General features: G+C 29.9%; 7 protein-coding genes across 7 annotated transcripts in view; 5 read left to right on the forward strand and 2 right to left on the reverse strand.

Moving 5' to 3' along the window:
• LOC100809047 (vicianin hydrolase) overlaps positions 1–4,845 on the forward strand; it is a 6,407-nt gene extending 1,562 nt beyond the window's left edge. Inside the window, 11 exon segments of the mRNA NM_001354948.1 lie at positions 64–122; positions 372–447; positions 713–784; positions 864–951; positions 1,733–1,985; positions 2,888–3,003; positions 3,135–3,349; positions 3,468–3,499; positions 3,972–4,074; positions 4,333–4,441; positions 4,537–4,845. Coding sequence (NP_001341877.1) covers positions 64–122; positions 372–447; positions 713–784; positions 864–951; positions 1,733–1,985; positions 2,888–3,003; positions 3,135–3,349; positions 3,468–3,499; positions 3,972–4,074; positions 4,333–4,441; positions 4,537–4,705 — 1,292 coding nt within the window. The 3' untranslated portion in view covers positions 4,706–4,845.
• A 3,512-nt stretch (positions 4,846–8,357) lies between these two features.
• Positions 8,358–16,442, forward strand: LOC100812639 (vicianin hydrolase). The gene is made up of 13 exons (XM_003532821.4): positions 8,358–9,144; positions 9,325–9,394; positions 11,408–11,466; positions 12,164–12,239; positions 12,432–12,503; positions 12,660–12,747; positions 13,016–13,268; positions 14,284–14,399; positions 14,887–15,101; positions 15,216–15,247; positions 15,464–15,566; positions 15,812–15,920; positions 16,036–16,442. Exons 1-13 carry the CDS (start codon positions 8,896–8,898, stop codon positions 16,226–16,228), a joined length of 1,635 nt encoding a protein of 544 aa, XP_003532869.2. The 5' UTR covers positions 8,358–8,895; the 3' UTR covers positions 16,229–16,442.
• An 18,603-nt stretch (positions 16,443–35,045) lies between these two features.
• On the forward strand, positions 35,046–35,908 carry LOC100813178 (cold shock protein 2). The gene is given in 4 exon segments (XM_041018192.1): positions 35,046–35,164; positions 35,166–35,380; positions 35,383–35,449; positions 35,505–35,908. Coding segments are annotated over 4 exon segments (519 nt in total). The 3' UTR covers positions 35,623–35,908.
• Positions 35,909–36,577: 669 nt separating this feature from the next.
• Positions 36,578–40,446, forward strand: LOC100809592 (O-fucosyltransferase 20). The gene is made up of 6 exons (XM_014778974.2): positions 36,578–37,672; positions 37,955–38,120; positions 38,623–38,712; positions 38,875–39,158; positions 39,248–39,506; positions 39,832–40,446. The coding sequence occupies exons 1-6, from the start codon at positions 36,969–36,971 to the stop codon at positions 40,060–40,062; spliced, it is 1,734 nt and encodes a 577-aa protein (XP_014634460.1). The 5' UTR covers positions 36,578–36,968; the 3' UTR covers positions 40,063–40,446.
• An 8,470-nt stretch (positions 40,447–48,916) lies between these two features.
• On the reverse strand, positions 48,917–53,271 carry LOC100810127 (uroporphyrinogen-III C-methyltransferase). Its single transcript, NM_001354949.1, has 6 exons — positions 52,651–53,271; positions 52,292–52,382; positions 51,942–52,019; positions 51,746–51,815; positions 50,813–51,090; positions 48,917–49,701 (listed from the first exon to the last, which is right to left on the reverse strand). The coding sequence occupies exons 1-6, from the start codon at positions 53,076–53,078 to the stop codon at positions 49,555–49,557; spliced, it is 1,092 nt and encodes a 363-aa protein (NP_001341878.1). The 5' UTR covers positions 53,079–53,271; the 3' UTR covers positions 48,917–49,554.
• A 7,328-nt stretch (positions 53,272–60,599) lies between these two features.
• LOC106799532 (protein QUIRKY-like) lies at positions 60,600–61,727 on the forward strand. The gene has a single exon (NM_001364541.1). It carries the CDS (start codon positions 60,794–60,796, stop codon positions 60,980–60,982), a length of 189 nt encoding a protein of 62 aa, NP_001351470.1. The 5' UTR covers positions 60,600–60,793; the 3' UTR covers positions 60,983–61,727.
• A 9,042-nt stretch (positions 61,728–70,769) lies between these two features.
• The window catches only part of LOC100814245 (serine/threonine/tyrosine-protein kinase HT1), a 987-nt gene continuing 626 nt past the window's right edge, over positions 70,770–71,130 (reverse strand). Inside the window, exon 1 of the mRNA XM_003532822.4 lies at positions 70,770–71,130. This exon is cut by the window's right edge and continues 626 nt beyond it. Coding sequence (XP_003532870.1) covers positions 70,770–71,130 — 361 coding nt within the window.

Here is a 71,130-nt window from a genome sequence, read left to right on the forward strand (position 1 = left end):
ACCATCTTTTACAATAGTTCTGCCCATTCATAGTTTTATTTTATTTTTCTGTGGTGTGAACAGAAAAGATTTGGGATCATAGCACCGGTGACATGGGAGCTGATTTTTATCATCGATACAAGGTACATTCACCCTCAAATTTCAAAAAACAAAAATAAAAAAGTAAAAATTAAAAGTCATAGTGCTGAAGTAATATGATTCGTGGACTAATGGAATTAGAACACTCTTTTTAATAAAACTTGTTGTTTTGTTCTACTTCTAAAGCATACATTACATATAAAATAGGATTTATAATTTTGTCCTGTTATAACGCGTTTTTTCAGAACGCACTTTACTAATTAATGAAATTAACTAACGGTGTAATGTTGCAGGGTGACATAAAAATAGCGAAAGAAATTGGGCTGGACTCTTTCAGATTCTCTATCTCATGGTCAAGAATATTCCCAAGTAAGATTAAATCCTAAATCAAAACCTATTGTTGAAATTCTGTTTCATATTAAATTCTACACAATGTATACAAGAGGAATACTTCTTTTTGGTGTCCATAAATTTTACAATTTTATGATTTATCAATTTTTAAACCACTATTATTGTCTCCTAACAATAATTATGCATTACTCTCATATTATTAGTTACTTATATATTTTTATTTTATATTTTATTGAAAATATGTAAAAATACACGGAGTTAAATATTAAATTACTGCCTGCAGAGGGCAAGGGAGCAGTTAACCCCCTTGGGGTTAAATTCTACAACAATGTCATCGATGAGATCCTAGCAAATGGTAAACCTCTCCTAATACTTGATTTTATTTTTTCTTTACTATTTCTCAAAATTCGGCCTGCTAACTCGTTTTGGGACAGGTTTAAAACCTTTTGTCACTCTTTTTCATTGGGACTTTCCACAAGCTCTTGAAGATGAGTATGGAGGATTCCGTAGTCCTAAAGTAGTGTAAGTTACACTCTTGAATAGAGTTAACAATATGATTTTTAATACATTAACCTTTTTAATTAATTGAAATATATTAAGAATTACAAAATTATAAATAATATTTAAAACCAACGCTATTTATTTGGTGGGTCTTAGTAGCTATATATTATCTAAGGCTTATCTTGTTTAGTATGTGGTGCTAATTTAAGCACGTGCGCTTAACATTATTAATGGGCCCAATAAACATCTTTTAATAATAAATAATATTTTTTTTTATATAAAAATGAGTTGAATACATTCTTATCAATAAAATTTAAAGCCGACGCTATTTATTTGGTGGGTCTTGCTAGATATTAACTAAGACTTATGTTTGTTAAGTATGTCATGCTTATTTAAGCACGTGCACTTAACATTATTAATGGGCCCAATAAACAGCTTTTAATAATAAACAATATTTATACAAGAAAATGAATTTAACAATCTGTATAATTAGTATGACTTTTAAGTTATTATTGTAAAAAATTTTGTGGGATAAAATAACTAAATATAAGAATACGAGATTATTAGTGAGACTCATTTAGTAAAGTGTTTAAGGTTGTTAGATGGAGAGAAGAATTACTTAAATTATACAAAGCTAGATATAAGTGACGTGTAGCAATAAAATTCATTTAAGAACCAAAAAGTACAGAAATGAATTCCTAGAAAATAGATGGCCTAATAACAAAATTATTTAAAAGAGGAGCATTTTTTTAGCCATTTAACCATCAATTTTCAATGAACTTTCCTTATTATTGATAATTAGGGCGGATTTTCGTGGCTACGCAAACTTCTGCTTCAAGACCTTTGGAGACAGAGTCAAATATTGGGTCACTTTGAATGAACCCTTATCATTTAGTCTCAATGGCTACAATGGTGGCACCTTTGCACCAGGTAGATGTTCTAAATACGTTGCCAATTGTAGTGCTGGCGATTCATCCACTGAACCCTATATCGTTGGACACTACTTATTACTTGCTCATGAATCTGCTGCCACATTATACAAGACAAAATATCAGGTAAACATCGAAAACATTAATTTTATAGAAAAAAAAAGCTAAAGGAAAATTATATTATAGTAATTACGTACATTGAAGAATATTAATCATGTCTATTTAGGCTTGTTTATTAGCTATCATATCCGTCGTGTTATTTTATATTTTTTTTTTAGTTTTAGTATAATATAAATTTATTTTCCAGAAATTTGGTTAATTCTCAGTCTCCTTGATAATATAAACTTTTTATAAAATAATTTTCACCTCATATTATATATACTTTCCATTTTAAAAATTAATTTTACTATAGGTCTGCATCCTATCGATCATGGCTGCATGCTTATCTTTCGTATGTACCAATATTTTTTTAAAGAAAAATATTTGGCTGATGAACATATTTGAAATGATTGGAGAATAGTATGTCTATTTTAGCTTGTGATACTTATACCCCTACATCCTATCGACATGGCTCCGTGCTGGTCTTCCGTACTAATATAGTTGTCTTTTTTATTTTTAAATTTTGTTGTTATAAAGTTAACATAATATCAATAGTGACTTTTTGATATTTCTAATATATTTTTGAATGACGTGGAATATGAAAAGAAAAATTATTTTGATGATGAACATATTTGAAACGAAAACATATTTGAATGACGTGGGGTTTGAAACCTCGGTAAAAACAATTGAAAGATTTAATATATATATATTTTTTACAATTCTCAGTCAAAAACACTACAATTTTAACTAGAAAGGAATTTTGAATACACAAAAATAATTATTATTGTCTTAAGATAAATTAAGCCAACCACATATAGTTATTGATTGATATTAAAAACAGTTTTAATAATTAGAGATTGGGAATGAATCATAAAATCTTACATAGTGTAAGTCTTGCTCATCGGACAAAACATATCGTGGTTGTGTAGGCTCGTCAAAAAGGACAAATTGGGATCACTAATCCAACACACTACTTTTTGCCAAAATCTCAAAGTGCTGCAGATTACAAGGCAGCAAGTAGAGCTCTGGACTTCTTCTTTGGTTGGTATGTATTTCTCATAAATAAACACAAAGGGGGAAAATCTATATATGGAAATTGAACTTTGATATAGTAGTTTATAAAAATTAATAATATTAAGTATAAACATTGTAATGGTAGAAATTAATTTTTTTCAGGTATTCTGATCCGGTTTTCTATGGTGACTATCCGGAGAGTATGAAATCTTCAGTAGGTTCTAGGCTCCCAAAATTCACAAAAGCTGAATCTGAAGGTCTAAAAAATTCCATAGATTTTCTTGGTGTGAATTACTACACCACTTATTATGCGGAACATGCTGAACCTGTCAGTGCCAACCGAACCTTCTACACAGACATACTAGCCAGTCTCAGTAGTAAGTACTTATGGCAAAACCAAGTAAATTTTGGTACAGTAAATTATTATTATTATTTTTTTACAATTTTTTAACAGTGAACTGACAAACACAAGTTACAATTTTCTCATGATCACAGCGGAAAGGAATGGTCTACATGTTGGAACCCCGGTATAATAAATTTTCTGCCAAACTAATTAAACTTATGCTATTTAATTTTTGTTGGTTGATATATATATATACCATTTCCTTCATGCCATACAAGTAGTTTTTTCTGTATCTATGAAACAAATTATCTAAAATTATTTCAACTCAATTAATTTTGATCTTATAATCAATTATGTCTAATTAAATATGTGAATATTTTAACGGAATTTTAAATAATCAAACGTGGAACTGGACCCAAACATATATTTATAATGTGTTTGGGTTTTAACCTCCAAAATCATGGTGAAAAATTGAAAAAGTTAAATTAACTATTTGTTTGTTTGCTTTGACCATTAATTTGATTTTGAAATTGATTTTGTTAGGATTGAAAGTTAATCCAAACACACTTAGTGAAGTAAAACCATACAATAGCAGTGAACATGCATTTCTATTTTAATTTCTGCCACTAATGAAACAAAATTTTATTGTTGTGCAGACTGATTTGAATTGGCTCTTTATCTTTCCAAAGGGAATTCATCTTCTTATGGCACACATAAAGGATAAATACAAGAATCTTCCTATTTACATCACTGAAAATGGTAAATATACCATACAATATTCAACTTCATTTTGGTTAGTAATTAGACTCAGTAAGATTAATTCCTATCATTATTTTTTATCACCCGATTAATTCCTTATTTAAGAACCTAATTGTTTCTGTACTGATCTAGTTTCTTTGTCCATAATAGCTGATGCAATAAGTGACATGAAGCATAGTTTTATGAAACACTAGCTTAACTGCAAGTAATTGATTAGTTAATTAGAAATTAATTATTTTTGGTTCTTAATTTTTTTAGGCATGGCTGAATCAAGGAATGACTCAATACCAGTCAATGAAGCCCGCAAGGATAGTATAAGGATTAGATACCATGATGGCCATCTTAAATTCCTTCTTCAAGCGATCAAGTGAGAAAGTGAAATGGATTTCTCTATCTATACATATATTTGGTTCATAATAAATTGTTAATTTCTGGCAATATTTTTTTTCCTTTCTCTTTCAGGGAAGGTGTTAATTTGAAGGGCTATTATGCATGGTCATTTTCGGACAGTTTTGAATGGGATGCTGGTTACACAGTTCGATTCGGGCTCATATATGTGGATTACAAGAACAACTTGAAAAGATACCCCAAGTTCTCTGCTTTTTGGTTGCAAAAGTTCCTTCTCAAGTGATCTGAATTTAGTGTTCCTTTGACATGTCTAGTGTTTTTCTTGTTTATTTCCCTAGATTTCATCGTATATCACTTGTGTTGGATGTAATCAAGAGATCATTTTATCAAATAAATAATGCCAAATGGCATGTCGAAGTAAAATACCACCGGTTCATTATAGTGGCCATGAGTTCTAGAGGTTCATTTTGAGGAAGAATGCTAATTAATAATAATCTTATCACTCTTTTTACGTTCTCGCCTATCGGGTGAAATTCACAAGTCTGACTAGATATGTTAATTGCATTCCCTATTTGATGAGTAATCCTTCCTAAACTAGCAAGACTCACTTGAATTTCAATCAATACGAATAAGTATGTTGAAAAGAATATTAGAGATTAAGGGTTGTTGTAATTTATTTTTTTTGAAATGCTATAATTTATTGTTGCTTCCAATGGGAAAAGTACATTCGGTGCTTCTATAACTAGCTTAATTAACTTCAAGTTATGAAACAACATTGTTTTCTCTCGAAATAGATATGCCAAATGATATCAACCCCTTTATTGGTTTATGCTAAATCACTTTAAAATTCCTTTTCCTCCCTTTTTTTCCATGTGTTATCGTTAGGGTGACTAAAGATCAAAAGCTAAAACTAAGAAAGAGAAAAAACAAACAGGACAATTAGAGTTACAGGAAGGATGAGGCCAGATTTGAGGCAGGGAAGAAAAAGGGTGGGACTCGTCGGTTGTGACAAGAAAATAACGAATTTCATGATGAACAAAGTAGGACCAGAGATGTATATTATGCACGGTTTTGAAATTGCAATTGTGGTCGTAGAAACCTCTAAAACTTTAACACTATGGAAAGCTTGCAAATAAATGCAGCTAAAGTTTGAACAATTATGATGTTTGACCGGACGATCTATTATCACAGTTGGAGGATTTATTCTAATCCATAATTTTAATGATTATAAAAATATAAATTATTGATGATATTTAAGTGAATATGATTGTTTACATATGAGTACACTTAGATTTATTTCATATCCCACAACTCTTATGAGTGCAGATGTTGAATCATACGTAGAAACTGTTTTATTAAAGAATAATATCTAAAGTATAACGTGTTGTTATGAACTAGTTCTATTTTTTGTGAAAATTAATATTTATACATTGTATTCCTTTTATACAAGTTGATAGTACTTATTTACTTACACAATCTATTTTTATATTAAGTATATGTGACGTCCAATGCTGTATTAAAATCTATGTTAACTATAAAGAAAAGTGCACAAACACAATTTTTGTAATTTTATTTTTGTTTCTCTTATTTTGAATTGTTAATATTTGAATAAGGATTGAGGATTCAAATGTTAATGATACTTTAGTTGATATGTGGAAAGTGAAACTTCCTCCTAAGGTGAATATTTTCTTATGGAGGATGTTGTGAAACAAATTACCTAGTAGGGATAACTTGATGAGAAGAAACATAATTGGAGAAGATGGAGATTTGAGCTGCCTATTCTGTCAAAATTCCAATGAATCTGTAATACATTCGTTGTTTAGGTGTTTGCGGGTAGATGAAATTTGGAAAACTTGTTATGCATGGCTGGGTGTTAAAATTGCTTTCCGGTACTCTGTGGATGAGCATTACTGGCAATATCGTATTCCTCTGGAGAACACTGCATGGGTGTTATGGAACAACAGGAACAGCATTGTTTTTAATGGTGGTCACTTTGATAAGCAGAAAATAGTACAGGAAATAATGTTCCAATCATGGACGTGGATTAAAGAATTTGATAAGTCTTTCTCCTACTCTTTTGTCCAGTGGAGCATGAATTCGGGTCTCTGCTTGTTGGGGCAATAAATCACTATAAAGGGAGAATGATTGAAAAGCAAGGAAAATGCAGGTATGATAGGAAACAAAAATCCTGGTATTGCCGGAATTCAGCCATGTGCAAAAGGAGTAACAGGGGATATCGGGTGGTGAAGTTAGAGAAAGGTGCAAGGCTAGTTGATTTTGTCAATATGCTGATATATAAAACAACAATGAATGGTTGGTGAATATCATAATGGCTACAATGTGATTGGTTGGCACAAAGGCACCATGGGCTGATAGTGGCTACGTGTCGGGGCTGGAGGTTTTGTTGTTTTGACTCTAACTAGTAGATTGGATGATTTTTTGGGATAGTTTTAGTTGGGCTGAAAGGGATATGCCATGCATGGTTCTTATGCAGGATTCTGATGTTGGCGTCTGGTTAACCAATACTTACATAACTTATGTTAATATTGAGTAACCAAGGGTTTTTTAGACTTGATACAAGGATTAGTACCTTATTCTGTACATGGTTTTGGACGCCCATCTATGAAAGGACAAAAATATAATGGAATAGAAGGATTTAAGAGAATATTCTTCCAAGTTTATTTTTGTTAAAGAAAAGAAACATATCCTGTTGTGTGTGTACTTTATTTCTTTCCTCTCCAACTAGAGCGCAACATGTTATATCACATCCAGTTATAAGACAATGGTCATATCAAGACAAACATAAATCCTATAATGAATATCTTCATTGAAGTTTATAAAAGGCAATTCAAACTATCTTATTCAAGTTAACGAAAAAGATGAAAAATGAATTAAGAATTAAGCAAGAGCAGTTCAAAGTGTGATTCAATAAAGTAATTGAACAATACAAAATAATGTTTAATTATTTCATCATTTGTCTAGCAAAGTTACTAATTATATTTGAGTTTATCCACTCTATTAAATGATTTGAATTTGTCTATTCATCCAAATATATTCCTCGGTAAAAGTTATAAGTGACTTAGTATTAAATAATATTTGAGTGTCTTAAATTCAAAGAAAGTCTAAAGACATGTCAAAAATAACTTAAAATTATTGTTATAACTAGAAGTGACATGACATGCATAATATTTGTTTGTAACGAAGCTTTGATAAAATATTTCATAAGTTTATAAAAGAGAACTAGAAGTACTTTTATTTGAATAAATTAATATAAATTAAGTGTTTTTATTTTTCTTTAAAGCTATTTGATTAATATTTTCTTAAATTTATTTGACACACTTAGCTATAGAAACAGAAGTCAAGGTACAGAGAGTATTTTGTTTTTGTGAAAACTTACACTTTTTTAATTTTTTAATTTTAAAAAATAATTTCAATTTTGCAGAAACTAAATTCGAACATTTCCATATTTACAATGACGAAAAACATATTTTAACCTAACTTAAATTTTATCAAATATAATAATATCTATATAAAATAAATAAGATTGTTATTAATTTTATTTTTTAGAAAAAAAAAGTCAAGACATAAAACAATTATATAATAACTAAAATCAATAAAATATAATCTTCATATAAGATCTTTTAAAAAAATAAAATTATTTTATAATTTAAAAAAATTAGAGATAAAAACAATTTTATAGTAACTAAAATGTGATAAAATATAATACTTAATAATATTTTCTTTAAAAAATAAAATTACTATTGATTTGATAGTTTAGAAGAAAAAAGAAGTCATGAGATAGAAATAGATTGTATATATAATAATTAAAATTCAATCAAATATAATTTTTAGATAAGATTTCTTAAAAGAAAATAATTTATTTTTTATAGAGAAATTGTATGCCACCTTCAATATTGATCCCATGCTGCGGCTGCTCCACTGTACGTGATTCTATAAATAATAATTAAACTTTTTATTGATATAACATAGGTAGTATACTGTGCACAGAATAAAACAAGACCAATCTAGAATGAGATGCTTACAACTACGTGTGGAGTGCCAGCCTTTGTTGATATTTGAAGTTGACATATTTGACGCGGGCATTGGAAGAACGCTTGTTGCAACTTGCGTATAAACATAAATTAAATCAAATTAAATTATTTAATTTGTTGATTAAAGAATATATAGATATTATAAGTGACATTATTCTGTAATAAGATATAGATAGAGTAAAAACCAATAACAGTGACAATGGTAATACATATATAATAGTAATAGTGGGTGACACTAGTAACCACAGTGGTGATTATAAAACAATGCAAAAAAAAAAAATACAATAAAAAAATAAAATTAACTCATTTTATTGAAACCAAAAACATATATTTAAGTGATGATAATAATAACCCAAAAATTTCCTTCAAAAAAAATAATAAGAAAAATATCCTCCTATATGTGTCATATTCCCCTAAAAAGATGAAACAAATTATCCAACTCATTCTTCTATATATTGAAAGCATTCTTGACGATAGTTTTGGACATAAAGTAGAAATGAGAACTAAAATTGTTTCTCTCCTCTGTCTTCTATCTCTTGCTACCCTTTTGGCTAGTGGCACTGAAAGTGCATCTCCAATCAGCCTGAAGCCAAGCCACAAGGCTTCATCATTCAACAGAAGCCTTTTTCCTTCCACTTTTCTCTTTGGAATAGGTTCTTCCGCATACCAGGTTCTGATATGATAGTGATAGTGATGATAACCACACAACAATTCATGCATTTGTTTCATTAAGACCATGTAGCTGCGTTTAAATTTTCCAACAAACTTTTAAGACCTGTGGTCTTTAAACTTATCGAACAGGAAGTAAGCATGATTCATTAATGTTTTTGTTGTTTTGTTATTGTTTCAGGTAGAAGGAGCAGCAAATGAAGATGGAAGAGGACCAAGCATATGGGACAACTTCACTAAAGAGCATCCTGGTTACCCTCTTTCTTTGACTTTATTTAGAATCTTTTCGGATAAACTTATGCAAAAACTCTTCTAAGAAAAAAAATAAACGAATTTTGAGGATCTCACTAGTCATGCAAAACTCACGTACGTGTGTCTTTCTGCTGCGGTGTTAAACCTTCCAATTGCGGTATAAGAGTCTTTTTTTTTTTTAATAATGTTTCTCTGTTACATAAATTGTTGGACGAGCTGATATGGACACTCAATTACTGATTGTGAAAGATTAGAACTTAGAAGGGGAAGAAACATTATTGCACGTAAAGTTGAAAGGTAGAAATCGTGAACATTGAGAATCGGAAAAACATGGTCAATTGAAAAACGGTTAAGGTACGTTTACGTCACGTTCACTATTGGGAGATAAGAAGATAACAACACCCGACTTACTTAAAAGAGATTTTAATCTCAACTGTTGATTAACTTAAATTGTAATCCAATTACTATTATTATAATTAGTTCTCATTTTTTTCTTTTTAAGATGTGTTTCCATTTCAAATATATATGTCTGTATTCACTTTTACCTATTTGAGATGGTGGTGTGTCACGATAAAAATAAAGAGATGAAAACAAAATGGTAAGAAAAAGGAAATGAAAAACAAAATGAGTGTAGCCATATATTTATTGTAAAAAGTATTAAAAGTTATGATAAGTTTATTTATCAAATATTTTTATTTTAACCTCAGACACACATATATTATAATTTTCATTTTTATTACTTTACATATAAATATGCATAACTTGCAAATGTGTATAATTAAAATAAAAATATTTCATAATTAAATTTATGATCTTAATTTTAATATTTTTTCATACAATAAACAGCAACACACACACCCATTTTCTCCTTCATTTTTATTTCTTTTCCATTTTCGTCCCATCTCTTTATTCTTTTTTCATCAAAATATTTATTTTAATATTGAATGTTTGTGTTTTTATTTTATAAATTAAAATAATAAAGATTTAATATGAAAGAAAATCATTTTTAATATGAAAAAAAAAACATTTTTTCACAATTGTGATACTTGAAAACAAAAATTGCAATCAACATGTGTTCAGAAGTAAGGTAATAGTTGTTTATATTATAAACCAAATAAGCTAATGTCTTAATAGCGTTGGTGTCCATCTCAGCACTACATCACCAATTCACGTCACATCAACCACATTATGTTAACAACCTTCAGCCAATCAATGGACGAAAGCTACTTAGTTTAAAAAATGGGACAATGATAAAGTCATGTATATACAAAAGACGACCAAAATCACAAATTAACAATTAGATTTAATTATCAATTTCATCGTCAAGCATCGGAAGATTCAAAATGTTCTGCTGCTTTGGAGTTACCATGATGGCAAGAAGACCAGCAAGGTGGCGCCTAAGCATTCCCCCGCCCTCAACGGTGGCGCCACCGCCAAATTAATTGGTTGGCTTTTTCACTAACGCCAATGGGCTTGCTTGAAATTTACAACCATTTTCAAGCTAGAAAAATTAATTAAAGTGGATCACATGCTTTCTTTTGGTAATTTCTCCTTAATTTGGTTATCATCGTAGTTTATTATAGAGTTAGTGAGTTTAGTTGAGATTGGAATTGGATGTATGTTTATAAGTGGAGTTTTAAAACAATAACAAATATAGTGGTGGTTAAAAATTGTTATTATTTCAAACCAAAACTGCCAGAATTTATACTTATAATGAGATCAATTTAATTGGACGAAAATGATTAAATTTTTATATTTTTTTTAAAAAATAAGTTTAAATTGAATCTTTTAAATATTTGGAGAAAAAAATGAATCTTTTAAAATGATTTGGATAATTAAGCCTAAAATTATAAAGAAATAAAAATTGCAATTGAGTTAAAGAAAATGATTTTTTTTTATAAGAATGTAGAGTACTGTAAATGAGTATAAATTTGATCTATACTTGTGCGTTATCGTCATCCTAACAAGAGTTCAGCCCATTGATAATTTTAAATTTTCTGTGGTGCGAACAGAAAAGATTTGGGATCAAAGCACCGGCGATGTAGGAGCTGATTTTTATCATCGGTACAAGGTACATTAACCCTCAAATTTCACCATTTTTAGGCATAGTGTTATAGTAACAGGACTTGTACGTGGACTAATGGATATTTTAAGTGGTTCCATTCGTCTTGGTTACTTAATTGCTAATAGAACTTTTAGTTCAACTTCTAAAACATATTAAGTATAAAATACAATTTATAATTTAACCCGTTTATTCAACGCTACCTTACTATGTATAATGTATATTAATGAATTAGAGAACAGTAATGCTGTATGAGTATATAATACGAACCTTTTTTTGGAGAGTATATGGAAAGTACAAACTTATTTTTTATCCCACTAAAAATAATAATAAATCTTTATTAGAGATTGTGAACACACTTAAAGTAAGCTAATATTTAACTTTTAACCTGATTTATTTTATAATTAAATTTTAAATTATTTAGTTAAAAAATATAAATTAATATCACTTTGTATCAATTATTATTGATTGGTACATGATATAAACCTAGTTTATACAAATTCACATGTTTACGATAAATGTTAAATTTTTTTATAGATCGATAAATGTTAAATTTAAAGAATTAAAAAAAACGAGAAGTTTGACAGAAATCATAGATCTTATGTACAGTTAAGAAAATTAATTGATATGATATTCGTACTGTATAATATTTACTACAATTTTCCTATATAGAGAGAATTAATTATCTGCCAGTGCAATGTTGCAGAGTGACATAAAATTGGTGAAAGACATTGGGTTGGACTCCTTCAGATTCTCCATCTCTTGGACAAGAATATTTCCCAGTAAGATATAATCCTAAGTAAAAACTATTGTTGGCATTCCGTTTCGTAAATTATACATTATAAGTACTAGAAAAATACAAAGAAAGATTCATGTTATGTCACATAGTGTGGAAACAAGAAAGTGTTTTTTTTTATTTTTTATTTCAAAAACAACAAAAAAGTGATTTCAAAATATTGAATTACTTCCTGCAGAGGGGAAAGGAGCCGTTAATGGCTTGGGGGTTGAATTCTACAACAATCTCATCGATGAGGTTCTATCAAATGGTATTTTTTTTCCTTTCTTTATTTAAAGTACAATGCATGGTAAATTAAAATTTCTGATATCATACATATTACTAGATCTTCTAGCCCTAATACTTGACTTGTTCATTTTTACTCCAAATTCCGCTTGCTAATTCGTTTTATCTTATTTTGGGGCAGATTTAAAACCTTTTGTTACTCTTTTCCACTGGGACTTCCCACAAGCTCTTGAAGATGAGTATGGAGGATTTCGTAGTTCTAATGTAGTGTAGGTTATACTCTTCATGAAAGTTAACAACTTATTCTCATTACACTCTTCATTATTAACTGAAATTTATTTAAAAAAATTCTTTAAATAAAAGTAAGACTAGCACTACTATTGGAAGATCTCAACGAATTTCAATTTATAATGATAAAAAATACTGTTTAAAAGAGGTTGATATAAATAATGTTGCTAATGTTTCTCTTTCACTCAATTAGCTGATTAACTATATCAATTTCCAATAAACATTTTTTTCCTTGTTATGGATAATTAGGGAGGATTTTCGTAAATATGCTGACTTTTGCTACAAGACCTTTGGAGACAGAGTGAAACATTGGGTCACTATAAATGAACCCTTATCATATAGCATCAATGGCTATAATGGTGGCACCTTTGCACCAAGTAGATGTTCTAAGTACGTTGCCAATTGCAGTGCTGGTGACTCATCCATTGAACCCTACATTGTTGGTCACTACTTATTACTTGCTCACGAGGCTGCTGCCACATTGTACAAGAAAAAATATCAGGTTTACTTCAAACACATTTTCTAGAAAAAATACAAGACGTAAAATTATAAATAGTATTTACAATGGAGAAAAATAAAACGTTCTATTTTGGCTTGCTTAACAGTTATCTTATGTATGTAATATGACGTTTAAATTGGTGAGTTTTGAGCAGAAAAAAAAAATAGATAGATAGCATAATTTGTAGATCTTTTATATTAAATAAAAATTGAAGAATTATATTTGAATAAAAAAAATAGAAAATCAAATTCATTTATAGTTTTTTTTCTTCTTAAAAGCAAATTATAAAAAAAAATTAATAATACTCAACTTTAGCATCGTTTATAGTTATGAATATTAATAAACACATATTTAATTAATACAGTATATATAGTTATTTTATAATTGTATTTTAAATTAATATAAAATATTTTCAAAAATGTATAGGCCATATGTGTGCGTAATTTTGTGACTTTTAATGTATTAGAGTCCCATACTTATTTTTTTTGAAAAAATAATAAATAAATAAAATATAATAAATCATATTAAAATCATAAGTTATTTACTAACTTTGCGTTGGTCAAAATGAAACTTAATTTAGATTTATAAAGATTGTAAGTTAAATTTCTCGAAAGAGATTAAATATCGAAAATAGTGAATTAGTAGTGATGATAGTTACATCCCACATATAGTACAATAATAAATAAAATCCTAAGGTATTTTATAACTAAAAAAACTGTTATAAATAGCATCACCTAATTTTTGTTTTTGTTAAAGTATATTTTATTTTTCTCATTTATCTTTTTCACACTTTTAGGTAGACAATATATAATGTGAAAGTTTTAAAAAAGTCTAATACAATAATAGACCCTTGCAAACTCTTTGGAACATTTTAATTAGGTCCATACATTATTAAAAACAAAGTTAAGGATTAGAGATTGGGAATAAATCATAAAACTTATACATGTGCAAGTCTCATAGAATCATAAAATAATTGCAGAACTGATGAAACGTATTAATATTGTGGTTTCGTACGTAGGCTCGTCAAAAAGGACAAATTGGGATCACCCTTCCGACTCACTTCTTTTTGCCAAAATCAAATAGTGTTGCCGATAAACAAGCAGCAAATCGAGCTCTGGACTTTTTCTTTGGCTGGTATGTAATTCTCATAATAAAAAGAAGAGAAAAAATCTATGCAAATTGAACTTTTTGATCAGTTTATAAGAAATAGGCTAAATGGTATTTTATTTATTTTTTTTCAAAGTGAAAATTTTCCTTTCATCCATTATCTTATTTAAAAGGTTTGTAATGATATTTTATCGATCCTTTAAAAAGATAATTTTGATACTTATCTTATTTAATAGATTAAAAAATAATCCTTCAACTATTAAAATATATTCAACCTTATCCTTTAAATAACACTTTGATAATTAAAAGATGAATTTGAATGTATTTAAATAAATGAGAAATTATTTTAAAATTTTTAAATAAGATAAATGAATAAAGTGATTTTTTTAAAAAAATAAATGATAATTTTAAACAAAATAAATAAGATAAAGAATAAAATTGAACTTAAAAAAAAAAAAAACAAAGTGATCATTTAGCTTTAAACTTTGTAATCGTACAAATTCAATTTTTTCAGGCATGCTCGTCCAGTTATATTTGGTGACTATCCTGAGAGTATGAAATCTTCAGTGGGTTCTAGACTACCTAAATTCACAAAAGCTCAATCTGAAGGTCTCAAAAGTTCCATTGATTTTCTTGGTGTAAATTATTACACCACATATTATGCAGAAAATGCTGCACCTGTAAGAGCCAACAGGACCTTCAACACAGATATGCTAGTCACTCTCAGTAGTACGTACATATTGCAAAACTAAGTAAAATTGACTACAATAAATTATTATTATTTTTACTATTTTATAATTTGTGAACTGACAAACACAAGCAACAATTTTCTCTTGATCACAGCGGAAAAGAATGGTGTGGCTATTGGGACCCCGGTATAGTAAATATTCTGTCAAACTATTTAACCCAATTAATGTTAATTACTTAATTTGAGTTGGTTGATAATACACCACTTTTCTTCATGCCATGCAAGTAGTATTTCCTGTATAAATGTGATTTTGATCATCATGATCTAACGTACGTGAATCCAAATAGCTAGTGAACAATATGCATTTCTTCTACTAATGAAACTAAATTTTATTGTTGCACAGACTGATTTGGATTGGCTCTATATCTATCCGAAGGGAATTCATCTTCTTATGGTACACATAAAGGATAAATACAAGAATCCAAATATTTACGTCAATGAAAATGGTAAATACTACACAATTAAAATTCGTTTTGGTTAGTAAATAGGCACAGTAATTAAGATTGCAATGATCCTATCATAAAATTCGTTTTGGTTCCTAATTTTGTTCTGTAGTGATCTTGTTTCTTTGTCCATGATAGTTTGATGCAATAAGTGATGTGAACCATATTTTATGTGAAACACTAGCTTAACTGAAAGCTAGCAATTGATACGTTAATTAGAAATTAATTTCATTTGGTTCTTCTTTTAGGCATTGCTGAAGCAAGGAATGACTCAATACCAGTCGATGAAGCCCTTAATGATGGTATCAGGATTAGATACCTTAAGAGCCACCTTAGACTCCTTCTTCAAGCGATCAAGTGAGAAAGTGCAATATGGGATTATTTATTTTTAACTAGAAGTTATTCATATATATTTTGTTCATAATGAATTATTAGATGTGGTAATTTTTGTTTTTCCTATCCCTTATTGCAGGGAAGGTGTTAATGTGAAGGGCTACTATGCATGGTCATTTTCGGACAGCTTTGAATGGGATGCTGGTTACACAGTTCGATTTGGTCACGTATATGTTGATTACAACAACAATTTGAAAAGATACCTCAAGTCCTCTGCGTTTTGGCTGAAAAAGTTCCTTCTCAACGACAATAATAAAGTCTTATCCTATTAGATAAAGTCAACTTAATAAATTATATGATGTCATCTGATATAGTTAAAAATTAAAATTTCAAAAATATTATTAAATTTAAGATTTCTTTTGATAATTTGTTTCAGCGTCTTGTTTGATTTCTCTTCTTCATTTCTCAGGATTAAAAATAATATAATTTAGTTTTCTAATTAATAGAAGTGGTTTTCTTTGTACATGTGTGCACTGTTTGGTGTTTGGTGGCAGCAAAAGGCAAAGAATAGTGTTGAGAAAATATGATACTGTTCATTTCGTCGCTACAGTGAGCGGATTTGCACGGAAAGGCACTGGCTGGCCTATTGCTTGCCTTTTTTTCCAACATTTTGTACTTTTTTTATAACAAAAGACATGAGTTTTTGGTAGTAATACTTTTAAGGTTAAAATATAATTTTTATTTCTTTAAAATATCTAAAATTTATTTTTAGTCTTTGTAAAGAATTTTATCCTTTTTTTATTCTGATAAATTTATAATGTGATTTTTTTTCAGAATTAAGTTTGGACTAATCTAAATCTAAGTAATATTTGCTTATCTACTTAAAATTTGATAGATATATCAACTTTTTAATATATTTGGATTGAAATTTGTTATTATTATAAAACTTTTTTTAAAATTATCGTTAACTCCCCTACCACCACCGGTGCCCACTGGTTCACCACCATTCTACTAGTTGTTTCCTTCATTTCAATTTCTCAATTCATTACAAATTTTAAATTCAGACAACTCCAAATTTAAGAATTATGATTTCATTAACATAAAATAAATAAATCTCTCACTAAGTAAATGATACGTTTCTGATTTCAAATCCTCAAATCAAATTATGCAACTAAAAGACCTTCGTGTACTGTATCGGCAATTATCGGCCACCATTTTTCTCCACAGAAGTTCTCGTGTCTGAAAATGATGGATATGGGCAACTCCAAATATCTTATAGACACTCCAGATTTTTCTAGGGTCCCAAAACTTGAGCTGCTAGATCTTTCAGGATGCACAAATTTATTAGATGTCCATCCATCAATTGGACTTCTTGAAAAACGATTGCTTTCTTGAGTTTACGAAATTGTACCAATCTAGTCAACATTAGTTTTGGTGGTGAATCTAATCTAAGTTCTCTAAGAGTTCTTCATTTCTCTGGTTGCACTAAACTTGAAAAAATGCCAGATTTTACAAGTGCAATAAATCTTGAGTACCTTGACATTGATGGATGTACAAGTTTATCCTCTATTCATGAATCCATCGGATCCCTTGTGAAGCTTACATATTCTTGATTTTGAGACTGCAAAAATCTTGTTAGTATACCTAACAACATTAATACCATGATATCTCTTCAAACTTTAGATTTATGGGGTTGTTCGAAACTTAGGAATCTGCGACTAGGGCAAGCTTCAATTCTTTATCCCATCGGGAATCTTTGGTTTTTCTTGACATGAGCTTTTGCAATCTAATTGAAGTACCTGATGCTATTGAAAACTTGAGTTTAGAAAGACTGAACCTGCAGGGAAACAACTTTGATTTAATACCTAAGTCGATCAAGGAGCAACATTGTCTATCGTATTTGAACTAGTCTAATTGCCATGACCTCATAGTTTTGCCTGACCTTCCATCAGATAGGGCTACATCATGGTGGGGAAGGTATTTTAAAACGGTATCTGGATCTCGTGATCATAGGTAAGGCTTATATATCTTTTTGATTGTCCCGAGTTGGCTCATATGTTATCCGAACATCAGAATTATCAAATGTCCTCGTCCAAGATGTTGAACTTGAATGGCTAGTGAAATTAATTGAGGTTCGCACTCTACAACATTGGATGAAATATTTGCCTAATCTATCATGCATTGGGAGTGTCTTTAGAGATTAATTGTAAAATTTAGTTTTAATTAATAATAAGATTATTTCTTATTCAGTAAAGCTTTTCTTATAACAGATTATTGTTATAACTAATTATAATGAAATTTCATAGGATCTTAATAATTAATTATAAAAAAAATTTTAAAAAAAAGATATTTATTGTGAAAATGATGTGAGATCATAAAAAAAGTTACAAATCTTAATAAAAATATTTTTTTTACTTAATAAATATCCTAAAGACTCTAACTATCATTTGTTAATTTCATGTTGTGATTTTCCTTGTGGTGATAGCAACCCTATTTTTTTCGGTGTGGCTTTGACATTGTTGTTGCTTGAGGTTTGGAAGATTTACTTCCACGGTGGATAAATAAAAGATTTAAAGGGGATTCAATTATAAGGATAAAGAAATTTGATATAGATGACAATTGGATTGGCTTTGTCTTTTGTGTTATATTTGACATGCCACTTAATTTGGAGTGGGATTTATATCTCTAGGCAACACTTTCATTTTGTGAAAACAGAAGCACACATCACATTTAAAGCCCAACCAGGTATTAAAACCATCAAGTAGGGGATGTGCAGTATATTCTGGCAAGATATATTGACGTTGATTATGTCAGAAAAAGCAACAACAGCTTTGTGTCTAAAATCCAGCTTCCTTACAATTGGTTGCTGACAGAGGAAGATGAAGTTGAGAATATTAATACAAAAACAAAAGAAAATAATCTCTCATATGCGGGGCTTTAAATACGCTAGCTAGTCAAGCATATTTTTCGGACCCAAGGTAATCATCTTTTCTAAAGTTAATTATTGATTAAAAAATTTTATTTACTAATAATAATCATTAAAACTAAAATTGCAATGCATTCTAAAAGGTAATAATATTTTCTAAAGTTAATTATTGATAAATACGTAGTCAACTAAATCCACTTAATTAAAACTAATTTGAGACTTTGACTAATAAATTAGTTCGATAAACTTAATTCATAATTTAAATGAGTTGATAATTAAATTTGTTGATTAAATGGTTTGAACATGAACATGATAGATTTCAATTCTCTTAACTTATAGATATAGATGTGTAGTTGCTATGCTTGGCTGGTTATTTATTGTTAATGCCAACTCAAATTACGTTTATAATTGTGCATTAATTGAAATCTACCATATGCATCTTATCCACGGCCTTAGTAAACTTTGTTACTTGTTGATCATATTGATGGTGTTGGGGATCTAATGGATTTGATCTTATTTAAAAGGTTAAATTAGTTTTTTAATTCTTTAATTTAGTTTTTAATTTAATTTTATCATCTAATTTTTTTAAATTTGATTTTTTATTTTTTTAATCTATTCAATTTGGTTATTTAGTCTAAATGGTTAGAAGTCACCTTTTTCTGGTGTTTCAAAATAGGTACTAAGTAACTGTAGATCATCACAAAATATTTTTTTTAAAAAAAATAAATTGATTTTAAAAATTAGAGAATCAAATTGAAAAAAAAATTATAAAACTAAATTAAACCTAAATAATAAATTAGGGGACAAAAACCTAATTTAACCTATTTAAAATGGTTTTGTGATTCTTAATTTAATCAATATATTTTCATAATTTTTCTTTGGCAGGTTCTATCTGTATGGAGTTCATTCTCAAATCCCTTCGGCATCACTAAAAATGCAGTTTTGTGCTGCTCTTTAAAGGTGATTTATTTTGGTATCATTATTCTGATAAGAACAAGAATTTTCATTCCCGCTCGGCTGATGCCAACTAATATCATTTGTTATTTACAAAAATACATTTGTATGAATTTTATTTTCTTAAAAAAAGGATTTTATTTTTTATGTATCAGCTTTATACAAGATGTAAAAAATGGTGACTTAGAAAAGATGTGCTATGAATGTCTCTAGCTAAATGTGAGTGCGTTTAACTACAAATATCCAGATTTTGTATAAGACAATAAACTATGATAGGCAAAACAACTTAAGTTGTATTTTTAAGAATCAAATTGTATAACTTAAAAAAAAAGCAAATTGTATATTAGTTCTTTTACTATTTTTTTGTTAGTACATAACAGGGGTTTAACTACAAATTAATTATCTACTAACTATTAATTAAAAATACTTTCCGGAACATGTTTTTGTTTGGTAAATCCCAGAAAATACTTTCTAGAATGTTATAAAAACAAAAGCAAATTTTGGAAAATACTTTCAAGAATATTAAAATAAAATAAATTCAAAAAATACTTTTTGAAATATTAATGATTATATTGTGTTCCATACCGTGCGCCTCAAAATTGAAAAGGAAAGAAAAAAAACTGTTAGAATTTTATTTTTTAATAATTAATGTGCATTAATATTTAAGACCATTATAATAATTATTTATTATTAGTGTGGTTTATTTTATGTAGTTAAATTAAATGAATTTGTTAGACTACTAAATAAGATTATATGAGCTTCAATGAACAAATGTCAATATTGACTCAATCAGGAATAATAAAAAATCCTATTAGAAAACAACATATCGATTTTGTTATTTTACTTTAATCATTAATAATCAGGCATGTTGTATACGGATTAAGGATATTCCACTACACGGTAGCAAAGAAAGTCTACATTGTTATTATTAGCATTCAAGTTTTCTAATTGTTTGATGCCCGGATGAGACTTTATTGAATGATTGTCATGTTTGTTCTTTATCTTAAAATTCTTCATTAAGTAATTGAACTCGGTAAAGTTCAAATTGTAGTTAATTCATGGTGCTTAAGAATTTGTAATATTGTGTTGGCGTGTGTATTAATATGTATAAAATTATTCATGTGAGTTGTGTTTAATCCTAAAGAAGATATAGTTTGATCCGATAATCACATGTTTACGATGGTAGATGTGTGATGATTAAAAAGATTGATTTTCTATGTAAATATGGAATGTCCAAAGATAATCATTTTTTGACATGAAACATAATTATCAGATTAATTTTTTCATAAGAGCCATAAAATATTCAAAGATAACTATTATTTGACAGGATAAAAAATTTACTTGTTATTTTGGTAAGAAGGTGAGACATATAAAACAAAAGTGTCCTAGGTACATTTTCTGGTGTTGCAAAAAAGGATAAACTTCTTATTTTATTTGTTCTCAATTTAATTTATTTTCGTACCCTAAGACATTCGGTGGGTAGATTATAGCATTATTACTCACATAAGTATGTTTTTCGTACCCTAAGACATTCTATGAAGTCATTTGTCAAGTGATGCTAAAATAATCATCTATATGAGACAATGAAAATAAAGTTACACTTGAGGTTATATGAACTTTTTAAGTTGCTTTTAAAGACTTAGGAGATATATTCAATTAAGATTTCAAAAGATTTTAAAATATATTTTTGTGAAAAAGTCTTAAAGTATTCAATCAAGATTTTTAAATAATAGAAATAAGTCTCCTGATATGCAATCAAGACTATTAGGAATTTTTAAGAAATTTAATAAAATTCAATGTTATTCAATTAAATTTTTTTATAACATTAAAAAAGTCTTATGGTATTCATAAGACTTTTTAGTAGAAAATACACATTAAATAATCTCACCCAAACACTTTAGATTTTATAAGACTTTCTTTCTTTATTTTTTTGTTAATTGACATGTTTTCCTTTTCCGATCACACATAATTTCTTATTTCTTTATTGAAAGCGATAGACATTCATAATTTTTTTACTCTTTCGATCAATAGTTAACACTCCCTAGAATGTCTGATATGAGATATCTTTTTAATTCTTTGAATTTGAGGGATTTTGATTACGTGTGTATATATATAAATGAACGTAAATATATATATATATACACACACACACACACACACACACACATATATATATATATATATATATATGAACATGAAAAATATATAATTTAAATGAATATAAGAAGTTGACTCATGTATAAATAGATAAATATATAAATGGAGTTTGAAATAATTTTTGAACATATTTTTTGTTTGGTGAGGTCGTTATTGTGAGAATGACTATCCATGCTATTGACAAACATTGTGGTATATAATTTTTAAACAATTAACATGATTTTTTATTGGAGGGAAATGAGTCTATTGTTCTTGTAAATATATTAGGGAGAATTGATTTTTATGTAACAACTTTAGGGTTCTTCATATAAGATGAGTTTTATTTAAAGTGTTAGGTGGACAAAATTCGTAAATCTTTATCAATAATTTTAAACATTTTTTAAAAAATAATTCAAGGAGTGCTTTAAAATCTTAAAAATTCATAATGTTCTTTCATATTTTATAAATCATTAAAATCTAAATTACAAAATCTTAATCACAAAAATCTTTTAAAAAATATTAAAAGTTATTACATTCTTACAAAGTCTTTTAAAATTCACAAGATTTTTTTATGTCAGAATAATATTTTAAAATCCTAATCTAATATACTTCTTTATTTGAATTTGGTTTCCAAAATAAGTTATCAAGGAAAAATAACCAATCGAAATTCTTACAATTTGGTTTAATAAACTTATCCCATAACAAGAATTAAAAATTTGGAACATTTAATTTTGAGAAAATAAAACTAGGGATTTTCCCATCATTATTCATAGAACTTAAATTGAAAGACTATTATAATAATATGGGCCACACTAAGTTGGGTTTAGAGGCCCAAAATATTTTTATAAACAAGTGGAAAATTGTTATTCTCACCACACCTGTGCTATATACAGCCCCCATGTGCTTTAAAAACATTATTCCAAAAATGCTCTTTCACGGAAGCATGATTATATTGACAAAATATACATGAAAATGTGATTCTGCTGTATATTTTGTCAACAAAATCAATTTTCCATGAAAAAAGTATACAATAGAAATATGTTTTGATTGTGTATTTTTTGAAACTCTGTCTTACACAATGGAAACATATTTCCGTTGTATAAACATGATTCCCTTAAAAGGATATTTTCAGAATAATTCTTTAAATGCATATGGAGATTTGAGTAGCAAATTTGAGGGTGAGAATAGAAATTCCCTACAAGTAATCTTATGCTGCTTTATAAAAGCAGTTCTCATGCTTTGATAGTGGGTCATTCACTAGTTGGGGTCTGATTATGTTTATGGATAAAAAAAAATCTTTTATCGTCTTTCATATTTTATAATTAAAATAAAAAAAAATATTTATTCATAGGACATATTCAATTATCTTAATATTTTCAGATCCATTTCAATTGAAAAGGTGTTTTAGAAAAACACAAAAAAATGAGTCGATGCATCTTCTTTAAAATTAAAATAAGGATAATTGTCTAAATTTTATTCGCATAAACTCTTGATGACTTGTAATGTAGATTGACTAGATTCATCTTTGGCATTCAAAAGTTGTAATTTTGGAGGTTCACCTGATCAAAGTTTATTTGACTTCGTTAAAAATTTGGTTCCCCAGATCAATTGTCTGATTATGGATCAAATTGTTGAATTGAAAATTTCCAGCAAAGATAGATTAAAGAAAAAATCATATGAAATGTATTTTATATATATTAAAAAAACAATTTAGTTGTAATATTTAAAGGATAAATAAACTATATATTTTGTTAAAATAAGAACCAGGTTGTCTAGGTTTGACTTGGCTAAAAATATTAGCTCTCCTTAATCCAGCAAGCCTATTAGTGTATGTTCCAAAGCAATTAAATATGAACAATTACTCAGTTGTTTTTGAAGTGAACATTCATTTGGGTACTTATAACGTTAAAACAAACATGCTACGAGTTGTGAATTTTTCAATCAGACTAGTTTAATAAGTTAGGATCATGCAAATATTTAACTAAAGTATTACCCTCATGACCCACGTGATAGTTGATACTGTGTGAATAGAAACTTAGTTCAAGTATCATTCTTCAGCTTCTTACGGCTTTTTTTTAAGAAAGCTTCTTAAGGCTTAATAATAATATTTCACTACTTTTAAGATTATTAAAATAATTATAAATCTTAAAGTTGACAATAAATTACATTCCACCCTTTGAACAAATATTTTTGGCCTTTGTTAAGGTGATACGATCGGGAGAAACCTTGCAACCTACATACATCGCATCTTTTTAATGCATTGAGCAGTACAATTATGCTATTATTGGTAATCTACTCACATAAAGAAAAAGAATCCCATGTTTGGTTGAAATTATTTGTGAGGAAATAGCTAGTTTATTTTTCAAATCTAAAAGTTGAAAAAAAAATATAAGCACGATTATATATTTTTGTAAAATAAGTTAAATCAGACACATCTAAATATACTAAATACAATATATACGAATCTGCAAAATTGAAATCATTCTCTTTCTTTTTTTTTCTTACAATAAATTGAAATCATTCTCAAAATATTCTAACAAGTTGAATGCTTTAGGTCCAAAACAAGATAAATTGTCTATATAAGTGAACTTAATTATATCGTTTATACATTTTATAATACTTTTTATAATAAGACTTTTCTTGGTTTATAATACTTCCTCTTACTTAATTTTCTTCTTATCTTTCTCCTTTTTATATAAAATGCAGTTGAAATTTATTGTAGAAGTAGCATTTCTCATGTGAATGAACGTCTAAAAAGAATCAATAAATGCACATGACAGAGGGACAATCCTCACATGTTACAAACATGGTCCTTCATTGTTGTGCTTGCTGAATTCGAAGCATTCCCACTTTGGTTTCTTATAATGCATTCGATCAACTCTTCTCCTTATCCTCTTTGCCAAGCCAATTGTCCATCGTTATTCCCCCCATGACTAGTTCCATGGCCTCAAATGGGCCACCCTTTGCAGAACCCCATTGTGTATATGTTTTGTTTGTCCTCATAAAAGCTACTATGGCCATTCAATTACTTGCAAAAGAGCCCTTAATAGGAATATATTCATATACAAAGACTCATACAAATATACTTTCTAACACATTGCTTCAAATATGTTATCTCTGACTCCTTAAAACTTATTAAAAATTATAAATTTGGGAGAGAAAAATATTAAATATGATATATTACCTACAAAGTTTTCATTTTTCACCAATTTTAACCAATAGGATATTGTGTTGTTAAAAAAAATGTGTCTAAAAGTGTGTTCCTAACATTTCTCACATGAGTTATTTGGTAATTTCTCACATAACGGACTTATATGGTGTGGAAAAGTACTTGATCCGTGACCCACTTTGTTATTTCTCTAGCTATCCCAATAATGCAGGCAACTCCATGATTAGCATTTCCTCATGAACACAACTTAATTGTACGATCAGGAGCATGCAATTGATTGATTGTCCTCCAAGCTGGGCATACAATCACACATGGGTTCTGTTTTGGATAAGTTTAACTTCTTGCTGATGTAATACCCAATTAATGAGAAACCAACACGACATATTTTCCTCACATTAATGTAGAGTGCCTTGGATTCCCATGATTCTATCCCTACCCAAATGAACATTATTTAATTTAACCTAACTTCCAAGGGAATCTCGAAAGGTACAAACCTTTGCAAGATTATTCTGATCAAGAGCAGAACGGACTAATATCCATTCACATGGCTGACTTCCCAATATTTTCAACAAATTCGCGTAGATCTCTATGGAAAAGAAAAAAAAAAAAAAAAAAGATCCTCTTACTTTACCTCTTTATTATAATTTGCAAACCATGTGAGCAAGTGCAATATATTTTAATTCTTCCTTTTGCTATTATCGGTTAGGGGCTTGAAGTTTGTGATATCGTTTGGGGATTGAGTTTCTCCTGCAGAACATATGACACATTATTTTCTTCAATTATACTTAAAGAAAATATTATGACAATAATGTACAGCATATTAGTTCAAAGCCAACGACATGTATATTATGTTATCTTGGGATAAGGGTAAATATTTTTACCATAGTGCTATAACCATTTTTTTTTTTTTGGTTCAGCATAGTGATATAACCATTACAATTATATGTTTTTTATTTATTTTTTATCATTAAAAAAATAAAAAACCTGAGTTGTTTTGTTGTATTTCAACAATGTCCTCCAACACTTCCTACCTAAGCAAATTTGAGCGTGAACTTATCTTCAACCACAACTTCAGTACCCCATTGTTATTATTATTAATTAAATTAGACTCATTCCCCTTTTCATTGATATAGTTCTCAAATTTGCTCTCGTGATTTTGACCAATTAACTACCTCTTCGTATTTTCAACCCATTTTTCGCTTCAATTGTTTTTTAAGTTTCCCAAAATAAAAACCATATCACCTAATATCTTCCAACTTCAAAATGAAGATAACTATAATAATGATGATTAACTAAACAACTCTCTTCTCTGGCAATTTGATTTTGATTATGTAAGTTTCTAGCATATTGCTAAAGTCATTCGTATATTCTACCCATTTTTTGCTTCAACTATTTTTTATGTTTCCCAAATTAAAAAACCATATCACCTAATATCTTCCAACTTCGAAATGAAGATAGCTATAATAATGATGATTAACTAAACGACTCTCTTCTCTGGTCATTTGATTTTGATTATGTAAGTTTCTGGCATATTGCTAAAGTCAGGTCCACTATAAAATTTAATTTCTTCGTATATAAGCGAAAGGAAACACTTTATTTCATGCACCTTATTGTGAAAAAGAATTTACTCACCAATTAATTATCAAATTACAGAGTTGTTTTTCCATTTGGACGTGCGACTAAAGGATGAGGAGTTTTTCGTTGGAGTAAAGTACATGAACAATAGGTACTTTTTAATATAATGAGTATCGCGTTGGTAGTTAGAACCATAAACCAAATGTATAAAGTTGTGAACATATAGACAACTAATAATACTCCCACTTTCGACTAAAAATGACAATATCATGGAGTTGTTAATGTTAAGTGGTTAGAAGCGACACACAACCACCCAATAATCACATATAATCAAACAAAAAAAGTCACTAATATAATTTCATTCTTGAGGTCCAAACCATTAGTCCAATTGCTGTAGTTAAGCAGTAACAATCAATTCTTGATTTATAAATTATGTTTGACACATTTTTATTTGTCATTTCTAGCTAGTATATTTAATTTGATGAATTAGAAAAATTAAAAATTTCATGAAAAAAAAAACTTCTTTGACAAAACGATATCACATGGATTAGAATTTTGAACGTGTCAAAGTAGTTGCTAACCAACGGGAAAAATAGGAAAAACTAGAGTAACAGGAAAAATAAATAATAAATAAATAAAGTGTGACCAACTTTTCGCCCCTATTTTGTAGAACTGTTAAATTCATCACAAATACCTGATCCTTGACTATATATAATTATTTTTTGCTGATAAGAAAAAAAATAATGTATACCCTAACTTTTTTTATACTGTTTTTTGTACTGAATTAATACCATAACTAATCCTAACTATTGATAATGAAATTATTTCTTTTTGATCAGTTGTACTCTTTTTTTTTATCAGTATAATGAAATGATTGAAGTAAATGTAGTAAGAAGATTCAGGCCTCAATAAAATAAGGCCGGGTTTCTTGTGATAATATAAACAAATATTTGTGACCGTTTATGAATTATTGTTATAAGCTTAATATTTTTTATAAAAAAATGTTATAAGCTTAATGAGGTCATGCGCGAGACGAGGTATAATGTGATATAGTGCTATAATATTTTTTAAATTTAGGAGTAAGAGATATAATTGATGCATGTATGTGATGCTTCCGTGTCAACTGTATAGCTTGTTCATGCATTTGATAATTGGAATCAAATTTTATGCGTACATATGCACGCACGCACACAATTTCTTTAAATTGAAGCTAGAATTAGTGTAGGAAAAATAGTATTTTTTATTAATGAAAACGTAAATAATACGTAAATAAGTCATGAAGTATTTTAATATCGTAAGGGGAGTGAAGCAAGTGTCACGGGCTCAATATTCTTGTAAAGTACACATTACTCCAAGTATTTCTTAAAATTATTGTATTTTATATATTCTGATGGGATTAAGATGGTATATTTTTTAATAAATTAATATAGTTAAACAATTTTTAACCAAAACTACTCTAGTAAATCGATTCGGATTAAATTTATATTTTATAAACAACTATAGAACGATACTATAAAAAAAAAAAAAATGATTAATTGAATTCTTTAACATTTAAAATTGTAATTCCGGTCTAAAAAGACCATCGACGGTACCTGTTGTCACGCTCACGTCTTAAAAGAAAATATGAATACAAAAAAACAATAAAAAGTTAATAGAGTGACAAATGCTTGCCTAATGTTTAGAAATAATACGCATAGACTCAGTTAATCAAACTCAAAAGTTATTGGAAGTTACTTTTAGATTAAATGTTAAATTTAGGTTTCGGTATAGTATAATAGGTATGATCCAAGGGATGATAGTATACCACTCACCTACTGGTAGGATACAGACACAAGATGTATAATATAACAAATCTTTATATTATTGTAATTGTAATATAATGTAATTTATAATAAAATGAAATTTCAAATCTTTTTAACCTGAAAAAATCAGTTTACATTTATTTGAAAACTAACTTATTTAAAGTTTATAAAGTCAAAAGGTTAATAGCGTTGTCTTTAAAAAAACAGGAATAACCAATAGTTGAGAATCGGTAGTCAAACACAAGCTAGGGAATTAAACATGACTTGATTTGAATGTCTAAAATTGGACCATATCTTTAATACGTTTAACAGTGATTTTTGAATACTTAATGTCTCCTAATCCTTACGTTCCTTATTTTTACTACATCAAAATTATAAATACAAAGATAAATTTTACTTTTATTAATAGATGTTCGAATAATTGAATTACATTATTTTATTTTAAAATTTAAATAATTATGTATATATAAGTGAAAATATTTGTTATGTGTTTAGTTAATTTATTTAATATAACTAATTTTATGAGTGATATTATAAATTTATGAATAAAAATATATATACATATTTACAAAGTTTATATTGGATAAAAAAAAAATCAAATTCTTAATCCGTTAGTTAATTTTTCTGTTGATTCAGTTTTCAATATTTTGGACCGATTTTTTCAGTTTACATTTGGATTGGATTGTTTTTGAACACCGAAAATAGATACCCTAAAGCAAACATGACAAGTCAACATGTGAAATTAAATGTGCATGGTGTGGACTGTGGATTCTGGGGAAATTCTTGTGTAGAATTGATGAATATTTTGACTTGAAAATAAGAACCATCAAATTGGTCATTCTCACAATCCAAATCCACACGAAAACGAGAATGGCCGAACTTTCTACAGTTGGGGTGTGTGTGTTTGATTGAGTGTGTCGTAAATGAGACGATATTAGATAGAAGCAATAAAAAAATTGAAAGGAAGAAAGAAAAAAAGGGGTCTTTATCAGTGTCATTATGATATCATTGTTTGATCTTTCCTCTTTTGAAGCCACTAACAAGTAACAAAGATTGAATGTGATGTCCTTGTTTCATTGGCTTGATAAACTTTCTCTTCATTTGGCTATGCTTTGTTCACTTCGATCACTTAATAATTAATCATCCATTCATCATTCTTCTTATTATTCCCTCATCCCCACTTAAATCATTTTCTACTTCTCCACTTCTCTCATAAGTATAACATCAGGATCAATTAATCTTTTTGGTTTTCTTTCTTTTCCTTTTTCCCCTTTCTCTCATTGAGTCTTAACTACTAAGTTATTATTATTTTGGATTTAATATAATATTTATGTGATAATAAATTAGTAATTACGAATGTAAAGGAAAATAATTTTATTTAATCAAATAATGATATAAATTTTTTTATTTAACTTTTATGGTTGTGTCATTGTAAAAAAAAAAAAAAAAGGTCTTTTAAACATCAAAAGTCTTGATTCTAAATCTTAGAATGAACTTCATTCAACCAATCCCTTGAGTGAATCACTACTATTGAAACCAATAAAATTTAAATTTGGATCAACATAATCGATTTGGTTTTCCTTACTAATTGTGCCAACAATAGCTGACTCATGATTTAAAAACTAATTGGTACTAGTAAAATTGTGAATTAAAGATTATACCTAATAATTAATTAACATTATCGTGCAATGCTTTTTTTTATACCCATTCAAATTGATTAGTACCTGAAATTTATAGCAAATTACGAACATTATTTAATTAGGTGAATTAAACTTTCTTAGTAAATCATGCAATGTGAAAGTAAGTATGAATAATAGCGCTTATTTATTTTAAGTCTTAGTATAGTATAATTCATTTTGAAATATTGAATATAATTAAATATGTATCTAAATTAATCTTAGTTTATGTTACATCAAACGTATATTATTGCATGTAAAATTGATTTTGCTTCTAAACTATATGAGCATATATGAGTTGGAAAGAAGAATAGGGATGTTTATTTTAATTTATTGTAGAATTGTTTTAAAAACTCTGAATGTAATTGAGATGTGTGTCTAAAATAATCTTCACCGTATATTTTACATTGGAATGTATATATATGTGAAATTGATTTTGTTGGTAAACCATATGACACATACACATAGTTGTAAAGAAGAAGAATGATGATTTGTAGAGTTATGAACACGCAACTTCTTTAAAAGGATTGATTTAAAAAAAAAAATCAATTTTAAGATCTTTTAAATTGTTTAGATAACATTTTCTTAAAAAAATTAAAAATAGTTTTTAAAAAAATTTAATTGGAGTAATTCTTCAAAATAGCCACTTGTAATGAGTAAAAAAATGGATAAGATAAACAATTTTTACACAATTTTTTATTTGTAAAAAATAGTACTTTTCAATTTTTGTTCTTTCAAAATATAAGTGATTTTTAATATTCATCGTAATGCTCTAAGAAAAATGTTATTTTATTCAAACAACTTAAAATTAATTTTTTAATAATAAATAATTTTTATACTTATAGTAGATAAAAACAGACTTAATTAAAATTTACCATGTTATTATTTTTGAATAATAAATATTATTATTTTTTAATATCATCATTCAATTTTTTCGCACATTATATCACCATGTTTTTAGTTTTTATAATTTTATCACTCAAGTTTTTTTCATATATTTTTTTTTTCACACATTTTAGATACAATTTTAATTGATTGATAAAATATATAAATTTTTTAAAAAATATGATGATAAAATACAGAAAAGACTAGGTGATAAAAAATTTATAAAATTATAATAGTTGGATGATAAAATATGCAATTAATCCTAAATATAAAACAATTTTTAAAGATGTAAATTTTTTTTATAAATTATATAAATTTTCAAATTAAAATTTTTACACAATTTCAACTACCTTTTTTAAAACTTAAACTAATAGTCTTTATTTACTACCTTTTTAGAACTTTAACTAACTAAACTACCTTTATTATTTATTTACTTCAGCTTATTTACCAAAAATCTTTTTGATATTTCATGCTTGGTTATTTGTTTACTACAGCTTATTTACTTTCATGCTTTTTGTACTATTTTCTCTAGGGTACATTTTAATTTTAATTTTATGTTGTGTTGTGTGCATATGTATACTTTCCAAAAACTTTGGTCCTATCTACCTCGGAGCATGGAGCCCACATAAGGGAGGGCCGAAATCCCATGTGGAATGCTGGATGCGTCGCTTTCCCCCACGTGGCAGCTTTTTACAGCAAGGTTTTGATCAGACTCCAGCTGGCAAGTTCGTACTTGCACCCCCCACTCACTTAACACTTTCAGACAACAACACAACACTCATATATCAATCAAAGATTGGAATTATGTTATCAACTATATGCATTATATATATTTAGGATGCATTTTGCATTTTAATTCATTACATCAGATATTAATATTTTTTTTATATGAAATATGTTAACTGTTAAGACTCTCCTAATATGACATTGGAGTCTGTCTGTGATGCTATATATTTTATAAATCAAATTAGCTTTTAAATACTTAATTGTAATATAATTAAAATAATGATTGCCATAAGAAAACAATGTTTGTAAGTACAAGACGTTTGAGTTTGAGTGCCCAGCGCACGAGGCCCCATCATCATTATCAACACATATATAAAGAGAAATTTTGCTATACAAAGTTTTTAATTCAATAAGTTTTACAAATAAGACAGAAAAAATAGTGTAAAATAAGATAACTAATAAATAAAAAGAAATATTATTGAATGATTAAGTTTTCTCTTATCCAAAATGGGGATGTATAGTCGCTGGCCGGATGCATGATCGATCTGGCAAACAGAAGAGGAATATCCTGAGACGCCAAACCCTCTCTTAACATATTGTTGAATGTTGACAAATAAATTTAAGAAATTTTATTAAAAGATGAAGTTACATATATTATCATCTATAGAAATAATTTAAATTTTACAAGAATTATATAAATTCAAATCTTTTTCATAACAAGCCATATATTATTAATCGTATGATAATAGAATTCATATGAAAGATGCATTGGTATTAGATGATGTTTTGTTGACATGTGAAAGAATGATTTTTTTAACGAAAAATATGTGTTCGATTTTTTCTGTCTAAATTTTTTTATGGACCCATAATAGTCATATATTACAAATAAAATTAATCTCTTGGCTAATATATTAGAGGACTCCCGTAATTTTATACTCAGGGAAAAAAATGATAATATAAAAACAAAAGTATACTAACAATACACCTTAACCAATTGAAGTGTTTATAAAAAAGGTAAAAATAATTGCTTATGAATATGAATTGAAATAAAAAAACTGGAGTGAAATGAAAGCAGAGTCACATGACAAAATCCTTTTTGTTTCTTGCTAACATTCGTTGAGTAGCGGTAATTCATTGTTTGTTGTCATGGCAGCTGGATTCTATCATAAAACGACATAGCATTCCTCTCGAGATACAAGTTGAGCTTATCTAAACGCATGATTATTAGTAGTAAAACAAATATCTAATATATATGGCTACCAGATTTTTATCTTCTAGATGTAAAATGTATCTGTCTCAAAATTTCATCTTTCTTCCTTTGCATTAGCTTTCATAATTCAATTTATATTCTTCAAACAATTGTTCCATCCTTTATAAAATATTTTACTCTCAATAAGGTCACATTAATTGATAATAATGTAAGGTTGATTTCAGTTCACTCTTTAAAAGAGACGTAATCCTCTTTCAATCGATACTTATTTCTTTTTAATCGTTAATAGTTCAACACATTTTTTTCTAAAGAAATTAAATTCTTTACCTCTTAAATAAACTGATATTGATTACAATTATTTATTTTATATGATTACAAGATGTTTGGTTGTGGACGATATCTAGGTTAAGTAATTATATATTTTTTATCAGTCAGAAAACAGAAAGAAAAAAAAAAAAAAAAAAGCAACCTAAGGCCTAACAAATATAATGGCCAAGGAATCTTTTCAACAGCGCGTCAAGTTAAGCTGGGGAGGACAAACATCAAACAACATCAATTGATTATCAGCATTGGCACCAGCTTTTGCCAAACAACATCAATTGAATAGGATTAGTCTTAGCTCAGTTTTTTTTATTGATGTAATTCCCAATTCTAACTTAGACTTAGCTAAGCTAAAATTGCACCAACTTAATTTCATTATTGATCTAGATGAGCTCAAAAAACTAATAAGTCTATTGGATATCATTTTCCTATAAGGTGAAGAAAAGTTTGTCAGTCAAATTGTTGAGAATGAAAATGAGAGACATTTCAACACTATTTAAAAGAGTAGAGTCGTGATATTGGAAGGATGTGCTTATTTGATATTTCTACATGTGATCGGTTTATGGGACTCAAATGTGATTGAGTCATTGCTTGGATATAGGTTTATTGCTAGGATACTCAAACATGGTTGTGAGATTATTTTGTACTCTGAAAGTGAAAATCTCAAACTTCAAAATATTTTAGTTTCTAATATAAATGGTGTGAATAGGTGATAATGATCATCTATGTTGAGTGTAAGGAGTAACATATGATGCTAGTTGACCAAGGAAAGTATATTTTTTTATTGATAAAAGTTAGTTATTAATTTTTGTTAGTAAATAAATTCGAACCAATGGTCTCTCTTTCTTGGTGATCTTTTTTTATGATTGAGTCAACCTTATAATTTCTAACCTAACAAAGTATGATGATTTCCTCTTGCCAACACTCTATTTAATTAGTTAAACTTGATAATATAGACATAAAATAAATATACAAAATATATTTCTAATATGGAATCATCTTTTTAGGTAATCTATTGTACACCACTATTAATTACCAACTCTCAAATTAATCAAGTTCAACAGTTTCGTTGTATACATTCTCCTATCAAAACTTTCCTCTCCTTCCCAGGGGTTATAACTTATATGTTCTCATCAACAAAAACTAATAATTAAAATTTACCAATAAAACAAAAACTTTCGTATCCTTCCTCTATGTACTTTCCCTCTCTTTCCTGCAAGCTTGACAACGCTTCCAGCATGCACTATATATTGTTAAGGTGATTAATGGTGACAACACCACTTTTCCCCCTCTTTTTTTTACTTCTTCTCCTTCTCCTTCTCTATGCACTCACTTTGCAAACGTGAGCAATAAAAATTATGTCCAAAATGAGTGACTTTCGCAAAAGCAATAGTTCTTTGCTTCTAATGGAAATACATCAAGTTTGGAAAGATACAAAAACAAGCACAAGATTAATCTCGATTCAAAATTTTTATTGGATTATTATTTAGGCTTAAATATATTTTTTGTCCTTAATATATATCCGACTCTTGCATCTAGTCCTTCATAAAAAAAATTCTTCAAATTGAATCCCTAATATTTGAAAAGTTTTGTCCGAGATCCTTACCGTTAATCAAGATCCGTTAATTGTTTACATAAAAGTTAACTAGACACGTTGACATGCGATGAGTGATGCCACATGTACTTGTTGCTGGGTGAAATTACACGCAAGAATTTTTTTTTTCTAATTTTTAAAAATTAATTACAAAGAAAAAAAAAAGAGGCACAAGATGAGTGGTAGGGATTCTGGGAAGGTGAAGTGGTTCAATGATCAGAAGGGGTTTGGATTCATAAACCCTGATGAAGCCAATGAGGATCTCTTCGTTCACCAATCTCAGATCAAATTTGACCGTTAAGTTCGCCATTAAATTTGAATCTGATGGACACGTTAGGACTATTGATGTCACTAGCCCCGACAACGCCAACATTCAGGGAACTAGACACAGTGGTGATGGTGGCCGAAGCTATGGCGGGGGACGAGGAGGGGGTGGAGGTGGATATAGCGACGATGACGGCTACGGTGGTGGTGATGGCTATGGTGGAGGTGGTGGCTACGATGGTGACAGGCTTGTTACAACTGTGGTGAATCGGGACATCTGGCTAGGGACTACAGCCAAGGAGGAAGTAGAGACAGGTACAACAGAGGCAATGGGTGGTGGTGGCAAGTATGGAGGCAGCAATGGTAGGAGGTACGATGGTGGTGGAGGAGGCGGTGGTGGAGGAGGAGGTGGTGGCGGCGGAGGAAGCTGCTACAGCTGTGGAGAGTCTGGGCATTTTGCCAGAGATTGCCCATCAAGTGCTCGTTGAATTTATTGTTAGGGTGGTTTATGTTTTGCGGATTGTTTTAAGTTTTTACTTTAATATGTTTTAGGGATTTTAATGGTTTTTATCAAAGCTATGACTTCTTATAAGTAGATGTATGAGATTTTTCTTCTTTGGTTATATAAATGAAAATTTTTGTGTAAGAGGAGGCCTCAGGTCGAGGAGGAAAAGGACGAAAAAGAGGTCGAGGAACAAGATGATGTTTGCTTCTTTTTTTTAAGTCTTTTTTAACCTAAATCCAAACGACGTCGAAATAACTTTTTTAATTTTTTATTTTAAATTTCCTATGTGTAATCTCACTCAACAATGAGTACATGTGGCATCACATGACGTATGTCAACATATTTAGTTAACGATCACGTAAGCAGTTAACAAATCTTGGTTAACGATAAAGACCTTGGACAAAACTTTTCAAATAGGGACTCAATTTGAAAGAAAAAATTATCAAGGAACAAATACAAAAATTGAATATATATCATATACCAAAAACATATTTAAACCTATTATTTATGATATATTCTCAAACTATATTAAAATTTAGAATTAATGAACCTAAAATTGAACCAACTTAATTCAATGTATAAAATATTTTTTATAACATTGTTTGTACCCTTTACTTTTCATTCTTATTTTGACCAAATTCAGTAAACAACCTAAAAATAAGTAAAGGATGATGTTGCTCTTATATTTTGGGTAACTTAAAAACCATTGTTTTAGAATCGGATTGCTTTTGCAGACTTGATTTACAAACTTAAGTTTATAGATTTTAATCCAAATAACATCCAAATCTTGTTGAAAAACCAAAACTGAATTCAATAATGAAAATGGGGCTTAAGGGTCATTCTCCAACAAACATACCACATACACCCATCCATCAAAAGTTGAGATGGATAATGCCACTATAATTACGATAATATAATGAAGAATGTCAAATGCCAACAACCATAAATTCCCCACTTTAAAAACGATGTGCACCAGAACTAAGCTTGTCCAAATTCTCAAACCTCAGTTTCTACCTTTGATTACACGTTGAAACTTTGGTCTAATTTCGCGTTCCCGCCGACCCACTTCTCTCTCTATCTCTATCTCTCCCTCTCTTTCTCTAGAAAAAGAGGAAAAAAAAAAGAAGAAAAAAAGACTTTGAATGAAAACTTACTTGATTGAGGCTCTTTTAAAACCAAACCAAACTCATAATCTCTCATTATCTTTCATTATGGTCTTCTTCTTCTGAAGGAAGAGAAGAAGTTCAGAACAAAAACACAACAAAAAAGAAGTAACTCTCTTTCTTTCTTTCTTTCTTTCTTTCTCTCGTTGTGAAGTTGTTCTCTTTAATGGCGAAGTCAAAGAACAATGCTAAGAAGTTGTCCTACATATCAGTTCCATCTCAGATCATCAACTCCATATCATCATCTTCTCTGCAATCTCTTCTTGACTCTCCCAAGAAGTCTTCAAGGAACACCAACAACAACAGGTTCTTTATCTTCTTCACCAACAGCACCAGCACCATCATCTTCAGAAAACAAAGACTCTGGTTTTTCACACTCTTTCTCTTTGGTTTCCTTGGCATGCTCAAGTTTGGCCTCACCCTTCACACCCCTTTCCCCCCCTACCCATGTGCCACCACAACCCTTCTGCCACAGAACATGATCTCAACCACCCCACATTCAAAGTCAAACCTTGGTGCTGTTTTGAGAGAGAACAATGACCAAAAAAAAGATGAGGTCTTGTTGTCTCATGTGGAGCTGAGAGCACAGGGATTGGAGAAGGTGGAAGGTGATGAGGGTGTTGAGAAGAGTGAGTTTTGGGAGAAGCCAGATGGGTTGGGATACAAACCTTGCTTGAGTTTTAGCAGGGATTATAGAAGAGCAAGCGAAGGGGTTCTGAAGGATAGGAGAAAGTACCTCATGGTGGTGGTTTCTGGAGGGTTGAATCAGCAGAGGAATCAGATTGTTGATGCAGTTGTCATTGCTAGGATTCTTGGAGCTGCTTTGGTTGTTCCTATATTGCAAGTCAATGTCATTTGGGGTGATGAAAGGTACTACATATTATTCTTGTCCCTAATCTATGTTGAATCATATTTCCAAATACATAGTTGGTTTCGCTTGTTAATGAATTCAAATTCTTATAATTTGGACAAGATATTTAGTTATGTTTAGGCTTTAAAAACATGATTTTCTTTCCTTATACTGATCCAGTTGCTTTATTTGTATCATTTAGGTTTCTTTCCTTTTTTGTGTGTGTGATAGAAGAGAGTGTGGTGTGACTTTGATGTTTTTTCCTTGTTTGTGATTTTTTCATTGGCTTGGTTTTGTTGCAGTGAGTTTGGTGATATATTTGATTTGGAGCACTTCAAGAGAGTTCTTGCCAATGATGTGCGAGTGGTTTCAGCATTGCCATCAACTCACCTAATGACAAAGCCAGTGGAGGGTAGTCCTCCACTTCATGTCACTCCTAGTTGGATCCGTTCAAGATATCTCAGAAGAGTAAGGCTTTTGATTCTCTTCTCACTTTTTTTTAAACCGTTTCCTAAAACAATTGCATACTACTCAACAGTCAATTTCTCATCGAAAATCTTTTAAAGTTGTGAAAATTATTTCCAAAAAGGAGTTTTAAAGACCAAAAACCAAAAACAGTTAGGAGATGTTTTCTCATCCTCGTCTGTTTTCTTCTAGTGTTCTGTTCATTGCTTTTTCAGTAGTGCTTAATGGGGTTTAGCTTCTCCAAAAATTTGAGTCCTCCTAAAGTGTTGACCCAATAATTTCAATAGTTCATAGAGGCTGTTTTACTGATTACACCGACATTAATATAATCAGAGCAGCAATGCTGCAGATAAGTAATTATTAGAGGCCTCCATAGTCCCTACCAATGTGTTAAATTTGCATTGTTTAACTGAGGAAAGCTTTTTATCTTGTTTGGGGAAACTAGTGTGTTCATGTTGTTTGGAAAAGTACTGTTTTCTAATTGTAGTCCTGGTTGTCTGTGCAGTTCAACAGAGAAGGTGTTTTGCTCTTGCGTAGTTTGGATTCAAGGCTGTCAAAGGATCTCCCTTCTGATCTTCAAAAGCTTAGATGCAAGGTATTTGAAATTCAAATTCTCTTCCTTTTTATATTTATGGGAAAGAGGGAAAATCAAAATGAGGAAAAGAAAAAGAAAACAGCTAAAACTCCCCCTTTTGAAATTTACTTGTATGACAAGTGATTGCAGATTCTGAAAGTTAGTTCTCATCTTATGTTTCAGGTTGCTTTCAACGCACTACGGTTTGCTCAGCCGATTCAGGAACTCGGTGACGGCATTGCAGAGAGAATGCAAAGCAAGGGACCTTACCTTGTTCTTCATCTAAGAATGGAGAAGGATGTGTGGGTGAGGACCGGATGCCTCCCCGGTTTGAGTCCCGAATTTGATGAGATTGTTAACAATGAGAGGATACAACGGCCGGAGCTCTTGACTGCAAGATCAAGCATGACTTACCATGAAAGGAAGATGGCTGGTCTATGCCCCTTGAATGCTGTGGAGGTTACTAGGTGAATATAATAACATCTTGTGTTTAACTGGTTGTTTTAAAAAATTTGAGTGTAATAAAATTTGCTAATAGTTTTGATTCAATTTATAGGCTTTTGAAAGGTCTAGGAGCTCCAAAGAATGCAAGAATTTACTGGGCTGGAGGACAACCATTGGGTGGAAAAAAAGCCTTGCTTCCATTGATCCAAGAGTTTCCTCATTTTTATAGCAAGGAAGATCTTGCCTTGCCAGGAGAACTACAACCATTTGCAAATAAGGCTTCTATAATGGCTGCCATAGATTACATAGTCTCTGAGAAGAGTGATGTTTTCATGCCATCTCATGGGGGAAATATGGGCCATGCAATTCAGGTATGTTTCTTAAGTTGTTATAGTGATTCTTCTATTAATTGAACAAGACAGTAGGAAATACTTTGCACTTAAATTTAAACTTCCCAAATTATTACACAAATGTCAAGTTATTTTCACCTGAATAGGTGAAAACAACATTTTACTATTTTCACCATCTTTTGTACAATTCTAAGAAAATAGGATACAAAGTGAAAACAACTTGGTAGTTTTGTAGTTAATTCTGAAAACAGGAAATGAAAATAGAAAAATAGAAAGCATTATATCAAACTAAATCAGCCAATGTGACAATTTCTAATTTCTCATACTTAAAATGTTTCATTTTCAGGGTCATCGAGCATTTGCCGGGCACAAGAAATATATAACCCCAAACAAGAGACACATGCTCCCTTATTTTCACAATTCTTCCCTCCCTGAAGAAGAGTTCAACAGGATTATGAAAGAGTTGCACCAAGACTCATTGGGGCAGCCAGAACTTAGAACTATCAAAGCTGGGAGGGATGTTACCAAGTTTCCTATTCCTGAGTGCATGTGCAATGACTCCAATGCTCAATCCTGATTTACAAATTAACACCGAAGTTTGTGACATGAAGACTACTAGGCAACTTAACAAGGAAGTGAGTGCTATTTTCAACAGGATGTGCAATTTTGATCCCTTTGGAACCATTTCAGGTGCCTTTCAGGGTAACCATAACAGTTCTGAGCACAAATTTCTACTACATATGATTTCAAGCACTCCTCACCTTGCAGGTGTATCATGATTCCTTAAATACGTTTTCTATGTGCCAGTGTACATTTGCATCATCAGTCAAATGATAGATTCAAAATAATACCACAACAGAAGATCATTCTTTGATTCTTTATACAAGGAGCTTGTATAGAATACATGTTCTCTTTAGCTGTGTAATTCTTATCACAATATGAAGTCTTGTTGATATTTGTATATATTATCGTTAATTTTTGGATTCTTGTCATCTGATCTTGAAGATCACCTTCTGCTGTTGTTTCTATTTGCTGTCATTTTATTCAACAGTACCAAGGTAAGACAAGTTAAAAACTAGAAGAAACAAAACGTGTGATTGGACTGGTATTCAAATACCGGGAAAGACCAGTTTAATTTTGTTTTCTAAAACAAAAAAGTGTTTTTAAAGTGATTTATTTATTGATGATATAAAAGATTTTTATATTGTTCTTTAATTATAAATTGTCATATATAACTTTATTGATTTTTATAATAATTATCTTAAATATCATATTAAAAATGAGTTCTGATTACTATGTAAAATTTGTTACACTTGACTATGCATATAAATTAAGGCTCATTGTTTTTTGTTAAGAAAAAGTGACAACTTATGAAAAGGTTTAAAACAAAATTATATCACAAAGACATTTATTTATTCTTCAAAATTTCAACAAAAGTGGCCTGTAGGTGAATCAGCAAAAGTTAGTTAAGTAGGACCACTCCGATTGGCAGAACATAGCATTATTGTAAGTTTGGCATTATTCTGGTTTTGAATTGATGTTCCCTTCAGGGTATAGTGACTATTACTGATTACACAATTCAAACATTGTCTAACCAGTATTTGAAAATCACCCAGTTACATCACACATTCAGTGGATGTTACTCGTCAGAAGAAAGCAGCTAGCAACCTATCGTATTCTTACCCTTACCCTTTCTAGTAATGATGTATTCTTTTCCCGTGAATAATATGACAAGGTCTAATTTAAATTTTGGATCTATCTTTTTCAATTATTCACTAAAATATTGCTATATATAATAAAACTGTTGATTTTCTTAAAAGATATTTAGAACTTTTATTTGGCATCCAAAACTAATCCCTTTCTCATGAAGTCGGCCCACTTTTTAGTTAAATGATACATTTAATAGTGATTTCATGTCCAAACTGCGAATCGAATCTGAGACTCTGATTTTAGTTATAAAATCTAAGTGTTAAACCACCTATATCAATACAATGCTGGCTCTGATTTAGCACGTAATTAGTGACAACAAACACGCTATTATTTAATAAATTTAATTAAAATACATCCGAAGTTTATAGGTTTTGTATACAGTAATTTAATAGTAGTAAATTTGTTATATAATTAAAGATTCTTAAATTTGATTATAATTATTTTAAAATTCATATTTGGAGTAATTTTTCATTAGTTGATAATGTAAAATCTTTCCACTAATAATATATTAAAATTAAACTCTTATAATATCTATTAGGTATGAGAGATGAAAATTTGAACATGACCTGTCATGTACATGAGAAGAAGATCCATTCTTCTATCTTCCAACATCTGATATATTCACATGACAACTACTTTTGACATATACATGTATCTCCTGAAGCATGAAATAAAACCCCCCTTTTTCCTAGAATGAACTTGACCAGAATTTAGCAACAAAACGACTAGAATTAAAATTTATTCACAAAATCCACTTGATCCAAGGCAGAAGGCTTGGACTGCTATTTTGAACAAAAACATACCATGTTATTGGTGGACTAAGATTTAGACACTCTTTGTAAACATGTTCCCATGTACCAGGGTATATGAGAATGACTTCAAATGTTAATGGCAATTAAACAAGTCAAACAACATTAGGACCTACTCAAAGTTGGTTTTATCTTCTTGTCAATGTTATCCACAAGCATCATCTGTACCTGAAAAGTTTGAAAGCGATGGACCTGCCAAGTTTAATAATGGTACCTTCTAAAATAAAATTGTAACAGTTCTGACTAGCCACTTTTTCAGTTTTTGCTGCATCTGCCTGCTAGTCTTCAACTTGAACATTTGCACTGTTCACTGCTTTGCTTCTCTGCAGAACACCAGCATTCACCAATCAGCATTTGCATGCAATACTAGTTTTAGTTCTAGCAGTTTTTGGTATGATTTCACATAATATCATATTCATCTATCAAAAAAATCTGTAGAGTAGTGTGTCAGCAAATTGTATGATTTTTAGTCTGATAAAAAAGTAACGAGAGGCAATAACAAGGACTTTGGAGGAAGTCATCGGCTTAATAATAAGTCTGAAACATTGGTTTTTAATCGTGTAAAATAATATCATGTCATTCATAATGAGATAAGACTTTGTTATTGTAGTGCGTCAGCAGATTCAGGATCATCTCTCTCAATAAAAGGGTATGTCCTCCACCCTGTTATCTTTGCACAATGTCCTAGCAAAAAGCTCTAAGATTCCTTGATCACCACTCACTGGTCCCCATGAGACAAGGTATCAGTAACACTGTAACAAGGTTGTTGCCTTGTGCATGTCCTGCAGTGTAATTGAGCATCAGAGTAGTGTGTGTGACATGGTGTTATTGGGACCCCACATGGCCCAGAAATCTAAAGTTTGGTTGGAAATTTATGGGATCATTAAAAGAAAAAAGAAAAAGAAAATCTAAGAAGGCATCATTCAGATGTGCACCCTTTAAGAAGCTAAAAATAATCTCAATTATGGGAAAATTCCTAACATCAAAGGTTCCAAAGGGCTATAAAGGTTATGTAGGGAGACAATAATTGAAGGGAGACAATAATTGAACTGAATACTTGTTTTTGTCAGTCCTGGTAATGCAATTACAACGAATCAATTTCCTTTAAACCACACATGTGAAGGAATAACATGTATGCAGGACTCGTCTTTTGTCAATTACAGGAGACAAAGGTTTGGGTAACACAGAAAAGATGGGTGTCAGACTAGGTAAATAGACCAGACCACACAGATAATCACTGTTTTTGTTGCTAACTTGCTATTGATAAATATTGAAATGTTTTAATCAAATTAAAGATATAATGGAAAAAATAAAGAGCTGAGGTTAAACTTTAACTTAATTGCATTTTTAGATCATTTGACATAATTAACGTGGAATCTTCGTCCCTTATTTTTTTTTTACTTGAATTTATTCCTTCAAATTTTAAATTGTTACAATCAAGTCTTGTAATTTCTTATTTTTCTTTTACATAAAGCCCTTGAGTGTTTATATTCTTCTTAAATAATTAGAAGTTTAGGATGAAGTTGAGATGAAATGATTTAAAAGTTTTATACAGTAGAAAAAATTGATGAAATTTGCAAGATTTTGTTCAGTGTGTGACGCTAAAATTTTGGAAGGGAAAATTTTGGATATTTTATTTTTGATAAAAAAAAAATATATTTTGATTAGTAGATTTTGAGTTAAAGAGAGTTTAAAATGGTTTATTGGGTTCAATTTATAGAGATTTTGAGAGAGAGAAATGAAAATTTAAGAGTTTTAGGGAGAAGATAACTTATAGAATGATTTAGTTGCAGTGATAAAAATAATTAAAGAATTTAATTGTAATAAGTAAAAAATCGAGGAATTAAGTTCAACAAAGGATACAAGAAAAATGTTAGAAACACTTTATCTGACATCATATTTAATGGATTTTTATTTTTATTTTTATAATTTTTAATAAATTTAAACCATTTAGAGAGAGTATGTTTGTATAAGTGTGTAAATGTGTAAGAATGTGTGTCCCTATAACTCATAAAAAATACAATTAAGTCTTAAAAATTTGAGGAATTAAATTTTTTTCCAACAAGAGGATGCATTCCAATTAATCATTCATATATCTATTTAAACATTAATTCAAAGTACTAAAATACATGAACATTACCCATGCAAGACAAATGTAAGCGATTGGGCCTTGGCTTCCTGCATCTTCAAGAAGCTTCTTGCATTCTTTATTTGGTGGTAAGAATGACTAATCCAGAATATAAAATTATATTCCAGATTAATTACAGATTTTGGCTTTTGAAATAATCAATTCAAAATGTAAAAAGAAAACATTCCAGAAGGATGCAGGAAGCAACAGCCAAGTGATTGACGTTATTATTCTGTCAACCCGTTCTGGCCCAAAGGTAAATATTGTTGGTTTAGATCAATTTTGATTTGGTTTGGTTTTATGGATTTTCTTCCTGCACCTAGTACCATTTCTTCTACACTCACCATTTTGAGTGAAAAACCAATTTTACCCCTGTATTCATTGATGCTTAAATGTGAAATACAGATTAGGAATCCATCCATTTGCACCATTCATTCACGCGTTTTCATTTCTCCTCTCAAATCCTCTCATCTTCTTCTCTTCAATCCGTGCATGATTTTCATCCATCCATGGTTCATCTTCATCAATTCGTGTGTGCTCGTTGTTGGCGTCCGTCTTCATTCAGCTATCGTCGTCGTGAGTTTTGTTGTCACCCTCAGCCTCTGTGTTTCTTTTTCCTATGTATTGAACATATACCGATTGACAATCTGTATTATCCACATGAATTACCAATCTATATTTTTATTAATTTTATATATTTTTTTATTTAATAAAATATTTATTTAATATTTTTAAAAAATTTAATGTTTAAATTTTGTTGTTATTTAAATAATTTATAAATAACTATTGTTGTTAATTTTATACAATTATTTAATTTAATAAATTATTTTTTATATTTTAATTTAATAAATAAATAATTTATTTAATAAATTTGTTTATTTAAAAATCGATGTATAAATCGTTTTGTTATTTAATTATTTTGTAAATAACTATTCTAATACTTTTATATATTTAAAATAGTTAAATAAAAAAAATTGCAAATTTTATAATGTATGTATTTGTTTGTTTTTTAGGTACTATCTATAAGAAATATCAAATTATAGGTTAATTTCACGACATCAAGATAACTCCAAAATATATCACGTACAACATCATTATTCAGTCTATATCAATGAATACATTGATCATGTTCAATAAGTTTCATTAGTTGTTATAGAATAACGATATGCATATCTTTCATTGTATACTTGTTTCATTGTTGTATAACTGTTGGCATTATGTTTCTTCAAAATGAGAAGAATATCCTTTAGTTTCATCATTGACTTTGTCACACCACCAATAATAATTTTTTCATCTTTAGTTAGTTGATCAACATATGAATTTTCAACGAATGACTTAGGCAATGCATGATTATGACTCCCACATATTAACTTCACCATCCACCCTTCACCTTCCAACATTGATTTTGCTCGCGGCGTAAAGGGACACTCACATTTTCTACTTCCCGTCACTGTTCTTATTAAACTTTTTTTGTATGTCCTATATTTTCCACTCATCTTACAACAATTAAAACATATGAGGTCATTCCTCTCTTTCTTGTATCTGTCTGACCTCATTATCATCGCCATAAAACCAATATCATACGCAACAAAGCGAGCCTAATGCAAAACGTCATTACAGGTAACAAACACCCACAAAAGGGATAACACATATTTAGTTTTAAAGGGATATTCATTTACTTACTTTAACAAAATACAAAATCATATCAATACCTGAGAAGTAGTGAAGACATCAAAACAATCAATATTTTCAAATACATCAGGTTCCTCTGTATTGGCTTCATTCATATTAACTTCTTCAAACATTATGTGGTAATATATCCACTGATCTTCGTCCATCTTAACAAAGCATTAAAAAAATTTCAATGACAAACTAACGATCTGTAACGACACCATACATAATTATAATTATTTATAAGTAAATCTATTTATTTTAAAAAGCTTTCATGTGGAATTTTTTTGAAAATCTTCTACACTGCATAAGTATGTCGGTATATCAATAAATATGTTTTTAAACGTATATTAATACACAATTTTTTTATTTTTTTACTACATATACTAATATATTACATTGAAATTGATAAGCATATATATGAAAAATTATATCTAAATTTTCATATTTTATACACTTACATAAACTAGTTAATATAATAATATTTACACAAATATTATAAAAAGTATAACTAAATTTGTAAAAAAAATATTAATTTTTTTTAAATTTTTTAAAAATATTTAGATTATATGGATTGTCAATCCATATAATTTATATGGATTGATAATCCGTATAAATCATATGGATTGTCAATCCGTATTATTCTTTCATATGAATTGTCATTACGTATGATAAACATATATATGAAAATTTATATCTAAATTTTTATATTTTATACACTTGCATAAACTAGTTAATATAATAATATTTACACAAAATTATAAAAAGTATAACTAAATTTGTAAAATAAAAATTATTTTTTTATTTTTTTAAAAAAAAATATTTAGGTTATATGCATTGACAATCCATATAACTTATACAAATTGATAATTCATATGAATTATATGGATTGTCAATCCGTATGATTCTTACATATTGCAAATTCGCATGTTTATTACAGATTTGCACAGATTGAAGTAGCAGGAAAAAAAACTAACTCCTCTATCGTTACACCGCAACACTCACCACAACAACCACAAATTGCCAACGAACCACAACGACAATGCACCTCGACCAAACTAGCCACAACATGAAAGGAGGAGCCCAGCCAAAATGAAACGAACATGAATGGTGTATAAAGAAAATAAAGAACGAACAAAGGAAGAAAAAGAAGTTAATAGGGGTAACTTTGTAATTTTTTTTAAAAAATAGGTGTAGAAGAAGTATGTATGGGGTAGGAATAGAAACCGCAATCAACGTTGGGCCTGGTTCTTTGTTAAATAAATTTCAACCCAAACACCGTGGCTTGATAGTTGATACATGATTTCTTCAAATAAAAAACATGTTTCCAAATTATTTCAATAAATTACATTTAGGGATAAGCAAACAAAAAACAAATAGTTATGGTTATGTTTGGCAAGATATTTTAACTAGTTTCTGACTTTTTTTACTAGTTGAAAAATTTATTTTGTTATTCGACAAACAAGTTTTTTTAATAGCTTCTATTTTTAGCATTTTTTGAAACTTTACTTGAAGTAGTATTTTTTAAAATGTTAGTTTTTAGCTTTTTATTTTTTTTTACCTTTTATCCTTAATATATTTATCAAATTTCTATCTTACCTTTTTTAAATAAATTATGATTTCATTTTTTTTAGCTATTTACACTTTTTAGTTACTGTAACAATTAATTTCACCGAATACTTATAATTTAATAAGTTAACTGCTTCCAACCAATTGAAAAGCTAGCAGGAAGTTGAAAAGGTAGCTCATTAAATTAAAAATATTCAATAAAATTAACTATTGAAGTAGTTGAAAAGTGTAAAATAACTTAAAAATAATAAAATTATGATTTGTTTAAAAAAGATAAGTAGAAAATTTGATAAACATATAAGGATAAAAATTGGAGATAAATATAAAAAGCATTTTAAAAATCGCTACTCCAAATAGTGTTTAAAAAAATATTAGAAACTTTTAAAAAATTATTTATCGAACAACAAAATGAGTTTTCCAGGTTAATACAAAAAATTACAAACTAAATGAAATATTTTTTCCAACATAATTTTATATATGTATGTTTATAGCTTTTTTTACATTCTTATATCTATTTTTTTTGTCGTGTAAACTCCCCAATTCATTTACAAATTACAAGTAATTTGGTTGTAAACATTTGTTTTCTTAAAAGCAAAAAGCTCCCCTTGATTATTTGGAACTATTGTCAACTAATGCATTAATCATTCTTAAAAATTAATGTTCGATAAATAAAAATTAACATAGCTGTTATTTGTCGTTATTTAAGAATTAGAGTTTTCCATTTTAATTTGTCGTCAATTTTTTCAAGAATACATCTGAAAATTCTTTTTCATTGAACGGTTGGACTGTTTCTAATTTTGAAATAACTTTTTAATAACTTCTTACAAAGAGTAAATAAAAAGGCATAAGTTCTTGACATGATATAAAATTGAAACAAAGTTTGGAATATATAATTTGTTACTAATTATATACTTTATCTACTTAATACTTTGGAGACTTGCAATTTTCAGTCAAACTCATTTTTTGTGTCTAAGCATGTTGAACCTAAAAATTTGGCCCAAATGGCTATAATTTCAAAATCTTATAATAGACAACCATCATGCTTTAAAAGAACAGACTACCCACACAAATATTACGACACACAACAAAAGATCCTCTTTGTTTTTTCCTTTCTAATCCTAAATCACATGAAGTTATCAACATGCATCGATGTTTTTCATCTATAACATTAATAGAAAGAACTGTAATGTAATCCTACATTGTATGGATAATTAAAACAAGGATGAGAATAATTGTGACTAAACAATAAAACAAAGGCATTAGGAATGAATTATGTATTTTATGGAACACCATTTTGCAAATAAAATGTCAAGGCAGACAGCACTATTTTCAAATTAAACTAATTCATAATCTTAAATTTTTATAAACCATCAAGGAATAAGAAATTCATGAGGTAAAATATTGGTACTCTTGGGACTGGTTATTGCATTTTAGGGGGAAAATGAAATATATTCTGCCTTCATCATGTTAAAGTTTTCAGTCCCTTGAATTATAATTTAAAAATCCGAGACAACATATAATTCAAAGAATAACCTACACGGTTGTTCAAGAGATATCATCAGTTACATGATTTTTATTTCATAACTACTGTGACATTATAATACATCACATGCAAACCAAAACTGAATGCTAATAACCACCAAGTTTACATGACGAAGGCAGTATCTCTAACATCAAGTTACAAGAAAACATGAATGAAAAATAGAATCAATGGCTCTGAATAGCAACATTGATAAATTGAACACGTGAAATCACAGACATGACACTCATCTCCATATTTCTTCCTGAAAGAAAGATGCTAAATAGCATATGGAACAAATTTTCTCCAATGGCTAAGGAACAAGTTACCTGACTTAGATAACTGCGGCAGTCGAAACCTGTGTTTTTCTTTATAAAAATGAGTAAATCTGTGTATTACTTTGTTTTATTCCCAATCTGGAACATGGAAAATCAAAATTGGTTCTGAAACAGCTCTGCCCATGCCAAACACTCCAATAGATAGCCCAAAAGCAGGGCAGAAGTTCTACATTTCCATAAACATCAGATAGCGTGCTTACTTTCCCCCGTCCTGAATAGATCCAAATTACATTTATCATTACCCCTTGTTCTGTGCAAGCTTTCATTACCAAGGTAACCCTTCATTGCCACCAAGCTTCACAATAATATTTCTTGACAACATCCATCATGCCTGCATTAAACATGATTCTTCTTTTGTAGGAATTGGCCAAAATGGTGATAGTTCAACAACTTTTCCTATAATAATCAGCGTTGGTGACACCAGCTGAGCAGATGTAATTTTCTCGTGAAGGTCCTTTAGTTCAGCAAACACCTGCATCATAGCAAAATAATCAGCTATTGGACCTAGCATCCGGAAAAGTTGAATTAAGAACCAGCTATATATAGATTCACACACAATTGTATTTATTTATCAGTTTTTAATATCAACCATGCAGAAGTACAAAATAAAATGTCTCAAATTCACAACTACCTCCTAAAACAAAACATTATTAAGATCACTATATCCTATTAGCCTTGACTTTAGTGTCAGGTACACTTTCTTCACACCCCTCACATTCAATCTTTAATTGTTGAATATCTTTTACTACAGTTAATTTGTCAAGATCAACTACAAAGGCACCAACAATAAGGATTTGGATATTCTTCTTTTTCCTTAGGAACATGCAAAATGCCATTTTTAAAAGAGGAACCAGTAACTCCTATGATGGACTTATGGTCCCTGCATTGGATATGGTGGGTCCCATGTTGTTTTATGCTTTTTTCTTGAAAAAATTATATTTCATGTTCCTAAGACAATGGAGGATCAAATCCCTGACAATAAAACATGCAAAAGAGGTGTCCAGAAAGTTAAGTGGGAAAAGCGTAAATCTTTGGAATCAGTGTTTCATCCCAAAAAAGTTTCACTTTAATATACAGTCAAGCATCATAAATTCGTAACAGTTTTGTTTTGGAGTGAAGGGATGAGTGGGGGAAAGCTGGAGTATCTTCAGAGTAGAGACCCGCTGTCAAGAGAAAATGAATATTTTGTTGTCTGCACATAACTTTAACAATCAGCTGTTTTTCATATATCTCAAGTCACAGGTTTCCAAGTGTAGATTTATTTTTGTAATGGAGAGCTCACCTTCACGATGATTTTAGGTGTTGCAAAATTTTAGGATGGAATATTAATTATTCTTTATGTTTCCATATATGATACTGGAGCAAGCCCCCCTTCATTCTTCTTCATATGCAAAAAGAGTTCCTTTACAAGTATGCTAAAACAAAAATGATCATTTCATAATAAACCAAGGCCCTGTTAATTTGTTACAACAATAATGACTGGAAATGAATGCAATCACAGGAAAGAGACTAATAATTAGCAACTCAATCAATGTGAAGGGAAGAGAACAACTATATTGAAAGGAAGATAAGATCATGCTTACCGTGCGCTGATGAAGTGTGGTTCCTCGCTCAATGGCTGCAGCTGGGGTCTGAGGGGACAGACCATGATGCATTAGCTTCTGTGCAAGTGAAGGGAAGGTCGCCAAGCCCATGTAAACCACCAAGGTAGAATCCGGATCAGCAGCATTTTCCGATACAAAGAGAGGATCGGATCCTCCTTTCCTTGAATGCCCTGTGAGGAATCTCACACTATTTGCAATGCCACGGTGAGTTAATGGAATTCCAAGCTCTGCTGCTATTCCAGATGCAGCAGTTATACCTGCAAGCATTGAGAAATAATTAACTACAATAGAATCACCACTGTTCTGTCTTTTCTTTTAGAAACCATTGCATAATTCATAAATGCACTGATGTCTCTCTCTCACATGCTAAACAACATGATCAATTAAGAAAAACAAGAGGTGACGTGGGCAGAATAGAAGTCACGTTTTTTCATTTTTTTTTCTCAATAACAGTAGCATATGCTGCAGGAATGCCAAACTTTCTACAGGATCCAGTCTATTTAAATCTATGCACTAATACACCATGTGTTGCCTTCTATTGTTTAAAAAGTAGAAAAAATTAAATGAAAAAAAAAACACTTTCTTTTTGCCCTCTCAAAAGGAAATGCAGTGCATAGTGCCTAAGAGGTCCTAGGATCAATCGTATTACCATGGCAACATAAGTTGGATTAATCATTGACTTGCTACAATTGGCTCAGAAAAATATAAATATACAGACTGAAAATATGTGTAAGAATATAAAGTGTAAGATATGCCTGCGATTGATTGATTGATTGAGAATTTGAGATACTTGTTTCAAGTTCTAAAATCTAACCACATAATGACTCTCTGAAAAACCTTTAAACACACACACACAACAATGGAACATTGGTGTTTGGTGCCAATTGAATCATTGACATTCACGAGTCATACCTGGAATAACTTTCACTTGGATACCTTGCTGTTGCAAAAAATCCATTTCCTCCCCACCCCTGCCAAACACCTACAAATACCAAACAAGAAGCGCCATAAGACGTCTACATCTATTCATCACACAAGCCACGACAAACTAACATACAAATTGCTCCACCAACACAATCACACTAAAACAATCCCAACGAAAACTCACCAATGGATCACCCCCTTTAAGTCTCACAACAGTTGCCCCAGCTTCTGCAAAACTCAAAAGAAGCTCATGTATTTCCTCCTGCCACAATCAACCATAAAAAAAACCCATTTTATCAAACATCAAGATCTCAAAACAACTCAACACCTTCAAAACAAAGATCACACCTCCAAAGGAGATTCCAAAGCATTTGCAATCCCACAATATCTCAAGAAATTGCAAACAAAACTATGACCACATCGCAACAACAATTGCCACCACCACAAACAACCACATTTATCCACAACATCAAGTACAAACCAAAACCACAATTTAAAAACCTTGCCACAACCAAAAAAAGACATTATCTTTACCTGTGTTCTGCTATGATACCCAGCAGTCTTGCCCACATAGAGAAGCCTAGCACCGGGGCCAACCAAATCCAGCACATCATTGGACACCAACCTGTCATAGAGAGAGATAGTTAAATGGTCACTCGTACGAACTTCGAATCTCCCCACTAACATAACACACTAAGATTTTAAGCTCATGCAATGACAATCTAAAACAGTTTTACTGACATCCAATCGCAAATCACACCATTTGAATAATTGTAAGATCATTATTTTAAAAGTAAACAAAGTTACCATACACTTTGGGTGCATAACAATTTTTCTCATCATACTAATTACTAACATTGGCGGATAATAAGAAAAAAGAAAAGAAAAAAAACCTGTCATAGAGCAAAAGATCAGCACTCTTGATGACTCTCACAGCCTTGAGAGTGAGAAGCTCAGGGTCCCCAGGTCCCGTTCCCACCAAGAACACATTCCCCGGCTCACAACCCTCTCCATTGATACACTCCCTCTTCTCCCTCAGAACCTGAAGCAGCTTCTTCAGCTCTGGCAGCTGCAACGCTATGTCGTCGTCTCTTAAGGACGCTGAATCGCACGGGAGAGGAGGAAACGGCGTCGTTTGAGGTTGACCCTCTTGAGTGGTGCTCTGGTAGACCCATTGGTCCCTCTGGTAGCGCTCTGTGGAGTGCTTCTCGGTGAAGGGTGAGACGGAGAAGGAGATGATGACGTGGCGGCGGGGTGGTGGGGAATGGGGGGTATTGGTGTAGAGAGAGGTGAAAGGTGCGAGCTTGTGGAGGAGAGCCATGTGGGGTAGTTAGCCAAAAGACAGAGTAGTGGTGCCCTTCAACCTCAAGTAGCCTTAGAATATATTATATAAACAGAATCTGATCTGACAGTGTTTGTGTTTGAATTGGAGACTGGTACTGTAATGGACTTTGGAGCGGTTGAGGAGACACTGTTCTTTGCCCTTAGGCTGTTGAGAGGGCCATGCCTGTGTTGCGTGAATCTCTTTTTCTTATAAGCTAAGTGTTGTGTGAATCTTTTGGTTTTAACCCTCTGTTTATCATTAAAAAAATCTATCTTAACTGTTAATTATTTGTGTCTAATCATTTAATTTAATCACTGTTGTGTGAATTTGGTGTTACTTTTTCTCTTTGTTTTTTTATTCAATAGTTAAAAAGAAATTATCAATTAGGGTCAAATATGAAACTCTTAGTCATGATAAATATGTACCTTTTTAATTTTAGATTTTTAGTTTTTATAAGTTTTTCTTTTCAATTTGTAGTTTTTTCTAATATTGATTCTTAAAACCTAAATTCATAGGGACTAAGACTAACAAGAAAATAAATAAAATCTTAAGAAATTAAAATTAAAAAAAAACGCAAACTTATAATATCTATTTGATTGGTTAAAAATTACCATAAAAATAAATATTTGTGTTTCATAATTATACTGAAAATAAATATTTGATTGGATGGTGCTCTAGCCACTGAGGATGAGAACAAACTTGTTAATCTATCAAAACTGCCAACTATCATCCCATATCTTACATGTATTCATCTCATACAACACCAATGTTTCAAGTTTAGGCATCACAACTTAAGGAATACACAATACTATCAAATATATCGCAATGGCAGACACACATTGCAAACAGAAAATCAGGAGCATTGGTAGTCCTTTTAATTCGCGTAGATCAATCCCGGGAACTTTTTTCTCATCTTCTTGTTTTTCCAGTGCTATGATCTCTTTCATATCTTTGCATCCAGTAATTTTCATCTGACGAAGTTTTGAAAAGTTTAAGAGAGAATACAAAAGTAGTATCTTCATCTTATCACAATCTCCAACCTTAATAACTTGAAATTTTTCAACAGAGTCTGCTGGAAAAGGACCATATCATAATTCTTTCATATTAGATAGATTGCAAAGCACCAGAGTCTCCAAATTAGAAAATGCAGAATAGGGAGTGAACATCTAATAATCTGGAACAATTCATCACAGTCTTGGATATGCAAATGTTTTAATTGAGGAAAACCATCATTCAGTTGATACGCATCCTTAACATCCTTTAAATTAGCAAAGCTCAAGTCCTCAACTGTAATCAACGAAAAGTCTGTGCACCAAGTGTTGTTGTAGGAATGACTCTTAGTTCAGAACAATTTGCTAAATTTAGCAGCCTAAGATGAGTTAGATGCCCTATTTCTTTTGGCAGCTCTTGGAATAATACTTTTTTCCAAGCTGAGAATTTCTAAATTTGTGAGTTTAGCAACTATCCTTATGTCTCCTAAATTAGAATCACATAGTATCAATGAACGGAGGCTAGTCAAGAAATCAAGAGAAGGAGGTAGGGATGGGGTAAATGCCATTCCACCTATAAGCAAAGTCCTCAGTGGTCTCATCCCAGAGAAAAAGTTGTGAGGGAATTTGACATGGTGATCACCATAATTTCCAAGTACAAGTAGCTCCAACTTCTCAGGAAGTTCATCATAATATGACCCAGGAATGATAATATAATGGAACTTTTGAAGCTGATCTACCATGGGCCACTCTTTGATTTCGGTGTACCTCTGTCTGGACTGCATAAGTCGGATGAAACCTAGAAGCAATTGATTTAGCCACATAACTCACAACATCATGCATTCTAACCCATTCAGGTTCAGCCTCAGCTTCAAGCAACAAGGAAGAGGCCCTAAGGTCATTTATTAATTTGTAATCTATGTTTCTTTCCTTTGCCAAAGTGTTCATGCGCTCATAAAAGCCCAACCTCCAACAACATGAAAATAATTCTCCAATGTGGATATAACTGAGGCCAAATGAACTAATGAATAACAATAGTGACTTCTGATCATCTCCTAAGAAATTAAAACTCAACTCCAGAGTGGGGAAGACTTTCTCACGCAAATCTTCGTGATCAAGTCTCTCTAGTTGAATTAGGGCATCCCTCCAAGCAACGACATGTTTTTTTCTCAAACCCTTTGCCACAGTAACTATCAAAAGAGGCAAACCAGCACAACATTTTGCCACTTTTTCTGCAATTGGTTTTATATTGAAATCTTTAACAGCAACATCACCTGCCATTTTCTGGAACAAATTCCAACTATCCTCCTCCTGTCAAGCTCTTAGATCAAATTCTTTTTGTGTTCCCATCCTTTTCAGGACATTAAGATCTCTAGAAGTGACCACTAATTTGAAGCCATTGTGTTCATCACCAAAAGGAATTCCCACTTCTGCTAAATCAAGTTCCCTTCAAATGCAAGCACTCTTCTTCTCTCTAGAAGTGACCACTAATTTGAAGCCATTGTTTACTTCCCAAGCTAACTCATTCACAAGAGTAGTTTTTCCCACTCCACCCATATCATGCACCCCAATTGTAGATTTCGGGGTCCTTCAAGGCTTCCTTAATCTCAATCAGCATTAATGTTCTGGAGTCCAGTGCTTCATAAGATTACAAAAAGGTGCAATTGTGACTTCGAACATGGTAAAATTATATCAAATTTTCTGTTAGCTATGACTTGAGAAATCTTTTGCTCAGCTGGCTTCTTGTCCACAGATTGGGAAATAGCCCCATACAACATCTGCTTCTGCATTCCCATCAATCTCAATAAGTTTATTTGCCTCAGCAACAGCGTCATTGGCATTCTTCACCCAATTCTCTACAATATCTTCCATCTTTTCTCCTTTCCTTTCTGCCTCAGCAGCAGAGTGTTGAACACTGGCTTTAGTATCCTCCAGCCTTTGAGCCATGGTTTCAAGCCTTTGAAGGTTCTCTTCATAGGAGACTATGTAACCAAATTCACGTTTAACAATTGGAGAAGCAACTGAGACAATAGTATCCATGGCCACCCCATTGCACTAGCTGTGAATTGTAACAAAAAACAGACTATAATCAATAGATAGATAATTATGTTAAATACTACCATCTTTGTACTGCTCTCAACTATTTCATCACTTTATTAATTGCAACATAAATGCTGAGATCAACGATCTCGATCGTATTTTATTTTGCATCAGAAAAAATAGAGCTTCTAAATACAGATCATCCACTTCAACAAGCTGCTTTACAATTATAAAATGGTACTAGTATTTTACAAATATATTAAAAAATAAACTATTGATGTTCTTCACTAGTTTTTCTTTATCGATAGCGGTTCATTTACAATATTTGATAAACTATAAAAAGTAAGATAAGATAGAAAAATCAAGAAATCGTTTAAAAGTTAGTCATTTAAGTATGTAAGTTAAATAGAAGATCAACATTTGCGTTAATTCATATAATAATCCATTAGAGATAAGCATAACATAATAATACACAAAAATAAAGATAAAACTTCTTTATTCACCGATATTTTCTTTCTTTTATAGTTAAAATTCATGTTTCATGAAATTCTATTAACATACTTTTATTACAATTATTAAAAAAGAATCTATTTTAGTTAGAGAAAAAATATTATCAACTAATAAGACGTGTAAAAAGATTTTTTTTCTTACACAACAATTATAATGAAACATGTAAACTATTATATGCTGTAAAAAGGGGTGGTAGATGAAAATACTCTTTTGTTAAATCTTTTAAAGTTTTATGATTGAATAAAGTTTAATTTGAATTTAATTTTTTTTAATTTTAACATTTTATTTTAATCTAATAATTGAGAATGATCATTCTCATTATCTCATAAGTAATTATTCTCATATGATGCATCATATATACAAATATAAATATATATTTAGAAAATATACTAAATTAAAATTATTATACAAATCAATAAATAAGATAACTTGTAAAAATAAATAATTTTGATGCAAAGAAATGCGATAGTAAAAATAGAAATACAAACACACAAATATTTTATTTTAATTTGCTAGTAAAATATAATAGAATTAAAAGAAGACTTTTTGGTCATAAAGTTTTTTAATTAAATATTCTTTGCAACGTCACCTGTGACGTTAATTATATAATTTTATATCCTCGTGTGTTTTCAGTATATAGAAGGATTTATCATAAAGTATTTTATTTTACTTGTCAATTTCTTATTTTAGAGTAAAATAAATATTTTAATTTTAATAATAACTCAAACAATTAGTTATATGTAATTATTTTAAAATGGATATATTAAAAGTACAATAAAATGGAAATTTTATCATTTTCTTACGTAACTAGACTCCGAATTTGATGTTGTCTTAAATACTTCTTAATATAATCCTATTCAAATAAACTTTAACTATATATATATATATATATATATTCGAGGAAAAACAATTCACTCCTAGCGGTTCTGTGGACTGTGGTGACAATCCAGCCAAATTCCATTTCAAATCGTTCTGTTTTCATTACAAAAAATTGCCATATAACTATTTTTTGTTTGGAATAAATCACAATAGCACTCCAGAAGTTTTGCCAAATAATCATTTAATTATTTAAAAATATTATACTAACACCATTTATACTAACTCTTTAATTATTTGAAAAATATTTCATCACACACTCCTATATATAAAAGAGGTATGCAATAAAAAAAAAATCACAAGAAATTTTACTCTAACTTCCTCCATAGAGCTCTTTTCTACCTTGGACTTGTTGAAGCAGCAGAATATGGCTGAGAGGATAGTCATCGATCTTCTGTTAAAAAAATAAGAATAGAGAGTTTGGTGAAATGGAGGGTGTATTTATATTAAACAATTCCTTGCTTAAGACACATTATTTAAGCACTTTGGCTTCCTCATCAAGGAAAGGACTTTGACTCCAATTGGAAAGATGCTATTAATTTATAGTATTAATTTGTTTACCTTATCAAAGAAAGCATATTGTAATTTATTTTCAAAGTTCTTCCTTTTCTGTTTTATAAATAAATTATAGGCAGTTAAGTTCAATCCATGTATTTTTTTTATTGAGAAGTAGGAATGAAAACCGGACAGAATGAAAACGTTTAGTGACTCCTAGAATTATGCGTCATGTTTGATGAAAATATGTCTCTATTTTCATACAAATATCCATTAAATGATTGTTCACAAAATTAATATATATTTATTAAAAAAGGTAAAGAAATAATTAATAAAATTAATATATATATATATATATAATATAGTAAAAATAAATATTATTCATATATATATATATATATATATATATATATATATATATTTACACTAAAAATAAATATTTTAAAACATATTCATGGTAAAAAAAATAAACTAGAGCAGTCTACTCTATAACTAAAGACATTTAAATAATTTCAAATTGTGGGTGTCTATAGATAGCTTACTAGTAGTCCTCTGCTCCATTAATAAGCGGGTAAAATTGAAGTGGAACTAATAGTTTGTTTGTTTGGTTGGGAAGCATGATTTTGGCAACCATATTCACATTTGAATGGTAGACAAATCATGCTTGATAAATTTTGTTGATTTTCAAAATCAATTCTACTGTGATTATATAATTTTTTTTTGAGAAAATAATTGTTTTAAGGTGAAAATTCTAAATGGGAAACTCACTGATAATTTACAAAATACCTATTAAAAAGTAATTCTTTCGAATTGTTTGAATAAATTAATTTTTTTTCTAATTCGAGCACTTTTGCTTCTAAATATTTAAATATTTTTATACACAAAGTACTTTCTTTTATTACATACAAATTCTATTTAAATTACTGATTTCAAAGTTATTTTTATCAAAATCTAAAATATTGACAAGCTAACTAGAATGATGCCCATTCGAATTTTTATAACTTTCTCATAATTAATTTTGTTGTGTTTGACGACTATATGAGCAATAACAAATATTTTAGAGGATGTTCCTTGACCATGCTTCGATCTAAACCTAGCAACACGAAATACGAGGTAAGTGGTAATGGTTAGATAAAGAAAAGCATTTCAAAATAAAAAAAAAGGTGACATCAAGTTCTCAATCACAGAAGCAGTGATACCAGGTGAATTCGAAGTGACCTCACACACTCGGATCAATCAAGTTACTCCAAGATGTAATACAAAAAAAATGCAGTAGGGATTGAACAAAATGAATTATGGATATGGCACAATGTGTGGAAAATCATGGAAGAAGAGAGTGAGTGAGATGAAAAGGAGAAAATTGGAAAATTACATATTTGGGGGGTGCATCAAGCAAACAATGGGATGCATGCGTTGAGTAATAATTAATTGTCCTTGACATGATGATGGGACAAAGGAAGTTGCGACGTTAGACCATTTTCATAACATGAGAGTGATATATGGGACCACATATCTCTTTGGAATTTTGTGCATAGCTGCTCATATGCTGGGAAGAATTACAACGTTGTTTCGTAACTTCCGTTTCTTAGTTGAGAACTTTGGTCCATGGAACCTGCCTTGAGAAGAATTTTTCGTATGAATGAGTAAGTCCAAGTTACTTTTGCATCAGCGTGTGGAATTAAATTAAAAATTATTAAATGATACAATAATAAGTGAAATTATACCATCATATATATATATATATATATATATATATATCGGTTATTATTTTACTTTTCGTGAATAATATGTTTGTGGCTAATTAGTCTGGGAAAATTTAGTCCATTCCCTATGTCGTGTGATACTGATGATTTTGAAAGTGCGAGTGCACTGCCCTCCACTATTATTCTGCATACCTTGTTTTGAATTGTAGTATCATCAATACTAAAAATCTTTTTGATTTTTTATAAAAAAAAATTATGAAAATTTAGTGAGTTTATACTCAATTATTGTAGCAAAAAAAATATTTTTCACTATGGCTAAAATATGTTTGTAATGTCTAAGTATTCTAATTTTGTATTTGTTTTCAAGTAAAAAAAATTATTTTTGTTTCATGATAAAACAAAAGAATTATTTTTGGTCGATATTTTTTTAATTCTGGTAAATTTTTTCGTTTTATATTACTTTTTTTGAAAAAAAAATTAATAATAAATGATTTTTTTATCAGAAACAAGTATAAAATTTATTAATTTTTTAGAGATTATAAAAAATATTAAGGACGGAAAATAAAATTATTATTTTATTTAAAACTATGTAAAGAAAATATTTTTCAGGAAACAAACATAAAATTTAAATATTTATTAAAAATCACAACATATTTTATCTTTTATCAATTAACATTTGTAAGATTTTTTATGTTCGATGTTCTCAAATAATAAAGAGCTACGTGGTCCCATGTTCTCAAATAATAAGCTGCCATTAAAGACCTGCACAGATTTTTCAAATAATAAAGAGCTATGTGGTCCCATGTTCTCCTTGCTCCCCAAGCAAATGAACTAACATGGTATCTTCCTCTGTCTTATACCATATCATGCTATAAATATTTCAAATCTCCTCAATTGCATCACTCACACAGCAAGACCACTAATATCATTTCAGCTTAGTTTACTCATTCATAAACAGAATTCCCTCTTCAATTTCAAATTTCACTACTTTGCTTCCTTAGAAAGAGGAACTACAATTGATAGCTAGCCTCCACCAAAACATATTTTAGCTGAAACCCACCAAGAAAACCGAGGGAAGGTACCAAAACACATACCAATTATGGATTTGATGTCATCCATCTTCAATTGCTTTGTTCCATCTTCATCAAGTCAAGTCTCTGACTATGCCAAAGGATCATCTCAATTGAAATCTCCTTCTTCAGAGAAACCAAAGAGCAAACCAAAATCAAAAGGAGCTCCAATCGTTGTTTCCTATTTCCCTGTCAACCATTATCCGTCACGCTTGTAGTTGATATATATATTAATTTGCATCTGCATCGTTACGTGATCAGTGATATGTTTGCATGTGCTTCTTGGCGGTGGTGGCCTTTTACCCTTTTCAGGGTGCTTGGTTTACAGAGTTGAAATTTGATGTATTCTATTTGTAAGAATGAAGAAATAGTTTCACACTATTCACTATATATATTCTTTAATTTATTAAGGTGTTAGACTTATCATTTTGAAAGAATTTGATGATTTATATATACCGTGTTAGATTCGTTAGATAAAGAGTGTTATTTCATTCATAATGTAAACAAATTAAATTCTTATTACATATTTACCTTGTTGTTCAATTTTCTTTTAAGATGTTGTGTAATTAATTTGGGAAATTGGCCGTGCATGCATGAAATATACTACTGATCAAAATGAACTGAGATCGACTTTGATTTGTTGCGAGTTTTAGCACGGTACATGTTCAAACCTCAAAGTTCATAGTCGTATACATGAATACATGATGGATGATCCATTATAAGTTGACCAGGTATAACAGGTAATTAAGCACCACGTTTTATGTTTTATTATCTAGGGTATTAGGGCTTTTTATTATCTAGGGTACTACTGTACTGGGGCTGCTCAAAATAACCATAACCATAATTAGCCGATTATATAATAACCGGTTAATGAAAACTGGTTATAAAAATTATTCGTTTTTTTTCGGTTAAAATTCAGTTATTTATTTTATTAAAAAATGATTATGGTTATACATGATTTCATAACTGGTTATATTTTTAGTTATAATTTATTTCTTAGATTCTTTGGTTCTCATTTCTCGAAAAGTCGAATCCCCAATTACAACTTTGTAATGGTGCATTTGATCTTTTTATGAAATGGAATTTCGACAAGAATTGAATATGCTTCGATCTGTTACAATATATCAGTGAACTTATTTACATTTTTACAAATTCATTGTTGTGATTAGTATAACAGTGAACAGAGGCAATGCAATTTTGTTATTGATAATTATGATTAGTTGCCAACGATTTCAGACATGTAATTTAGTTAAGCAATGATCGTAAAGTGACAAGATCACACAAAATATCAAGATTTTGGAACAGAGAATTATGGAAGGACCTTGCATCCCTTCAAGCTTCTAGTTCCATCCCCTGTTGTTACATAGGCTGGAGCATCCTTCTAATTCATGAGAATTATGAGGGCATAGAATCCTCAATGCAATGACATTGATGCTAATTTGCGGTCTATTTCCATCACAGGCTGCCCAATGTTCGTGTAAGCCCATTTTAATCACTTCTACATATAAAGTTAGTCTATATGTGACCCCACTATTAAATGATTATCTTAATTCTAAATTTTAAAAATAGTATTTTTGGTACCTATAAAGTTAGTCCACATGTGATTCTGTGATATATATATATATATATATATATATATATATATATATATATATATATATATATATATATATATATATATATATATATATATATATATATATATATATATATATATATATATATATATATATATATATATATATATATATATATATATATATATATATATATGTGGAATTATATAAAACGATTTTATTCAATAAACACAAAAAAGTTTACGTGGATAAAATTTTTACATTTCTGTTAATCACCAAATTAAAAGTTTATTAATTAAGGGTATGAAAACATCTCCGACTCAAATCAAGGTTGTCCAAAATTTCAACGAATGAACTAAAGACTCAGCATGTGAAACAAAAATGATAAAAACTACATGTAATTAATACAAAAACTTATATATATATATATATATATATATATATATATAAGTATAACAAGTTCAACTTAGCACAATTCGTATGATTTTATCATTCATTGCATAACATCACATGTCCGAAAGATTTAATCACAAAATCACATTTCACACATTCACATTAATCATGTGTTTAGAACAATACATCTCAAGTACAACACATCATCTGACATTTACAATTCATTACCCATCATCATGTAACAAGTCACAATGATCATTACATAGGCGTTATGCAACAGATACACTAAGACTCTATCTTATATGTAATGTGGTACCATGTCAGTGAAAAACCTCGTCGAGTGCCTAAGAGTACATGACAAGATAAACCACACACTGGTAAGTCAGGTTACTCTTACTAGGTAAAATCATAGAGAGACCAATTAGGGTCACGCTATTTTGCAAGAATGCTCCAATCATGTAGGATCGACATAGGCTTAAAGGAGCACTCAAATCAGATATATTTACTCTCAAGGCCTAAACTCCGAAAAGTCTGTTAGGGCCTCTCCCTTCTAATTTAGGTCTAACCCAAAAATTTTAACGCGTAAACTCTATTTATGAACTATACAAAACACACGACTCCTCAATTGTTCTCAAAATAATTTTAACTCATCGCGCCTCAAAGTGATTCAACTCGTTAGGTTTCCACAGTGGATCCCATCACAATACTCGATATGCATTAACTCCTTGCCCTTAAAGGCTCTTACAATTGTGTGATTGTACAATTCATAGCTCATAACTCAATGCATACAATATCTCAATACACATGTGATCTAACAATTTAACACATACTCAACTTTTCACTTACACACAGTTCATTACACTTATAATCCTAAGACATCACATTATCACTTACATATCACACAGTAATAATATTAATATGTTATGTTCATATGACCAATTATCTCATTAAAACAGACATTTAAAATTATATATGTGTTATTGGAGTTCAAACTATACAAAACACACAACTACTCAATTATTTTTAAAATCATTTTAATTCGTCGCTCTTAAAGAATCTTACAGTTGTGTGATTGTACAATTCATAGCTCACAATGCAATGTGTACAAAATCTCAATATACATGTATCTTTCAATTCAACACATACTCAATTTATCATATACATTTAATCTCAATCACGATGTTATAATTTAAACGTGACATGTTATCATACATCATTAATCATATAAACATCACAAGGTATTAATATTTACATGACACAAAACATATATATATATATATATATATATATATATATATATTAAATCGAACTATATTATTTTCAATTAACAAGAGTTAACAAATAATTAAACTAAAAATGCCATCACTTTAATTTTATTATTTGAACTATTAATTTCTAATTTATTTTATACCTAAAAAATTACTTTATTTTTCTTTATTTTATTATTTTACAAAAAAGAACTTTATTTTACTCTTTCATTAAATAAATAACCAATTAAAACATCTTTTTATTTTCTAAAACATCATTTTAGTCTATTTATTTTCTAATACTATGAAACTCTTATTTTAATTAACAAAAATATTTTTCTCTCATTTATTTAATTTCTAAAAATTCTATTAATTTTTAAATAAAATTCTTTTTATTTATTTAAAAAACGGATGTTACAAATCCCATTATTAAAATGATTCTAACCTTTCATATAAATTTTATAATAATATTTTATATATTTGGCCATCCAACTCTACTCCTCACTGAGAATTAGTATTATTGGAAATCCTAAAATTAAGCAGACATCTTGGACTAAATATATATTTTTTCTTTAGTTTTTAACCAAAAAAAAACATATTACTTTTAATTCTTATCTTTTCTAAAAATAGTGTAGATTTAGTTTCTTATTAATGACTAATATTAAATAAATTTTTCAATTTTTAATAACTAAAAATAAATAATTTTTAATGAGAATAGTTTGATTTGCAAAAACATTTGTAGTTTTTTATTTTTCATTATTACTTTTTTTTATGTTTTCTCAAGTTTTTGAAAGAAAAAATATTTTTATTTTTACTTTTTCCTTTACAATTTTTTTTAAAGAGAGGAAATATTTTTTCGAACAGAATATGTAAAAACAGAGAATATTTTTTAAAAAACGTACTTTTAGTCGCATCTCATTCTCGTATATTTTCGCATCCACACGTTTATGCAGAGTTTCGTGCTATCATCACTTATCATTATCAAACATAGATGCATGAACAACTTCTCAACATACTCCAAGTGCCAATTAAATAAAATAAATCCCAACAATATAGCAAAGACCCCAAGAAAATTGGGCGAGGATCAAGTCAAAAGCAGCCACTAATTAAAGACTCCAAGATTTTTCAAAAAGCTAGCTATGTGGTCCCATCCCATGTTGTCCTTGCTCCGTTAGTAAATGAACTGACACGACAACCTCAAATCCTCAATCATAACACTCACAACAATATGGAGGTTAGAATCAGATATAAATGAATTATATATTCACTTTGAAACTGTAGTAAAATAATGCATATTTCACACTTGTTTGTAGGTCACTATGTTCCACAACTTGCACAACTTATTGTTCAAACCAAGACCAAATTCAATCTCAAGGGAATAGCAGTGAGTAGTAGAGAAGGGAAAATCTGAATAATTTTAATATAAAAAAACCATTTGATTTGATTGAAAAATATAACTGGTTCATATATATGTTGAAATTTGCAGATAGGGAATCCTCTTCTTGAGTTTAATGCTGATTTCAACTCCAGATCTAATTACTTTTGGTCTCACGGACTGATATCAGATTCAACATACGGAATCTTAACTAGAGTCTGCAACTTTTCAGACAAAAGCTAAATGAGAATCTTAAAGGGGTTTGTGAAAAAACAAATAAGCTATTGGATAGTGAGATTAGCTACTATGTAGATGAATATGACGTCACTCTTGATGTTTGTTTGTCACAGTCTTGACATATTCTTGAGTGTTTTAGAGATGCAAATTTTATGTTCACAAAAATAAGAAAAGTACGTGGTAAACGTTTGAGATTTATCCCTTAACTTATAATAACTATTAGACTCCATTAGTTTTGTTACTTAAATTAAAACACTAAGACATTTTCATTGTATATCTTCAATTTTCCTAAATATGGTAAATAATTTACATGAGCATTAGGCAACACACAAGAAACTTGATTTTAACAAAAGAACACCAACTTAATTAATCATTTTTCTTGTCATAGTCTCCAATGAAGAAGTTGCACATTAATCCCCCAATGGTGTACCAGCTGGAGATCAATGGGGTACGTACAACTAGCTCATCGTAAAAAATTAAGCAATTAATTACTTTAAAAGAAGGAAACAATCTGTTATCAAAACTGAACTTGACGGTGTCAAACAATGGCTTTGGACTTGTATTCAGTTCAATCTATGCAAGAAAAACTAAAAAGGGGATGAGCTCTTATACATGCAGAACATAATCATTAATCTTGTCACCTGCTGGAAAGTGGCTAATCCCTGTTAATATTTGTTGTTGAATTTTTTGGATATGCTGCTGAAAGATTTGATAAGATTATACTTTATACATATGGTATGACTTGTGAGGCTATGCATGCTTAAGGGTACTGTTGCCTGTTTAAATTCTAATATGCAGATCATGTTTGTCTCAGTTGACAATGCTGCAGTATTGTGAAGAACTTTAAGATAATATATTTTCCACCAGATTAGTTGCCTCACTTTTTGAACAACAGGTTAATTATTAGACAATTCGACACCTAGTATCAATGTATCATTCTATCTAGGTTTTATAAAGGCTAGCTGAGACTTTATAGGATCTTAACTTCCAAATAAAACTTAAATCTCATTGTATGCCTTATTTTTTTATAGATGTAATAAACTTTATGCAGTGTCAAAAAATGATTCATGCAGTGTTTTCATTTTACAGGCTTGCAAGAAGCTTAAGCAGATAGAACTTGCAGATTGTGAAATCTATGCTTCTTGTGAACCTTGCCCCATGTGCTTTGGTGCAATCCACCTTTCTCAAATTAAGGTTCGAATGCCTTGCTATTCCTATGTGTCTTTTTAATACCATGTTTATCCTGTTTTGAGCTAACTTATTACATTATTCTTTTTCTAACAGTGGTTGGTTTATGGAGCGAAGGCTGACGCAGCAATTGCTATTGGGTTTCATGATTTCATTGCAGATGCACTGCGAGGTACTGGATTCTATCAGAAAGCAACATAGGAAACTAAGAGAGCTGATGGTAATGAGGTCATCATTGCTGAAGAGGTTTTTGAGAAAACAAAGGAAAAATTCCAACTGTATTTGATCTGTGATTCTTTTCATACCTGATGGCAACTGGCTATTCAGGATTATTGCCTTCATTTAAATTATTGAAACTATTGATAGTGGATTGAACTCATTTGAGTACAACAAATTATATGCTACAATTTGGTTTACATCAGATAATGGCTATCCCATTGTCAATCAATTCTAGTACACATCTTCACACAGGAGGATATTTAATACATTGCTTTACTCAAACTGTGAGGTTGTCCCCAAAAAACGACCTTCCAATTCCTATGATACATGTAAAGGGTGTGTTAGAACACATAAAAAAAAACTTAATCTATGAATAAAAAAATATATTAAGTTTAATTCATCACAACTAATCAATATTTACAGAAACATCCAGCAAGAAATTAATTATTACCACTTTCTAAGGGATTGAGATGCTAGCTGATTGCAGATTGTGCTTGAAGTCACTTGCTGTTGCTGTTTCAGGTGGCAAGCAGTGATAGCCAGTAGGGCTATCTCGACCCTTTAGGTCTGCTGTGCAGAAATCATTGATATTAGAAGCATAGGAAGTGGATGAAAAAAGAGCGGAAAGGAAAAGAATGATCATCAGAAACATGTTCTTCATGTCTTGTGAATGGATATTTAGCTTGTACAAAGGAATGTGGAATTGGCTAGCTATTTATAACTATATTCTAACAGACCTAAGATATAAGTTTTGCGGAGTTATAAAAGTAAGTCCTTTAAGCCAATAAATGTTATTAGGACCCCTAACCTAACCAGAAACTACAAACATCATAAATGGACAGAACACAAACAATAATGATATCCATCAAATTCATACATCAATACATACTCCTTTATAGTCAGTGCTTGAATTTTAAGGAATGCCTTTTAGAATTACATTACCACCAATTTCGCAAGAATCTGTTCTTAGAAGTAGACTAATCCTGTAAATTCCAGGAAACCACTAGGATTGTATACATCAATAACCGACAAACAGCACACTAAAGATAAAGATTACTATTGTTATTAGCATTAGTTAGTTTAATTAGTTGCCATTTAGTTACTCTTGTAACCAATTATATAACGACTTACTAGCATTAACTATATAAAATTCAATGTATTTATGTAAAAATTTGATTTGCTCATTTGAGCATTATTCAAAATAATATTCAGTTTCTCTTTTCTTTTTTTTTCATCTCTATACCTTGAACTTTATCACAGCAGCAAACCAAACTAATTAATTTCTCAAATTATATCTATTCATGAACAAAATTCTTATTGTACGAACCTTTCTCACACTAAACAAACAATTTATGCTCCCAATCACTCTAAAAAATATATAATAACAAGATCAGCAACAAACAAAATCAGTCGAAATCATAGTACTAAGTGAAATTATGTTTTAATTAAGCTTTTGAATTTCAACGTGGTTGACACATAATTAAGAATGTCTAGTTAACTCTCATCCTCTCTTTGGAGTCTATCACCAAAACCTTTTTTTAGTGGACAAATTCTATTATGGTTACACTACGTACCAGTTCACTATGGAGGATGTTTTCTCGTTTTACCACTCTTTGCTTTTAGACAACAAATGAAAAAAAAAAGTAACCAGTGGTTAGAAAATGTAAAGAACTATCATTCCTCTCTAGAAAGATATCTCACGTCACGTTTTGCTACCAATTCAAGATGCAACTATGACTTAAAATTAAACATATATCCTATAACAATATGTGACTATTAATAGGCTTTAACTTTCAACTTATAGTTTCAATTAAAAAATATTTTTCTACTATTAATTGCATCCGATTAATTGACGTGAAATTATTTTAACTTAATTAATTGTCTCAATTATGAGGACGTAGTTGCATTAATTATTTGAAGGAAGAATTTTATCATTCATGTTAATTTTACTCAGCTCTAATAGAATTGTCGGAAAAAATACTTGTAATCTAAAACATAATTTTTTGACTTTTTAACTAATTTATCAACTATTTTTATCAATCATGATCATAAATTCATAATTAAATAATAGCAAGCACAATAAACAAACCAAATTAAGTGATACCTCTATAATTCAATTGGTTGAACAAGATAAGTAAATTATTATAAATTCCTAATAATGTCTTCGATTCTCACGGATAAAAAAATCAAGTGATACCATAAACTAAAAAGAAATTCACAGAACATTAGACAAACCCTACATACACTCCAAGAATCAATTACATGCCCAAATTCTAAGAAACAAAACAGAACTTCACAACTCCTCAACAGCATTTGCCCACAATAGTAGTTAACTTTTTGCATTTCTATTTATCTGACCTAGTCTTTCATGAGTTGAACTAATAGAAGACGGAATAAAGTGTCATAGCATAACTGATATCAATTCGTATCAAATGGAAAACCCAAATCAGAGTAACATCGAGTGCCAAATTTCCAACAGATTAATTTCATACAACACTAAGAAGCTAATGGAGTTATAATTATCAGGAGTACTACAAGACATCCAATATACAATCCACAACACACCGAATTCCTTCTTGCAGACAGAATAGTTTACATTGAATTCCAATTGGCCTAGTATTTTATCAAGATTTTTTGTGAAGAAACGCTTATGTTTATAATAGAAACATGATCATAAACATAACCTTAAAAGAAAAGAATATATATCCTGTAAGGTTCAGCATCTCGGACAGAATGAGTGAAAAAGATCTCATAAGGTGAAAACAATGAATCAGAATTCAAAGACCATCAAGGCCAGCTGTATACGAAATTAAAACCAACTACAATTTAGAATGTCATAAATTATAATACCAAATTCTCACCATGGGAAGGCTACAAAAAGGAACAATATGTTCATACACAACTATAAAAAGGGATAAAAGGAAAACTTGTATAACTAGCAATCTAGCATTTTTCTAGCATGGTTAGAATTAACCACATCTTTCAAATTATAATCCTATCATGATTCATGACATATACAACGTGACACAACATCTTACAGAAGAAGAAAAAAACATATAAAACGAAATGTTCCATAGGATGGAGAGCGAGAATGGGATCAACAAATATTTGATCAAATGAATGGATATCAAAATGAACAACTACAAAGCTTGCAATAGAAAATGTTAAACGAGAACAAGAAATAAATGATCAGTTTTCTAATTCCACTCAGCTTTTGCTTAAGCAAGCAAACATTTGAAAATAGAGTATAGTGAATGATAAACAAAGATGAAAGAAAATAGATAGAGAAAGCAATAAAATTGAAATTAACTTAATAAAAGTGATCAAAATCTAGTGTTCACACCATCCGTTAGCTTTTGTTTTTGTACTATATAATATGTATAAACTTTTTGTACATAGCCAATCAATTCATGACTTATTTTCTATTGAACAATCTAGAAGTCAAACAAAATGAAATAGTTGACATGATGATAAATATCTAAAACAACTAACTCTTCCTTTCCATAAACAAAGGAATGGTTGTGCTACAAGTTACAAAAATCAGGCCACTACTTAATGAACATGACCAGGTTTATGAATAAATAGAGGAAACTCATTCTAAAGATGATAATGATCCTGACTACTACACCTTTGCACCACATTTTGGGTTCTTTCAATGTCAACAAAAGGATTGATCTAAGGGTATTTCTTCTTGCACTCTGAGAAAACTCAAACCAAATCCCTTTTCATTACCGAAAGGGTAATTCATAATGTAAAACTACATTTCGAATTACCATTTTCGTAATGAAAGGTGGTGTTGCTTGAGTTTCTTGGGGGACAAGAAACTACAACCTTGATCTAATTGCTCCAAAACTCGAACAATCTGCCAGAACTCAGGCCTCTTCTCAGCTTTCAATTCCCAACACTGCTTTATCAAATCACTCAAAACATGTGGGCAATGTGAAGGAATAATTGGCCTTGAATTCCTATCTGCCACAGCAACAGCAACCTGGATTGGATTCATGCCCTCAAATGGCACTGTTCCACTCAACAACTCCCACAAAATAAGACCAAAACTGTACACATCAACCTTTCTCCCATAGCGTTTTCCTTTGATCATCTCCGGAGCCATCCAACGGTAGGTACCCCTC

The sequence above is a fragment of the Glycine max genome, chromosome 8 (assembly GCF_000004515.6).
Source record: "Glycine max cultivar Williams 82 chromosome 8, Glycine_max_v4.0, whole genome shotgun sequence".
In the NCBI taxonomy this organism is placed as follows: Eukaryota; Viridiplantae; Streptophyta; class Magnoliopsida; order Fabales; family Fabaceae; genus Glycine; species Glycine max.

What these genes read in the sequence shown, in the direction of transcription:
- LOC100812639 (XM_003532821.4), top strand. Translation starts at nt 8,896, where the DNA reads ATGAAACAAATTATCCAACTCATTCTTCTATATATTGAAAGCATTCTT. An exon ending in TAGGTTCTTCCGCATACCAG is followed by an intron (nt 9,145 to 9,324) that starts GTTCTGATATGA and finishes TTATTGTTTCAG; the next exon opens with GTAGAAGGAGCAGCAAATGA. An exon ending in CTCCTTCTTCAAGCGATCAA is followed by an intron (nt 15,921 to 16,035) that starts GTGAGAAAGTGC and finishes CCCTTATTGCAG; the next exon opens with GGAAGGTGTTAATGTGAAGG.
- LOC100809592 (XM_014778974.2), top strand. Translation starts at nt 36,969, where the DNA reads ATGGCGAAGTCAAAGAACAATGCTAAGAAGTTGTCCTACATATCAGTT. An exon ending in GTTCAAGATATCTCAGAAGA is followed by an intron (nt 38,121 to 38,622) that starts GTAAGGCTTTTG and finishes TTGTCTGTGCAG; the next exon opens with TTCAACAGAGAAGGTGTTTT. An exon ending in TTCAAAAGCTTAGATGCAAG is followed by an intron (nt 38,713 to 38,874) that starts GTATTTGAAATT and finishes CTTATGTTTCAG; the next exon opens with GTTGCTTTCAACGCACTACG.
- LOC100810127 (NM_001354949.1), bottom strand. Translation starts at nt 53,078, where the DNA reads ATGGCTCTCCTCCACAAGCTCGCACCTTTCACCTCTCTCTACACCAAT. An exon ending in GATCTTTTGCTCTATGACAG is followed by an intron (nt 52,383 to 52,650) that starts GTTTTTTTTCTT and finishes TCTCTATGACAG; the next exon opens with GTTGGTGTCCAATGATGTGC. An exon ending in TTAAAGGGGGTGATCCATTG is followed by an intron (nt 51,816 to 51,941) that starts GTGAGTTTTCGT and finishes TGGTATTTGTAG; the next exon opens with GTGTTTGGCAGGGGTGGGGA.
- LOC106799532 (NM_001364541.1), top strand. Translation starts at nt 60,794, where the DNA reads ATGGATTTGATGTCATCCATCTTCAATTGCTTTGTTCCATCTTCATCA.